General features: G+C 43.6%; 1 protein-coding gene and 2 long non-coding RNA genes across 5 annotated transcripts; 2 read left to right on the forward strand and 1 right to left on the reverse strand.

The window, feature by feature from the left end:
• Positions 1 to 5: 5 nt before the first annotated feature.
• On the reverse strand, positions 6 to 29962 carry nup50 (nucleoporin 50; the record flags this gene model as incomplete). Its single annotated transcript, XM_052505463.1, has 5 exons — positions 29810 to 29962; positions 28729 to 28811; positions 7133 to 7216; positions 4658 to 4877; positions 6 to 659 (listed from the first exon to the last, which is right to left on the reverse strand). Coding segments are annotated over exons 2-5 (1027 nt in total), but the record flags the coding sequence as incomplete, so codon positions are not given.
• LOC127921889 (uncharacterized) lies at positions 8227 to 22028 on the forward strand. 3 transcript variants are annotated; one of them, XR_008109882.1, is made up of 4 exons: positions 8227 to 8443; positions 9024 to 9210; positions 15521 to 15684; positions 21533 to 22028. It is a non-coding gene; the product is annotated as an uncharacterized LOC127921889 (long non-coding RNA). The 3 variants fall into 3 exon arrangements; XR_008109883.1 differs by lacking the exon at positions 21533 to 22028 and adding an exon at positions 18769 to 18898; XR_008109881.1 differs by lacking the exon at positions 21533 to 22028 and having other exon boundaries at positions 15521 to 15969.
• A 40385-nt stretch (positions 29963 to 70347) lies between the features above and the next one.
• On the forward strand, positions 70348 to 71695 carry LOC127921890 (uncharacterized). Its single transcript, XR_008109884.1, has 3 exons — positions 70348 to 70631; positions 71069 to 71101; positions 71390 to 71695. It is a non-coding gene; the product is annotated as an uncharacterized LOC127921890 (long non-coding RNA).
• Positions 71696 to 72089: the final 394 nt, after the last annotated feature.

Below are 72089 nucleotides of genomic sequence, written 5' to 3' on the forward strand. Positions count from 1 at the left end.
CGTACCTGTGGTCTGGGTGGGGGCAGCCTCCGCTTTGGCCCCACTGAAGGAGAAGGCAGGAGGAGCAGCGCCTCCAAACAGGGAGGAGGAGGAGACACTAGGAGCTCCTCCGGTGCTCAGAGACCCCAACAATGAGCTGTTCCCCTTCTGGCCCAAGCTAAAGCTGACGCCAGCGGGGATCGGAGCGGCTGAGCTGTCCACCGGGGCCGTGGCGCTGCCGTCCTTGTCCTTACTGAAGGAGAACACCGGGGCCGTGGCGGTCGAGCCGGCGGTGCTAGAGGAGGGTGGTGGTGGTGTACTGGCTGCCCGCTCCTCTGGTTCCTCTGCTCTGCTACTGCTCTCTGAGCCTCCGTCCGCCACCACAGCAGCTCCAGTCCCTCCACTCCCTCCGTACTTCTTCTCGATGCTGGCCAGGTGCTTTTCATAGTCCCTGAAGATGGGGTTTAGGTCACAGAGGGGGTTTCCGTTGACGTGCTTGGTGATCCAGTCCCTGACCGAGCAGTTGAGAGCTGTGAGCTGCCTACTGTATTCCTGGTTGTTACCGCTGTTAGAGGAGAGAGAGGAGCCGAGAGACCGACTGGAAACCGCGGGGGAGGAACCATTAGACTGCTGCCCTGTGATGACGGCACTGGAGGAGGGGCCGCTGAATGTTAATGAACCTAGGAGAGGAGGAGGAGGGGGGAGGAAGAGGGGATAGAGGAGAGGGGAGGAGGGGAGGAGAAGGTGAAGAGAGAACAAGAATGTAAACGTTCCAGCAGAGAGAGAAGCCATGATACCTCACAGTAGCCTTAAGGCTTCAGCGTGAGTCACCTGGCGCCTAGCAACACAATGACTGTGTTCCCATACCTTCCTCCTTCGCTTGAAAAACAAGAAGGGGGAAAAAGGCAATAGTACCGTTTGTCCATCCGGAGATGCCGTAGCCGGTAAACACTTCCTCAAAATAACTCAAGAAATGTATATTTCTCCATCTGACTAGGATGTTTGGTGCAAGTATTTCTCAAGTGAAAAGATTTGCATGAAAAGTAGCCTATCATTGAATGACAGAACAGATCTATGAAGAATCATGCCGAAGACCAAAACATCACAAAATGGCGTCATCATAAATGGACAAACTGTTTCAGATGGAAAGCACGCGGACGCCCGCAGTATGCCCTGTGTTTCAGGTGGGAAGCCTGCAGACGCCAGCAGTATACCCTGTTTCAGATGGGAAGCCTGCGGACGCCCGCAGTATGCCCTGTGCTTCAGATGGGAAGCACGAGGACGCCCGCAGTATGCCCTGTGTTTCAGATGGGAAGCCTGCGCCTGCCCTGTGTTTCAGATGGGAAGTCTGCAGACGCCCGCAGTATGCCCTGTGTTTCAGATGGGAAGCCTGCAGACGCCCGCAGTATGCCCTGTGTTTCAGATGGGAAGCCTGCAGACGCCCGCAGTATGCCCTGTGTTTCAGATGGGAAGCCTGCAGACGCCAGCAGTATGCCCTGTGTTTCAGATGGGAAGTCTGCAGACGCCCGCAGTATGCCCTGTGTTTCAGATGGGAAGCCTGCAGACGCCCGCAGTATGCCCTGTGTTTCAGATGGGAAGCCTGCAGACGCCCGCAGTATGCCCTGTGTTTCAGATGGGAAGCCTGCAGACGCCAGCAGTATGCCCTGTGTTTCAGATGGGAAGCCTGCAGACGCCCGCAGTATGCCCTGTGTTTCAGATGGGCAGAACGCGGACGCCCGCAGTATGCCCTGTGTTTCAGATGGGAAGCCTGAAACACAGTATGCCCTGTGTTTCAGATGGGAAGCCTGCAGACGCCCGCAGTATGCCCTGTGTTTCAGATGGGAAGCTTGAAACACAGTATGCCCTGTGTTTCAGATGGGAAGCACGAAACACAGTATGCCCTGTGTTTCAGATGGGAAGTCTGCAGACGCCTGCAGTATGCCCTGTGTTTCAGATGGGAAGTCTGCAGACGCCTGCAGTATGCCCTGTGTTTGACGGTAGAGAAGAAGAGATGTGTGGCTGTGACAGCACCACACAGAGCGAGAGACGGAGAACGAGAGACGGAGAACGAGAGACGGAGAACGAGCACGTCCTAGACTGACTGACTACTGGAGCATTTATGTTCTGTCATTCTGCCCTCAGGCACCACACTGGGAGAGGAGCTGACACACACAGCGAACCCCACTGATTCAGCTCCATTATCCTCAAACCAGATCCACAGAGGGAACCCACTGATTCAGCTCCATTATCCTGTAATAGCAGATCCACAGAGGGAACCCCACTGATTCAGCTCCATTATCCTGTAATACCAGATCCACAGAGGGAACCCACTGATTCAGCTCCATTATCCTGTAATACCAGATCCACAGAGGGAACCCACTGATTCAGCTCCATTATCCTGTAATACCAGATCCACAGAGGGAACCCACTGATTCAGCTCCATTATCCTGTAATACCAGATCCACAGAGGGAACCCACTGATTCAGCTCCATTATCCTGTAATACCAGATCCACAGAGGGAACCCACTGATTCAGCTCCATTATCCTGTAATACCAGATCCACAGAGGGAACCCACTGATTCAGCTCCATTATCCTGTAATGGCAGATCCACAGAGGGAACCCCACTGATTCAGCTCCATTATCCTGTAATTCACAGAGGAACCCACAGCTCCATTATCCTGTAATACCAGATCCACAGAGGGAACCCCACTGATTCAGCTCCATTATCCTGTAATACCAGATCCACAGAGGGAACCCCACTGATTCAGCTCCATTATCCTGTAATACCAGATCCACAGAGGGAACCCCACTGATTCAGCTCCATTATCCTGTAATACCAGATCCACACAGGTAACCCCACTGATTCAGCTCCATTATCCTGTAATACCAGATCCACAGAGGGAACCCCACTGATTCAGCTCCATTATCCTGTAATACCAGATCCACAGAGGGAACCCCACTGATTCAGCTCCATTATCCTGTAATAGCAGATCCACAGAGGGAACCCCACTGATTCAGCTCCATTATCCTGTAATACCAGATCCACAGAGGAACCCCACTGATTCAGCTCCATTATTGCAGATCCACAGAGGGAACCCCACTGATTCAGCTCCATTATCCTGTAATACCAGATCCACAGAGGAACCCCACTGATTCAGCTCCATTATCCTGTACCAGATACCAGATTCAGCTCCATTATCCTGTAATACCAGATCCACAGAGGGAACCCCACTGATTCAGCTCCATTATCCTGTAATACCAGATCCACAGAGGGAACCCCACTGATTCAGCTCCATTATCCTGTAATACCAGATCCACACAGCGAAACCCACTGACTCAGCTCCATTATCCTGTAATACCAGATCCACAGAGGGAACCCCACTGATTCAGCTCCATTATCCTGTAATACCAGATCCACAGAGGGAACCCCAGTGATTCAGCTCCATTATCCTGTAATACCAGATCCACACAACGAACCCCACTGATTCAGCTCCATTATCCTGTAATACCAGATCCACAGAGGAACCCCACTGATTCAGCTCCATTATCCTGTAATAGCAGATCCACAGAGGGAACCCCACTGATTCAGCTCCATTATCCTGTAATACCAGATCCCACAGAACCCCACTGATTCAGCTCCATTATCCTAATACCAGAACCCCACTGATTCAGCTCCATTATCCTGTAATACCAGATCCACAGAGGGAACCCCACTGATTCAGCTCCATTATCCTGTAATACCAGATCCACAGAGGAAACCCCAGTGATTCAGCTCCAATCCCCACAGAGGGAACTGATTCAGCTCCATTATCCTGTAATAGCAGATCCACAGAGGGAACCCACTGATTCAGCTCCATTATCCTGTAATAGCAGATCCACACAGGTAACCCACTGATTCAACTCCATTATCCTGTAATAGCAGATACGAACCCCACTGATTCAGCTCCATTATCCTGTAATACCAGGGAACCCCACTGATTCAGCTCCATTATCCTGTAATACCAGATCCCACTCGAACCCCACTGATTCAACTCCATTATCCTGGGGAAGCTCCATTATCCTGTAATAGCATTCCACAGCTGAACCCCACTGATTCAGCTCCATTATCCTGTAATAGCAGATCCACAGAGGGAACCCCACTGATTCAGCTCCATTATCCTGTAATAGCAGATCCACACAACGAACCCCACTGATTCAGCTCCATTATCCTCATACCAGATCCACAGAGGGAACCCCACTGATTCAGCTCCATTATCCTGTAATACCAGATCCACAGAGGGAACCCCACTGATTCAGCTCCATTATCCTGTAATACCAGATCCCACAGGTAACCCCACTGATTCATCGAACTTTGATTCAGCTCCATTATCCTGTAATAGCAGATCCACAGGGGGAACCCCACTGATTCAGCTCCATTATCCTGTAATAGCAGATCCACAGGGGGAACCCCACTGATTCAGCTCCATTATCCTGTAATAGCAGATCCCGCTCAACAATGGAGGATTCTCAACTCGCTTTCACAAGTTATCCTATCGGACTTGCACATTAATTGATCGGACTTGCACATTAATTGATCGGACTTGCACATTAATTGATCGGACTTGCACATTAATTGATCGGACTTGCACATTAACTGTACAGCGGGTTTCTACCCCCCCCAAACAATCAGTCTCTTACCTGGTGTGGTGGTCTTGGTGGCAGTAGGCGAGGTGAACCCGGTGAGGGCTGGAGTGACAGGTCTGACACTGTTCCCATTGGACAGCCCAGACAGGGGTTTAAACCCTACCCCATTCCCGAACCCGGAGAAGGCTGTGATCCCCTCAGCGGCTGGCCCGGTTCCCGATGTAGGGGCCAGGGAGAACCCTTTAAACACTTTGAATGATCCTCCACTCTGCCCCTGTAGGCAGAAAAGACAAGGAGGAAACTGGATTCACGAGGGAACTGGATGCTTCCATCTCCCTCCATTAGGATAAAACATCACTGGACGGGGCTCTTTAAAAAGAGTCCTGGCATCCAAGGAAGAGCTGCTTTCCTTGGGTTAATGTAAAGCTGGAAGGAAGGACTGCTTGTCTTGGGTTAATGTAAAGCTGGGAGGAAGGACTGCTTGTCTTGGGTTAATGTAAAGCTGGAAGGAAGGACTGCTTGCCTTGGGTTAATGTAAAGCTGGAAGGAAGGAAGAGCTGCTTGACTTGGGTTAATGTAAAGCTGGAAGGAAGGACTGCTTGCCTTGGGTTAATGTAAAGCTGGAAGGAAGCAAGAGCTGCTTGACTTGGGTTAATGTAAAGCTGGAAGGAAGCAAGAGCTGCTTGACTTGGGTTAATGTAAAGCTGGAAGGAAGCAAGAGCTGCTTGACTTGGGTTAATGTAAAGCTGGAAGGAAGGACTGCTTGCCTTGGGTTAATGTAAAGCTGGAAGGAAGCAAGAGCTGCTTGACTTGGGTTAATGTAAAGCTGGAAGGAAGGACTGCTTGTCTTGGGTTAATGTAAAGCTGGAATGAAGGACTGCTTGCCTTGGGTTAATGTAAAGCTGGAAGGAAGGACTGCTTGTCTTGGGTTAATGTAAAGCTGGAAGGAAGGACTGCTTGCCTTGGGTTAATGTAAAGCTGGAAGGAAGCAAGAGCTGCTTGACTTGGGTTAATGTAAAGCTGGAAGGAAGCAAGAGCTGCTTGACTTGGGTTAATGTAAAGCTGGAAGGAAGGAAGAGCTGCTTGTCTTGGGTTAATGTAAAGCTGGAAGGAAGGAAGAGCTGCTTGACTTGGGTTAATGTAAAGCTGGAAGGAAGGAAGAGCTGCTTGTCTTGGGTTAATGTAAAGCTGGAAGGAAGGAAGAGCTGCTTGTCTTGGGTTAATGTAAAGCTGGAAGGAAGGAAGGAAGGAAGGAAGGACTGCTTGTCTTGGGTTAATGTAAAGCTGGAAGGAAGGAAGGAAGGACTGCTTGACTTGGGTTAATGTAAAGCTGGAAGGAAGGAAGGAAGGACTGCTTGACTTGGGTTAATGTAAAGCTGGGAGGGAGGAAGGACTGCTTGTCTTGGGTTAATGTAAAGCTGGAAGGAAGGAAGGAAGGAAGGACTGCTTGCCTTGGGTTAATGTAAAGCTGGAAGGAAGGAAGGAAGGACTGCTTGCCTTGGGTTAATGTAAAGCTGGGAGGAAGGAAGGAAGGAAGGAAGGAAGGACTGCTTGCCTTGGGTTAATGTAAAGCTGGAAGGAAGGAAGGAAGGAAGGAAGGAAGGAAGGAAGGAAGGAAGGAAGGAAGGACTGCTTGTCTTGGGTTAATGTAAAGCTGGAAGGAAGGAAGCTTGTCTTGGGTTAATGTAAAGCTGGGAGGAAGGAAGGAAGGAAGGACTGCTTGCCTTGGGTTAATGTAAAGCTGGAAGGAAGGACTGCTTGTCTTGGGTTAATGTAAAGCTGGGAGGAAGGAAGGAAGGAAGGACTGCTTGCCTTGGGTTAATGTAAAGCTGGAAGGAAGGAAGGACTGCTTGTCTTGGGTTAATGTAAAGCTGGAAGGAAGGAAGGACTGCTTGTCTTGGGTTAATGTAAAGCTGGAAGGAAGGAAGGAAGGAAGGAAGGAAGGACTGCTTGTCTTGGGTTAATGTAAAGCTGGAAGGAAGGACTGCTTGTCTTGGGTTAATGTAAACCTGGGTTGTGTTCAGTCGGCACTAAACTGAAGAAAACGTGAAACAGGGATGTAGTTGCAATAAGAAAGGCTTGTTTTTTATTCTAATGAACATGACCCAGGTTTCCCCCTGACACACTAAGACAGCATGTGAGCGAGTTCCTGTGGTGTTGGTTAGTTAACGAGTCTAGAAAAGTATGTGGCCATTAATGCCAGCTTCTAGCCTACATCACCTAGGTCAACAGCTAGACACACACACAGACAGACAGCATGCATGCTAGTGCCCTTGGGCGTTGGTTAGTCAGTCAGGCAGCCTACATCACCGAGGCCAACAGCTAGTCACACACACACACACACACACACACACACACACACACACACACACACACACACACACACACACACACACACACACACACACACACACAGACAGCATGCACACACACGTTGGTTAGTCAGTCAGGTAGCCAGTCACACACACACACACAGACAGCATGCATGCTAGTGCCCTTGGGCGTTGGTTAGTCAGTCAGGCAGCCTACCTCTGAACCAGCAGCACGACGTTTGGCCTTCTTGATGGGCCTGCTCTTCATCACATCATCACTAGCGATGGAAAATGTCCCTGCCTGATGAACACCATCAGAACACTGTTAGAAATAGGATTAAATATGTACAACACATCCTTACTCTGCTATATAGTCCAGGTAATATATACAACACATCCTTACTCTGCTATATAGTCCAGGTAATATATACAACACATCCTTACTCTGCTATATAGTCCAGGTAACACATCCTTACTCTGCTATATAGTCCAGGTAATATATACAACACATCCTTACTCTGCTATATAGTCCAGGTAAATATGTACAACACATCCTTACTCTGCTATATAGTCCAGGTAATATATAACACATCCTTACTCTGCTATATAGTCCAGGTAACACATCCTTACTCTGCTATATAGTCCAGGTAATATATACAACACATCCTTACTCTGCTATATAGTCCAGGTAATATATACAACACATCCTTACTCTGCTATATAGTCCAGGTAATATATACAACACATCCTTACTCTGCTATATAGTCCAGGTAATACATCCTTACTCTGCTATATAGTCCAGGTAACACATCCTTACTCTGCTATATAGTCCAGGTAATATATACAACACATCCTTACTCTGCTATATAGTCCAGGTAATATATACAACACATCCTTACTCTGCTATATAGTCCAGGTAATACATCCTTACTCTGCTATATAGTCCAGGTAATATATACATCACATCCTTACTCTGCTATATAGTCCAGGTAACATATACAACACATCCTTACTCTGCTATATAGTCCAGGTAATATATACAACACATCCTTATTCTACTATATAGTCCAGGTAATACATCCTTACTCTGCTATATAGTCCAGGTAATACATCCTTACTCTTCTATATAGTCCAGGTAATATATACAACACATCCTTACTCTGCTATATAGTCCAGGTAACACATCCTTACTCTGCTATATAGTCCAACACATCCTTACTCTGCTATATAGTCCAGGTAATATATACAACACATCCTTACTCTGCTATATAGTCCAGGTAACACATCCTTACTCTGCTATATAGTCCAGGTAATATATACAACACATCCTTACTCTGCTATATAGTCCAGGTAACACATCCTTACTCTGCTATATAGTCCAGGTAATACATCCTTACTCTGCTATATAGTCCAGGTAATATATACAACACATCCTTACTCTGCTATATAGTCCAGGTAATACATCCTTACTCTGCTATATAGTCCAGGTAATATATACAACACATCCTTACTCTGCTATATAGTCCAGGTAATATATACAACACATCCTTACTCTGCTATATAGTCCAGGTAATACATCCTTACTCTGCTATATAGTCCAGGTAATATATACAACACTCTGCTATATAGTCCAGGTAATATATACAACACATACTTACTCTGCTATATAGTCCAGGCAACACATCCTTACTCTGCTATATAGTCCAGGTAATACATCCTTACTCTGCTATATAGTCCAGGTAATATATACATCACATCCTTACTCTGCTATATAGTCCAGGTAATATATACAACACATCCTTACTCTGCTATATAGTCCAGGTAATATATACAACACATCCTTACTCTGCTATATAGTCCAGGTAATATATACATCACATCCTTATCTGCTATATAGTCCAGGTAATACATCCTCTGCTATATAGTCCAGGTAATATATACAACACATCCTTACTCTGCTATATAGTCCAGGTAACACATCCTTACTCTGCTATATAGTCCAGGTAATATATACAACACATCCTTACTCTGCTATATAGTCCAGGCAACACATCCTTACTCTGCTATATAGTCCAGGTAATACATCCTTACTCTGCTATATAGTCCAGGTAATATATACAACACATCCTTACTCTGCTATATAGTCCAGGTAATACATCCTTACTCTGCTATATAGTCCAGGTAATATATACAACACATCCTTACTCTGCTATATAGTCCAGGTAATATATACAACACATCCTTACTCTGCTATATAGTCCAGGTAATACATCCTTACTCTTCTATATAGTCCAGGTAATATATACAACACATCCTTACTCTGCTATATAGTCCAGGTAATATATACAACACATCCTTACTCTGCTATATAGTCCAGGTAATATATACAACACATCCTTACTCTGCTATATAGTCCAGGTAATACATCCTTACTCTGCTATATAGTCCAGGTAATATATACAACACATCCTTACTCTGCTATATAGTCCAGGTAATATATACAACACATCCTTACTCTGCTATATAGTCCAGGTAATATATACAACACATCCTTACTCTGCTATATAGTCCAGGTAACACATCCTTACTCTGCTATATAGTCCAGGTAATACATCCTTACTCTGCTATATAGTCCAGGTAATATATACAACACATCCTTACTCTGCTATATAGTCCAGGTAACACATCCTTACTCTGCTATATAGTCCAGGTAATATATACAACACATCCTTACTCTGCTATATAGTCCAGGTAATATATACAACACATCCTTACTCTGCTATATAGTCCAGGTAACACATCCTTACTCTGCTATATAGTCCAGGTAATATATACAACACATCCTTACTCTGCTATATAGTCCAGGCAACACATCCTTACTCTGCTATATAGTCCAGGTAATACATCCTTACTCTTCTATATAGTCCAGGTAATATATACAACACATCCTTACTCTGCTATATAGTCCAGGTAACACATCCTTACTCTGCTATATAGTCCAGGTAATATATACAACACATCCTTACTCTGCTATATAGTCCAGGTAATATATACAACACATCCTTACTCTGCTATATAGTCCAGGTAACACATCCTTACTCTGCTATATAGTCCAGGTAACACATCCTTACTCTGCTATATAGTCCAGGTAATATATACAACACATCCTTACTCTGCTATATAGTCCAGGCAACACATCCTTACTCTGCTATATAGTCCAGGTAATACATCCTTACTCTTCTATATAGTCCAGGTAATATATACATCACATCCTTACTCTGCTATATAGTCCAGGTAATATATACAACACATCCTTACTCTGCTATATAGTCCAGGTAATATATACAACACATCCTTACTCTGCTATATAGTCCAGGTACATCCTTTGCTATATAGTCCAGGTAATATATACAACACATCCTTACTCTGCTATATAGTCCAGGTAACACATCCATACTCTGCTATATAGTCCAGGTAATATATACAACACATCCTTACTCTGCTATATAGTCCAGGCAACACATCCTTACTCTGCTATATAGTCCAGGTAATACATCCTTACTCTTCTATATAGTCCAGGTAATATATACAACACATCCTTACTCTGCTATATAGTCCAGGTAACACATCCTTACTCTGCTATATAGTCCAGGTAATATATACAACACATCCTTACTCTGCTATATAGTCCAGGTAATATATACAACACATCCTTACTCTGCTATATAGTCCAGGTAACACATCCTTACTCTGCTATATAGTCCAGGTAACACATCCTTACTCTGCTATATAGTCCAGGTAATATATACAACACATCCTTACTCTGCTATATAGTCCAGGCAACACATCCTTACTCTGCTATATAGTCCAGGTAATACATCCTTACTCTTCTATATAGTCCAGGTAATATATACATCACATCCTTACTCTGCTATATAGTCCAGGTAATATATACAACACATCCTTACTCTGCTATATAGTCCAGGTAACACATCCTTACTCTGCTATATAGTCCAGGTAATATATACAACACATCCTTACTCTGCTATATAGTCCAGGTAACACATCCTTACTCTGCTATATAGTCCAGGTAACACATCCTTACTCTGCTATATAGTCCAGGTAACACATCCTTACTCTGCTATATAGTCCAGGTAATATATACAACACATCCTTACTCTGCTATATAGTCCAGGTAATATATACAACACATCCTTACTCTGCTATATAGTCCAGGTAACACATCCTTACTCTGCTATATAGTCCAGGTAATATATACAACACATCCTTACTCTGCTATATAGTCCAGGTAATATATACAACACATCCTTACTCTGCTATATAGTCCAGGTAATACATCCTTACTCTGCTATATAGTCCAGGTAACACATCCTTACTCTGCTATATAGTCCAGGTAATATATACAACACATCCTTACTCTGCTATATAGTCCAGGTAACACATCCTTACTCTGCTATATAGTCCAGGTAATATATACAACACATCCTTACTCTGCTATATAGTCCAGGTAACACATCCTTACTCTGCTATATAGTCCAGGTAATATATACAACACATCCTTACTCTGCTATATAGTCCAGGTAACACATCCTTACTCTGCTATATAGTCCAGGTAACACATCCTTACTCTGCTATATAGTCCAGGTAATATATACAACACATCCTTACTCTGCTATATAGTCCAGGTAACACATCCTTACTCTGCTATATAGTCCAGGTAATATATACAACACATCCTTACTCTGCTATATAGTCCAGGTAATATATACATCACATCCTTACTCTGCTATACAGTCCAGGTAATATATACAACACATCCTTACTCTGCTATATAGTCCAGGCAACACATCCTTACTCTGCTATATAGTCCAGGTAATACATCCTTACTCTTCTATATAGTCCAGGTAATATATACATCACATCCTTACTCTGCTATATAGTCCAGGTAATATATACAACACATCCTTACTCTGCTATATAGTCCAGGTAACACATCCTTACTCTGCTATATAGTCCAGGTAATATATACAACACATCCTTACTCTGCTATATAGTCCAGGTAATATATACATCACATCCTTACTCTGCTATATAGTCCAGGTAATATATACAACACATCCTTACTCTGCTATATAGTCCAGGTAATATATAACACATCCTTACTCTGCTATATAGTCCAGGTAATACATCCTTACTCTGCTATATAGTCCAGGTAATATATACACACATCCTTACTCTGCTATATAGTCCAGGTAATATATACAACACATCCTTACTCTGCTATATAGTCCAGGTAACACATCCTTACTCTGCTATATAGTCCAGGTAATATATACAACACATCCTTACTCTGCTATATAGTCCAGGTAACACATCCTTACTCTGCTATATAGTCCAGGTAATACATCCTTACTCTGCTATATAGTCCAGGTAACACATCCTTACTCTGCTATATAGTCCAGGTAATATATACAACACATCCTTACACTGCTATATAGTCCAGGTAATATATACAACACATCCTTACACTGCTATATAGTCCAGGTAATACATCCTTACTCTGCTATATAGTCCAGGTAATACATCCTTACTCTGCTATATAGTCCAGGTAACACATCCTTACTCTGCTATATAGTCCAGGTAATATATACATCACATCCTTACTCTGCTATATAGTCCAGGTAACACATCCTTACTCTGCTATATAGTCCAGGTAATATATACAACACATCCTTACTCTGCTATATAGTCCAGGTAATATATACAACACATCCTTACTCTGCTATATAGTCCAGGTAATATATACAACACATCCTTACTCTGCTATATAGTCCAGGTAACACATCCTTACTCTGCTATATAGTCCAGGTAACACATCCTTACTCTGCTATATAGTCCAGGTAATATATACAACACATCCTTACTCTGCTATATAGTCCAGGTAATATATACAACACATCCTTACTCTGCTATATAGTCCAGGTAATACATCCTTACTCTGCTATATAGTCCAGGTAATATATACAACACATCCTTACTCTGCTATATAGTCCAGGTAATATATACAACACATCCTTACTCTGCTATATAGTCCAGGTAATATATACAACACATCCTTACTCTGCTATATAGTCCAGGTAATATATACAACACATCCTTACTCTGCTATATAGTCCAGGTAATATATACAACACATCCTTACTCTGCTATATAGTCCAGGTAATATATACAACACATCCTTACTCTGCTATATAGTCCAGGTAACACATCCTTACTCTGCTATATAGTCCAGGTAATATATACAACACATCCTTACTCTGCTATATAGTCCAGGTAACACATCCTTACTCTGCTATATAGTCCAGGTAATATATACAACACATCCTTACTCTGCTATATAGTCCAGGTAATATATACAACACATCCTTACTCTGCTATATAGTCCAGGTAACACAATATATAGTCCAGGTAACACATCCTTACTCTGCTATATAGTCCAGGTAATATATAGTCCAGGTAACACATCCTTACTCTGCTATATAGTCCAGGCAACACATCCTTACTCTGCTATATAGTCCAGGTAATACATCCTTACTCTGCTATATAGTCCAGGTAATATATACATCACATCCTTACTCTGCTATATAGTCCAGGTAATATATACAACACATCCTTACTCTGCTATATAGTCCAGGTAACACATCCTTACTCTGCTATATAGTCCAGGTAATATATACAACACATCCTTACTCTGCTATATAGTCCAGGTAACACATCCTTACTCTGCTATATAGTCCAGGTAACACATCCTTACTCTGCTATATAGTCCAGGTAACACATCCTTACTCTGCTATATAGTCCAGGTAATATATACAACACATCCTTACTCTGCTATATAGTCCAGGTATACATATATAGTCCAGGTAACACATCCTTACTCTGCTATATAGTCCAGGTAATATATACAACACATCCTTACTCTGCTATATAGTCCAGGTAACACATCCTTACTCTGCTATATAGTCCAGGTAATATATACAACACATCCTTACTCTGCTATATAGTCCAGGTAATACATCCTTACTCTGCTATATAGTCCAGGTAATATATACAACACATCCTTACTCTGCTATATAGTCCAGGTAACACATCCTTACTCTGCTATATAGTCCAGGTAACACATCCTTACTCTGCTATATAGTCCAGGTAATATGTACAACACATCCTTACTCTGCTATATAGTCCAGGTAATATATACAACACATCCTTACTCTGCTATATAGTCCAGGTAATATATACAACACATCCTTACTCTGCTATATAGTCCAGGTAATATATACAACACATCCTTACTCTGCTATATAGTCCAGGTAATATATACAACACATCCTTACTCTGCTATATAGTCCAGGTAATATATACAACACATCCTTACTCTGCTATATAGTCCAGGCAACACATCCTTACTCTGCTATATAGTCCAGGTAATACATCCTTACATCCTTACTCTGCTATATAGTCCAGGTAATATATACATCACATCCTTACTCTGCTATATAGTCCAGGTAATATATACAACACATCCTTACTCTGCTATATAGTCCAGGTAACACATCCTTACTCTGCTATATAGTCCAGGTAATATATACAACACATCCTTACTCTGCTATATAGTCCAGGTAACACATCCTTACTCTGCTATATAGTCCAGGTACATCCTTACTCTGCTATATAGTCCAGGTAACACATCCTTACTCTGCTATATAGTCCAGGTAATATATACAACACATCCTTACTCTGCTATATAGTCCAGGTAATATATACAACACATCCTTACTCTGCTATATAGTCCAGGTAATACATCCTTACTCTGCTATATAGTCCAGGTAACACATCCTTACTCTGCTATATAGTCCAGGTAATATATACAACACATCCTTACTCTGCTATATAGTCCAGGTAACACATCCTTACTCTGCTATATAGTCCAGGTAATATATACAACACATCCTTACTCTGCTATATAGTCCAGGTAATACATCCTTACTCTGCTATATAGTCCAGGTAATATATACAACACATCCTTACTCTGCTATATAGTCCAGGTAACACATCCTTACTCTGCTATATAGTCCAGGTAACACATCCTTACTCTGCTATATAGTCCAGGTAATATATACAACACATCCTTACTCTGCTATATAGTCCAGGTAATATATACAACACATCCTTACTCTGCTATATAGTCCAGGTAATATATACAACACATCCTTACTCTGCTATATAGTCCAGGTAACACATCCTTACTCTGCTATATAGTCCAGGTAATATATACAACACATCCTTACTCTGCTATATAGTCCAGGTAATATATACATCACATCCTTACTCTGCTATATAGTCCAGGTAACACATCCTTACTCTGCTATATAGTCCAGGTAATATATACAACACATCCTTACTCTGCTATATAGTCCAGGTAATATATACAACACATCCTTACACTGCTATATAGTCCAGGTAATACATCCTTACTCTGCTATATAGTCCAGGTAACACATCCTTACTCTGCTATATAGTCCAGGTAATATATACATCACATCCTTACTCTGCTATATAGTCCAGGTAATATATACAACACATCCTTACTCTGCTATATAGTCCAGGTAATATATACAACACATCCTTACTCTGCTATATAGTCCAGGTAATATATACAACACATCCTTACTCTGCTATATAGTCCAGGTAATATATACAACACATCCTTACTCTGCTATATAGTCCAGGTAATATATACAACACATCCTTACTCTGCTATATAGTCCAGGTAACACATCCTTACTCTGCTATATAGTCCAGGTAATATATACAACACATCCTTACTCTGCTATATAGTCCAGGTAATATATACAACACATCCTTACTCTGCTATATAGTCCAGGTAATATATACAACACATCCTTACTCTGCTATATAGTCCAGGTAACACATCCTTACTCTGCTATATAGTCCAGGTAATATATACAACACATCCTTACTCTGCTATATAGTCCAGGCAACACATCCTTACTCTGCTATATAGTCCAGGTAACATATACAACACATCCTTACTCTGCTATATAGTCCAGGTAATATATACAACACATCCTTACTCTGCTATATAGTCCAGGTAACACATCCTTACTCTGCTATATAGTCCAGGTAACACATCCTTACTCTGCTATATAGTCCAGGTAATACATCCTTACTCTGCTATATAGTCCAGGTAACACATCCTTACTCTGCTATATAGTCCAGGTAACACATCCTTACTCTGCTATATAGTCCAGGTAACACATCCTTACTCTGCTATATAGTCCAGGTAACATATACAACACATCCTTACTCTGCTATATAGTCCAGGTAATATATACAACACATCCTTACTCTGCTATATAGTCCAGGTAACACATCCTTACTCTGCTATATAGTCCAGGTAATATATACAACACATCCTTACTCTGCTATATAGTCCAGGTAATATATAACACATCCTTACTCTGCTATATAGTCCAGGTAATACATCCTTACTCTGCTATATAGTCCAGGTAATACATACTTAATCTGCTATATAGTCCAGGTAATATATACAACACATCCTTACTCTGCTATATAGTCCAGGTAACACATCCTTACTCTGCTATATAGTCCAGGTAATATATACAACACATCCTTACTCTGCTATATAGTCCAGGTAATACATCCTTACTCTGCTATATAGTCCAGGTAATATATACAACACATCCTTACTCTGCTATATAGTCCAGGTAACACATCCTTACTCTGCTATATAGTCCAGGTAACACATCCTTACTCTGCTATATAGTCCAGGTAATATATACAACACATCCTTACTCTGCTATATAGTCCAGGTAATACATCCTTACTCTGCTATATAGTCCAGGTAACATATACAACACATCCTTACTCTGCTATATAGTCCAGGTAATATATACAACACATCCTTACTCTGCTATATAGTCCAGGTAATATATACAACACATCCTTACTCTGGTATATAGTCCAGGCAACACATCCTTACTCTGCTATATAGTCCAGGTAATACATCCTTACTCTGCTATATAGTCCAGGTAATATATACATCACATCCTTACTCTGCTATATAGTCCAGGTAATATATACAACACATCCTTACTCTGCTATATAGTCCAGGTAACACATCCTTACTCTGCTATATAGTCCAGGTAATATATACAACACATCCTTACTCTGCTATATAGTCCAGGTAATATATACATCACATCCTTACTCTGCTATATAGTCCAGGTAATATATACAACACATCCTTACTCTGCTATATAGTCCAGGCAACACATCCTTACTCTGCTATATAGTCCAGGTAATACATCCTTACTCTTCTATATAGTCCAGGTAATATATACAACACATCCTTACTCTGCTATATAGTCCAGGTAATATATACAACACATCCTTACTCTGCTATATAGTCCAGGTAACACATCCTTACTCTGCTATATAGTCCAGGTAATATATACAACACATCCTTACTCTGCTATATAGTCCAGGTAACACATCCTTACTCTGCTATATAGTCCAGGTAACACATCCTTACTCTGCTATATAGTCCAGGTAACACATCCTTACTCTGCTATATAGTCCAGGTAATATATACAACACATCCTTACTCTGCTATATAGTCCAGGTAATATATACAACACATCCTTACTCTGCTATATAGTCCAGGTAACACATCCTTACTCTGCTATATAGTCCAGGTAACACATCTGCTATATAGTCCAGGTAATACATCCTTACTCTGCTATATAGTCCAGGTAATATATACAACACATCCTTACTCTGCTATATAGTCCAGGCAACACATCCTTACTCTGCTATATAGTCCAGGTAATATATACATCACATCCTTACTCTGCTATATAGTCCAGGTAATATATACAACACATCCTTACTCTGCTATATAGTCCAGGTAATATATACAACACATCCTTACTCTGCTATATAGTCCAGGTAACACATCCTTACTCTGCTATATAGTCCAGGTAACACATCCTTACTCTGCTATATAGTCCAGGTAATATATACAACACATCCTTACTCTGCTATATAGTCCAGGTAATATATACAACACATCCTTACTCTGCTATATAGTCCAGGTAATACATCCTTACTCTGCTATATAGTCCAGGTAATATATACAACACATCCTTACTCTGCTATATAGTCCAGGTAATATATACAACACATCCTTACTCTGCTATATAGTCCAGGTAATATATACAACACATCCTTACTCTGCTATATAGTCCAGGTAATATATACAACACATCCTTACTCTGCTATATAGTCCAGGTAATATATACAACACATCCTTACTCTGCTATATAGTCCAGGTAATATATACAACACATCCTTACTCTGCTATATAGTCCAGGTAACACATCCTTACTCTGCTATATAGTCCAGGTAATATATACAACACATCCTTACTCTGCTATATAGTCCAGGTAACACATCCTTACTCTGCTATATAGTCCAGGTAATATATACAACACATCCTTACTCTGCTATATAGTCCAGGTAATATATACAACACATCCTTACTCTGCTATATAGTCCAGGTAACACATCCTTACTCTGCTATATAGTCCAGGTAACACATCCTTACTCTGCTATATAGTCCAGGTAATATATACAACACATCCTTACTCTGCTATATAGTCCAGGTAACACATCCTTACTCTGCTATATAGTCCAGGTAACACATCCTTACTCTGCTATATAGTCCAGGTAATACATCCTTACTCTTCTATATAGTCCAGGTAATATATACATCACATCCTTACTCTGCTATATAGTCCAGGTAATATATACAACACATCCTTACTCTGCTATATAGTCCAGGTAACACATCCTTACTCTGCTATATAGTCCAGGTAATATATACAACACATCCTTACTCTGCTATATAGTCCAGGTAACACATCCTTACTCTGCTATATAGTCCAGGTAATACATCCTTACTCTGCTATATAGTCCAGGTAATACATCCTTAATCTGCTATATAGTCCAGGTAATATATACAACACATCCTTACTCTGCTATATAGTCCAGGTAATACATCTTACTCTGCTATATAGTCCAGGTAACACATCCTTACTCTGCTATATAGTCCAGGTAATATATACAACACATCCTTACTCTGCTATATAGTCCAGGTAACACATCCTTACTCTGCTATATAGTCCAGGTAATATATACAACACATCCTTACTCTGCTATATAGTCCAGGTAATACATCCTTACTCTGCTATATAGTCCAGGTAATATATACAACACATCCTTACTCTGCTATATAGTCCAGGTAATACATCCTTACTCTGCTATATAGTCCAGGTAACACATCCTTACTCTGCTATATAGTCCAGGTAATATATACAACACATCCTTACTCTGCTATATAGTCCAGGTAATATATACAACACATCCTTACTCTGCTATATAGTCCAGGTAATATATACAACACATCCTTACTCTGCTATATAGTCCAGGTAATATATACAACACATCCTTACTCTGCTATATAGTCCAGGTAATATATACATCACATCCTTACTCTGCTATATAGTCCAGGTAATATATACAACACATCCTTACTCTGCTATATAGTCCAGGCAACACATCCTTACTCTGCTATATAGTCCAGGTAATACATCCTTACTCTGCTATATAGTCCAGGTAATATATACACACATCCTTACTCTGCTATATAGTCCAGGTAATATATACAACACATCCTTACTCTGCTATATAGTCCAGGTAACACATCCTTACTCTGCTATATAGTCCAGGTAATATATACAACACATCCTTACTCTGCTATATAGTCCAGGTAATACATCCTTACTCTGCTATATAGTCCAGGTAACACATCCTTACTCTGCTATATAGTCCACAACACATCCTTACTCTGCTATATAGTCCAGGTAATATATACAACACATCCTTACTCTGCTATATAGTCCAGGTAATATATACAACACATCCTTACTCTGCTATATAGTCCAGGTAATACATCCTTACTCTGCTATATCCAGTAATATATAACACATCCTTACTCTGCTATATAGTCCAGGTAATATATACAACACATCCTTACTCTGCTATATAGTCCAGGTAACACATCCTTACTCTGCTATATAGTCCAGGTAATATATACAACACATCCTTACTCTGCTATATAGTCCAGGTAATATACATCCTTACTCTGCTATATAGTCCAGGTAATATATACAACACATCCTTACTCTGCTATATAGTCCAGGTAACACATCCTTACTCTGCTATATAGTCCAGGTAACACATCCTTACTCTGCTATATAGTCCAGGTAATATATACAACACATCCTTACTCTGCTATATAGTCCAGGTAATATATACAACACATCCTTACTCTGCTATATAGTCCAGGTAATATATACAACACATCCTTACTCTGCTATATAGTCCAGGTAACACATCCTTACTCTGCTATATAGTCCAGGTAATATATACAACACATCCTTACTCTGCTATATAGTCCAGGTAATATATACATCACATCCTTACTCTGCTATATAGTCCAGGTAACACATCCTTACTCTGCTATATAGTCCAGGTAATATATACATCACATCCTTACTCTGCTATATAGTCCAGGTAATATATACAACACATCCTTACTCTGCTATATCCTTTACTCTGCTATATAGTCCAGGTAACACATCCTTACTCTGCTATATAGTCCAGGTAATATATACATCACATCCTTACTCTGCTATATAGTCCAGGTAATATGTACAACACATCCTTACTCTGCTATATAGTCCAGGTAATATATACAACACATCCTTACTCTGCTATATAGTCCAGGTAATATATACAACACATCCTTACTCTGCTATATAGTCCAGGTAATATATACAACACATCCTTACTCTGCTATATAGTCCAGGTAATATGTACAACACATCCTTACTCTGCTATATAGTCCAGGTAACACATCCTTACTCTGCTATATAGTCCAGGTAATATATACATCACATCCTTACTCTGCTATATAGTCCAGGTAATATATACAACACATCCTTACTCTGCTATATAGTCCAGGTAATATATACATCACATCCTTACTCTGCTATATAGTCCAGGTAACACATCCTTACTCTGCTATATAGTCCAGGTAATATATACAACACATCCTTACTCTGCTATATAGTCCAGGTAATATATAACACATCCTTACTCTGCTATATAGTCCAGGTAATATATACAACACATCCTTACTCTGCTATATAGTCCAGGTAATATATACAACACATCCTTACTCTGCTATATAGTCCAGGTAACACATCCTTACTCTGCTATATAGTCCAGGTACAACACATCCTTACTCTGCTATATAGTCCAGGTAATATATACAACACATCCTTACTCTGCTATATAGTCCAGGTAACACATCCTTACTCTGCTATATAGTCCAGGCAACACATCCTTACTCTGCTATATAGTCCAGGTAATACATCCTTACTCTTCTATATAGTCCAGGTAATATATACATCACATCCTTACTCTGCTATATAGTCCAGGTAATATATACAACACATCCTTACTCTGCTATATAGTCCAGGTAACACATCCTTACTCTGCTATATAGTCCAGGTAATATATACAACACATCCTTACTCTGCTATATAGTCCAGGTAACACATCCTTACTCTGCTATATAGTCCAGGTAACACATCCTTACTCTGCTATATAGTCCAGGTAACACATCCTTACTCTGCTATATAGTCCAGGTAATATATACAACACATCCTTACTCTGCTATATAGTCCAGGTAATATATACAACACATCCTTACTCTGCTATATAGTCCAGGTAACACATCCTTACTCTGCTATATAGTCCAGGTAATATATACAACACATCCTTACTCTGCTATATAGTCCAGGTAATACATCCTTACTCTGCTATATAGTCCAGGTAACACATCCTTACTCTGCTATATAGTCCAGGTAATATATACAACACATCCTTACTCTGCTATATAGTCCAGGTAACACATCCTTACTCTGCTATATAGTCCAGGTATATACCAGGTAATATATACAACACATCCTTACTCTGCTATATAGTCCAGGTAATATATACAACACATCCTTACTCTGCTATATAGTCCAGGTAATATATAACACATCCTTACTCTGCTATATAGTCCAGGTAACACATCCTTACTCTGCTATATAGTCCAGGTAATGTACATCCTTACTCTGCTATATAGTCCAGGTAATATATACAACACATCCTTACTCTGCTATATAGTCCAGGTAATATATACAACACATCCTTACTCTGCTATATAGTCCAGGTAATATATACAACACATCCTTACTCTGCTATATAGTCCAGGTAATATATACAACACATCCTTACTCTGCTATATAGTCCAGGTAATATATACAACACATCCTTACTCTGCTATATAGTCCAGGTAATATATACAACACATCCTTACTCTGCTATATAGTCCAGGTAACACATCCTTACTCTGCTATATAGTCCAGGTAACACATCCTTACTCTGCTATATAGTCCAGGTAATATATACATCACATCCTTACTCTGCTATATAGTCCAGGTAATATATACAACACATCCTTACTCTGCTATATAGTCCAGGTAACACATCCTTACTCTGCTATATAGTCCAGGTAATATATACAACACATCCTTACACTGCTATATAGTCCAGGTAATACATCCTTACTCTGCTATATAGTCCAGGTAATACATCCTTACTCTGCTATATAGTCCAGGTAACACATCCTTACTCTGCTATATAGTCCAGGTAATATATACATCACATCCTTACTCTGCTATATAGTCCAGGTAATATATACAACACATCCTTACACTGCTATATAGTCCAGGTAATACATCCTTACTCTGCTATATAGTCCAGGTAACACATCCTTACTCTGCTATATAGTCCAGGTAATATATACATCACATCCTTACTCTGCTATATAGTCCAGGTAACACATCCTTACTCTGCTATATAGTCCAGGTAATATATACAACACATCCTTACTCTGCTATATAGTCCAGGTAACACATCCTTACTCTGCTATATAGTCCAGGTAATATATACAACACATCCTTACTCTGCTATATAGTCCAGGTAACACATCCTTACTCTGCTATATAGTCCAGGTAACACATCCTTACTCTGCTATATAGTCCAGGTAATATATACAACACATCCTTACTCTGCTATATAGTCCAGGTAATATATACAACACATCCTTACTCTGCTATATAGTCCAGGTAATATATACAACACATCCTTACTCTGCTATATAGTCCAGGTAACACATCCTTACTCTGCTATATACCAGGTAATATATACAACACATCCTTACTCTGCTATATAGTCCAGGTAATACATCCTTACTCTGCTATATAGTCCAGGTAACACATCCTTACTCTGCTATATAGTCCAGGTAATATATACATCACATCCTTACTCTGCTATATAGTCCAGGTAATATATACAACACATCCTTACACTGCTATATAGTCCAGGTAATACATCCTTACTCTGCTATATAGTCCAGGTAACACATCCTTACTCTGCTATATAGTCCAGGTAATATATACATCACATCCTTACTCTGCTATATAGTCCAGGTAATATATACAACACATCCTTACTCTGCTATATAGTCCAGGTAATATATACAACACATCCTTACTCTGCTATATAGTCCAGGTAATATATACAACACATCCTTACTCTGCTATATAGTCCAGGTAATATATACAAGACATCCTTACTCTGCTATATAGTCCAGGTAATATATACAACACATCCTTACTCTGCTATATAGTCCAGGTACCAACACACCTTACTCTGCTATATAGTCCAGGTTCACATCCTTACTCTGCTATATAGTCCAGGTAATATATACAACACATCCTTACTCTGCTATATAGTCCAGGTAATATATACATCCTTACTCTGCTATATAGTCCAGGTAATACATCCTTACTCTGCTATATAGTCCAGGTAATACATATACATCACATCTTACTCTGCTATATAGTCCACAACACATCCTTACTCTGCTATATAGTCCAGGTAATATATACAACACATCCTTACTCTGCTATATAGTCCAGGTAATATATACAAACATCCTTACTCTGCTATATAGTCCAGGTAATATATACAACACATCCTTACTCTGCTATATAGTCCAGGTAATATATACAACACATCCTTACTCTGCTATAGTCCAGGTAACACATCAGGTACTCTGCTATATAGTCCAGGTAACACATCCTTACTCTGCTATATAGTCCAGGTCATATATACAACACATCCTTACTCTGCTATATAGTCCAGGTAATATATACAACACATCCTTACTCTGCTATATAGTCCAGGTAATATATACAACACATCCTTACTCTGCTATATAGTCAGGTAACACATCCTTACTCTGCTATATAGTCCAGGTAACACATCCTTACTCTGCTATATAGTCCAGGTAACACATCCTTACTCTGCTATATAGTCCAGTAACATATACAACATCCTTACTCTGCTATATAGTCCAGGTAACACATCCTTACTCTGCTATATAGTCCAGGTCTATATACAACACATCCTTACTCTGCTATATAGTCCAGGTCTATAGGCAACACATCCTTACTCTGCTATATAGTCCAGGTAACAACATCCTTACTCTGCTATATAGTCCAGGTAATATATACAACACATCCTTACTCTGCTATATAGTCCAGGTAATATATACAAACATCCTTACTCTGCTATATAGTCCAGGTAATACATACTCTGCTATATAGTCCAGGTATACACATCCTTACTCTGCTATATAGTCCAGGTAATATATACGGGGCACATCCTTACTCTGCTATATAGTCCAGGTAACACATCCTTACTCTGCTATATAGTCCAGGTAATATATACAACACATCCTAACTCTGCTATATAGTAACCAGGTAACACATCCTAACTCTGCTATATAGTCCAGGTAACACATCCTTACTCTGCTATATAGTCCAGGTAATATATACAACACATCCTTACTCTGCTATATAGTTCAGGTAATATATACAACACATCCTTACTCTGCTATATAGTCCAGGTAATATATACAACACATCCTTACTCTGCTATATAGTCCAGGTAATATATACAACACATCCTTACTCTGCTATATAGTCCAGGTAATATATACAACACATCCTTACTCTGCTATATAGTCCAGGTAATATATACAACACATCCTTACTCTGCTATATAGTCCAGGTAATATATACAACACATCCTTACTCTGCTATATAGTCCAGGTAATATATACAACACATCCTTACTCTGCTATATAGTCCAGGTAATATATACAACACATCCTTACTCTGCTATATAGTCCAGGTAATATATACAACACATCCTTACTCTGCTATATAGTCCAGGTAACACATCCTTACTCTGCTATATAGTCCAGGTAATATATACAACACATCCTTACTCTGCTATATAGTCCAGGTAATACATCCTTACTCTGCTATATAGTCCAGGTAATACATCCTTACTCTGCTATATAGTCCAGGTAATATATACATCACATCCTTACTCTGCTATATAGTCCAGGTAATACATCCTTACTCTGCTATATAGTCCAGGTAATATATACAACACATCCTTACCTGCTATATAGTCCAGGTAATGATATACAACCATCTTACTCTGCTATATAGACCAGGTAATATATACAACACATCCTTACCTGCTATATAGTCCAGGTAAATATAATGAACACATCCTTACTCTGCTATATAGTCCAGGTAATATATACAACACATCCTTACTCTGCTATATAGTCCAGGTAATATATACAACACATCCTTACCTGCTATATAGTCCAGGTAAACATCCTTACTCTGCTATATAGTCCAGGTAATATATACAACACATCCTTACTCTGCTATATACAGGTAACACATCCTTACTCTGCTATATAGTCCAGGTAATATATACAACACATCCTTACTCTGCTATATAGTCCAGGTAATACATCCTTACTTTGCTACCTATCAAGGTTACAACAACATTAACTCCTATATAGTCCAGGTAATATATACAACACATCCTTCACTCTGCTATATAGTCCAGGTAATACATCCTTACTCTGCTATATAGTCCAGGTAATATATACATCACATCCTTACTCTGCTATATAGTCCAGGTAATATAACCACATCCTTACTCTGCTATATAGTCCAGGTAACACCCCCTTACTCTGCTATATAGTCAGACCAACACATCCTTACTCTGCTATATAGTCCAGGTAATATATACATCACATCCTTACTCTGCTATATACCCCAGGTAATATATACATCACACCTTCTCTGCTATATACCAGGTAACACATCCTTACTCTGCTATATAGTCCAGGTAATATATACAACACATCCTTACTCTGCTATATAGTCCAGGTAACACATCCTTACTCTGCTATATAGTCCAGGTAATATATACAACACATCCTTACTCTGCTATATAGTCCAGGTAATACATCCTTACTCTGCTATATAGTCCAGGTAATATATACAACACATCCTTACTCTGCTATATAGTCCAGGTAATATATACAACACATCCTTACTCTGCTATATAGTCCAGGTAATATAAAACATCCTTACTCTGCTATATAGTCCAGGTAACAATCCTTACTGCTATATAGTCCAGGTAAGCCATCCTTACTCTGCTATATAGTCCAGGTAATATATACCAATCACATCCTTACTCTGCTATATAGTCCAATAATGAATCCTTACTCTCTATATAGTCCAGGTAATATATACAACACATCCTTACTCTGCTATATAGTCCAGGTAATATATACAACACATCCTTACTCTGCTATATAGTCAGGTAACACATCCTTACTCTGCTATAAGTCACAGGTAATACATCCAACTCTCTATACCAATCACAGGTAATATATACAAACACATCCTTACTCTGCTATATACCTCCAGGTAATACACCCCTTACTCTGCTATCATAGTCCAGGTAATATCCAACCCCTCTATACCAATCACTGAAGGCCTATCCAACCCCTCTATACCAATCACTGAAGACCTATCCAACCCCTCTATACCAATCACTGAAGGCCTATCCAACCCCTCTATACCAATCACTGAAGGCCTATCCAACCCCTCTATACCAATCACTGAAGACCTATCCAACCCCTCTATACCAATCACTGAAGACCTATCCAACCCCTCTATACCAATCACTGAAGACCTATCCAACCCCCTCTATACCAATCACTGAAGACCTATCCAACCCCTCTATACCAATCACTGAAGACCTATCCAACCCCTCTATACCAATCACTGAAGGCCTATCCAACCCCTCTATACCAATCACTGAAGGCCTACCCAACCCCTCTATACCAATCACTGAAGACCTATCCAACCCCTCTATACCAATCACTGAAGACCTATCCAACCCCTCTATACCAATCACTGAAGGCCTATCCAACCCCTCTATACCAATCACTGAAGACCTATCCAACCCCTCTATACCAATCACTGAAGACCTATCCAACCCCTCTATACCAATCACTGAAGGCCTACCCAACCCCTCTATACCAATCACTGAAGGCCTATCCAACCCCTCTATACCAATCACTGAAGACCTATCCAACCCCTCTATACCAATCACTGAAGCCCTATCAGACTGTATATTATTAGACAGACTATAGTAGTATCAGTGAGGCAGTAGAACCACAGTGCAGCAGCCAACCTCCTCTATACCAATCACTGAAGCCCTATCCAACCCCTCTATACCAATCACTGAAGACCTACCCAACCCCTCTATACCAATCACTAGTATCAGTGAAGGCCAGTGCAGCAGCCAACCTCCTCTATACCAATCACTGAAGACCTATACCAATCACAACCTCCAACCCCTCTATACCAATCACTGAAGCCCTATCAGACTGTATATTATTAGACAGACTATAGTAGTATCAGTGAGGCAGTAGAACCACAGTGCAGCAGCCAACCTCCTCTATACCAATCACTGAAGACCTATCCAACCCCTCTATACCAATCACTGAAGACCTGTCCAACCCCTCTATACCAATCACTGAAGACCTATTATTAGACAACCCTATAGTAGTATCAGTCACTGAAGGCCTACCCAACCCCTCTATACCAATCACTGAAGGCCTATCCAACCCCTCTATACCAATCACTGAAGCCCTATCAGACTGTATATTATTAGACAGACTATAGTAGTATCAGTGAGGCAGTAGAACCACAGTGCAGCAGCCAACCTCCTCTATACCAATCACTGAAGGCCTACCCAACCCCTCTATACCAATCACTGAAGACCTGCAGACTGTGTATTATTAGACAGACTATAGTAGTATCAGTGAGGCAGTAGAACCACAGTGCAGCAGCCAACCTCCTCTATACCAATCACTGAAGCCCTATCAGACTGTATATTATTAGACAGACTATAGTAGTATCAGTGAGGCAGTAGAACCACAGTGCAGCAGCCAACCTCCTCTATACCAATCACTGAAGCCCTATCAGACTGTATATTATTAGACAGACTACAGTAGTATCAGTGAGGCAGTAGAACCACAGTGCAGCAGCCAACCTCCTCTCCCTCATCCTCCTGATCCCAGTTCCGGTCAGTCAGCTCTTTGTCGGCAATCCTCTTCGCCATGGCAACGCTGCTCTCTGGTAGACAACAACACAAGAGACGAGTCAACACACAAATGATTAATGATCATTAATAACATACTTCAAAATGTCTCGTTATTTTTGTGAGTTTCAGTGGTTACACCGATACAAGTATACTATAAAACAAATACTAATAAAACACTAGAGAATCTCAATAACAATATTTCAACATCTGGGACATTGGACGAACATAATTAACTACAGTAAACTAAGTTAACTACAGTAACTAGTTGATTAAGGAGAGTGCTTTTCCCCCTATGTCCTGTTAGACTGAGTTGATGTAGTTAGTTATTATATTATATATATATATTATGTAGTTAGTTATAGTTAGTTATGTAACACGTTGATACTGATTTTAAGTCACAAACTGTTGTACAAAGAGACAGAAAAGTGGAGGACAAAAGAAGTGTTGTTGTTTAGTGAATAGTTATGGTCTCGCTAATGATGAAATATCAACATAACTAACTTCAGCACCATTAGGATGTCGAAATGCCCTGCTAGTAAACTAGATGTACTACTAGTTAATAGTTAACTAAGTAACGTTACATATAACCGAGTACGTATTTTCTCTCTTCTTGGCTCGGGATAATTTGGCCAAACAAATCTGAGGGTGCATTTTCCTTTCTCTAAATGTTCTCTTAAATGTGTGTCAATATCAAAGACAATAGTAGTTAGCGGACTATAAAAAAAAGTTACCGGTAAAAACACGGGTTACTTAAATGTATCTTAACAAGTTAGCTAACCAATTTAGCAACTTGCTATTTTTTTTTTTGCCATGATATATTTGGTATCTTTTTAGTCACACGCGTGGTGCAGAGTAACATTAGAGTGTGTTTAGCGTGTTTATAGCATGGCCCCTATAATGAGATTTATTCCATGCTAAGCTACAGCAGCACCACCATCAACAACATGAACAGCCATATGAAGTCTCCTGCTAGCTGTGTTGGTAGGCTAACTACTGCTCCGATGTCATTGAATATATCAAATAAACATACCTTTTCCCCCCCCCTTTTAATTAAAATGTTCGATAACAACTGGCCTTTGATAGTAAAATCAATTTCCAAATGCTACTAAACTTGGAATAAATCGCTGGTTGTCCGATCAGCGAAGAAGAAGAGGCAAAGCGAGAGGTTTTACTCCGCGCCTTCGGAATTGTGATTTATTGTGTTGTGGGGGGGTCAATGAGAGTGTAGAATTTGGTCGAATTTAAAAAATGTAATTTGCTACATGAGGTTTATTTAGGTCGAATAAAAGTTTCAGTAATGTTTAGGCTGTTACGAATGCACTGATGAAAGTGGACGCGCTTAACTATTTCGTGAACTTGATTAATAAAAAAATTAATAAAACAACGACTTTTATGTTAATCATATGTGTATCTGCCCTCTCATTGGTTAGAATGGTCCACGTGATCTCTCCCTGTCTTTATACCTCAGACGACGTTTACACGCACACAATAATGCGATTATTATAGATAGGTTAATATAATAGTTCGATTAGAAATATTGACATGGTATGAAAGAAGAACGATTCTGTAATAATCCTGTTTACATAGATAGACACATCTGAAAAGGATATCTGATAGCACTTATAAATGCAATCAAAAATAAACGTTCTACCACAACACAGCCAACAATTTATTTTTGGGAAGCATATTTGATTCTGAGTTTGCATGTGAAAAAACGACTTCTAAGAAGCATAGATTCTGTTTTCAAACTCACTCCTGCTAAAGAGGGCTGTTCACTTGGCTGGCGCGAGCACATGCAGAGGTCAAATACACTTCTGGCATGACGATTGTGTTTACACGACCTAATAATTCGAAAGATTGCTCAGAAAACCAGATGTTTTAATCGGAGTATGATTTTGACCGTACACCGATTATTAAAATAAACAAGAGGACGGTGTGTACAAGACTATTGCATAATCATCCTACTGCCACAATCCATTTAACAGCAAAGTATACTGAGTTGTTTACATGTACAATAATAATTTGATATTAAACTGACCAAATTCAGCACTTGGTAAAGCAAGCCTTCCTCTTGTGAACGAGTTAATTGAGTTTGGAAAAACTGAACGTTTGTATCTTATAGTTTTAACATACAAACTGTATATGTCCGAACTCAGAATCAAATAGTCTTGGCAAAAACAACATGGTCACTGTGGTAAGAATGTTTTTTTGGATCAGCAGTTTTGTTGCATTTATTAGTTCCATCAGTAGCTTGATTTCAGATGTGTCCATGTAAACAGGATTATTAGGGAAATCGTTCTTCTTGCAAAGCATGTAAACGTTTAAAATGAACTATTATATGAACCTTTCTACAATAATCGCATTATTGTGTGCATGTAACCGTGCTCAGTACTGTCTCTACCTCCCGCCTGCATTCCATCTTTGACAACATGTATTTCCATCGTTAGAGTGGTCACTTGATTATCTTGTCAATATAATAGAAAGTCTTTGGTTTAGTTTAGTAAATGTGTCCGGGCCTTTTCACGCCGCCATTTCACAAAACGGAATCTCCGCGCGCCTCGTCTCCGTTGGCCCAATGCGCAAGTGCGAAATATAGGACCATTCATGGGAGTTGTAGTCCCGTAGCAGAGTTTGAGAGTCCTTTTAAGAGCTCAGTGTCTGTTTGTCTGACTGTTTTAAAATATTTCTACTGAAATTCCCCCAGAAATTCCCCAAAACTCACTTCCTCAAGAGAATGGTGCTGAGGAGATTATACACACACACACACACACACACACACGCACACGCCACACACACACACACACACACACACACACACACACACACACACACACACACACACACACACACACACACACACACACACACACACTTAGAGTTGTGCCACACTATTTATCCTGTCAGTGAGGCATATGGGACGTGTAGAATTTTCATACTGTATGATTCAAAATAGGCACAGAATGTGCTTGTGATACTTATGGCATGAGATGGTGTCTTCCTCATCAGGGCTGTGGCTTCAAATCATTATGGCTCTACCCCATGCTACATTATGGAGACGTCATTTATAGATCGGCAGGTAAGGAGGGTGCTCTCGAGAGGCTAGATGTTCTTTACCATTCGGCCATCAGATTTGCCACCAATGCTCCTTATAGGACACATCACTGCACTCTGTACTCCTCTGTAAACTAGTCATCTCTGTATACCTGTCGCAAGACCCACTGGTTAATGCTTATTTATAAAACCCTCTTAGGCCTCACTCCCCACCCTATCTGAGATATCTACTGCAGCCCTCATCCTCCACATACAACACCCGTTCTGCCAGTCACATTCTGTTAAAGGTCCCCAAAGCGCAAACATCCCTGGGTCACTCGTCTTTTCAGTTCACTGCAGCTAGTGACTGGAACAAGCTGCAACAAACACTCAAACTGGACAGTTTTATCTCCATCTCTTCATTCAAAGACTCAGTCATGGACACTCTTACTGAGCGCTGTGGCTGCTTTGTGTGATGTGTTGTTGTCTCGACCTTCTTGCCCTTTGTGCTGTTGTCTTTGCCCAACAATGTATGTACCATGTTGTGCTGCTACCACCATGTTGTGTTGCTACCATGTTGTGTTGCTACCATGTTGTGCTGCTACCATGTTGTGTTGCTACCATGTTGTGTTGCTACCATGTTGTGTTGCTGCCATGTTGTGTTGCTACCATGTTGTGTTGCTACCCATGTTGTGTTGCTACCATGTTGTGCTGCTGCCATGTTGTTGCTACCATGTTGTGTTGCTACCATGTTGTGTTGCTGCCATGTTGTGCTGCTACCATGTACCATGTTGTGTTGCTACCATGTTGTGTTGCTACCATGTTGTGTTGCTACCATGTTGTGTTGCTACCATGTTGTGTTGCTACCATGTTGTGCTGCTACCATGTTGCTGCTGCTGCCATGTTGTTGTTATGTTGTGCTGCTACCATGTTGTGTTGCTGCCATGTTGTTGTTATGTTGTGCTGCTACCATGTTGTGCTGCTACCATGTTGTGTTGCTGCCATGTTGTGTTGCTACCATGTTGTGCTGCTACCATGTTGTGCTGCTGCCATGTTGTGCTGCTACCATGTTGTGCCATGTTGTGTTTCTACCATGTTGTGCTGCTACCATGTTGTGCTGCTGCCATGTTGTTGTTATGTTGTGTTGCTACCATGTTGTGCTGCTACCATGTTGCTGGTACCATGTTGTGTTGCTACCATGTTGTTCTGCTACCATGTTGTGTTGCTACCATGTTGTTGTACCATGTTGTGTTGCTACCATGTTGTGTTGCTGCCATGTTGTGTTGCTACCATGTTGTACCATGTTGTGCTGTTATATTGTGTTGCTACCATGTTGTGTTGCTACCATGTTGCTACCATGTTGTGCTGCTGCCATGTTGTTGTTATGTTGTGTTGCTACCATGTTGTGTTGCTACCATGTTGTGCTGCTACCATGTTGTGTTGCTACCATGTTGTTGTGCTACCATTGTGTTGCTACCATGTTGTGTTGCTACCATGTTGTGTTGCTACCATGTTGTGTTGCTACCATGTTGTGTTGCTGCCATGCTGTTCTGCTACCATGTTGTTCTGCTACCATGTTGTGTTGCTACCATGCTGTGTTGCTACCATGTTGTTGTTATATTGTGTTGCTACCATGTTGTGTTGCTGCCATGTTGTGCTGCTACCATGTTGTGTTGCTACCATGTTGTGTTGCTGCCATGTTGTGCTGCTACCATGTTGTGTTGCTACCATGTTGTGTTGCTACCATGTTCTGCTGCTACCATGTTGTGCTGCTGCCATGTTGTTGTTATGTTGTGTTGCTACCATGTTGTGTTGCTGCTGCCATGTTGTTGTTATGTTGTGCTGCTACCATGTTGTGTTGCTGCCATGCTGTGTTGCTACCATGTTGTGTTGCTACCATGTTGTGCTGCTACCATGTTGTTGTTATGTTGTGTTGCTACCATGTTGTGTTGCTGCCATGTTGTTGTTATGTTGTGCTGCTACCATGTTGTGTTGCTACCATGTTGTGCTGCTACCATGTTGTGTTGCTACCATGTTGTTGTTATGTTGTGTTTCTACCATGTTGTGCTGCTACCATGTTGTTGTTATTTTGTTGTTTCTACCATGTTGTGCTGCTACCATGTTGTGTTGCTACCATGTTGTGTTTTGCTGCCATGTTGTGCTGCTGCCATGTTGTGTTGCTACCATGTTGTGTTGCTGCCATGTTGTGCTGCTACCATGTTGTTCTGCTACCATGTTGTGTTGCTACCATGTTGTGTTGCTACCATGTTGTGTTGCTACCATGTTGTGTTGCTGCCATGTTGGGCTGCTACCATGTTGTTGTTGCTACCTGCTACCATGTTGTGTTGCTGCCATGTTGTTGTTATATTGTGTTGCTACCATGTTGTTGTTATATTGTGTTGCTACCATGTTGTTGTTGTTGTTATGTTGTGTTGCTACCATGTTGTGTTGCTACCATGTTGTGCTGCTACCATGTTGTGTTGCTACCATGTTGTTGTTATATTGTGCTGCTACCATGTTGTTATTATATTGTGTTGCTACCATGTTGTTGTTATATTGTGTTGCTACCATGCTGTGATGCTACCATGTTGTTGTTATATTGTGTTGCTACCATGTTGTTGTTATATTGTGTTGCTACCATATTGTTGTTATATTGTGTTGCTACTATGTTGTGCTGCTACCATGTTGTGCTGCTACCATGTTGTTGTTATGTTGTGCTGCTACCATGTTGTGTTGCTGCTATGTTGTGCTGCTACCATGTTATGCTGCCATGTTGCTATGTTGTTGTCTTAGGTCTCTCTTAATGTAGTGTTGTGTTGTCTCTCTTTATGTAGTGTTGTGTTGTCTCTCTTATGTAGTGTTGTGTTGTCTCTCTTGGCTTGATGTGTGTTTTGTCCTATATTTATATTTTATTTATTTGTTATTTTTTATCCCATCCCCCGTCCACGCAGGAGGCCTTTTAGTAGGCCTCCTACGTAATACAAAATGAAAATAGCTAGGCTCCAGGGACTGAGGGTAGAATGGCTCCAGGGACTGAGGGTAGACTGGCTCCAGGGACTGAGGGTAGAATGGCTCCAGGGACTGAGGGTAGAACGGCTCCAGGGACTGAGGGTAGACTGGATCCAGGGACTGAGGGTAGACTGGCTCCAGGGACTGAGGGTAGAATGGCTCCAGGGACTGAGGGTAGAATGGCTCCAGGGACTGAGGGTAGAATGGCTCCAGGGACTGAGGGTAGAATGGCTCCAGGGACTGAGGGTAGAATGGCTCCAGGGACTGAGGGTAGAATGGCTCCAGGGACTGAGGGTAGAATGGCTCCAGGGACTGAGGGTAGAATGGCTCCAGGGACTGAGGGTAGAATGGCTCCAGGGACTGAGGGTAGAATGGCTCCAGGGACTGAGGGTAGAATGGCTCCAGGGACTGAGGGTAGAATGGCTCCAGGGACTGAGGGTATAATGGCTCCAGGGACTGAGGGTAGAATGGCTCCAGGGACTGAGGGTAGAATGGCTCCAGGGACTGAGGGTAGAATGGCTCCAGGGACTGAGGGTAGAATGGCTCCAGGGACTGAGGGTAGAATGGCTCCAGGGACTGAGGGTAGAATGGCTCCAGGGACTGAGGGTAGACTGGCTCCAGGGACTGAGGGTAGAATGGCTCCAGGGACTGAGGGCAGAATGGCTCCAGGGACTGAGGGTAGAATGGCTCCAGGGACTGAGGGTAGAATGGCTCCAGGGACTGAGGGTAGAATGGCTCCAGGGACTGAGGGTAGAATGGCTCCAGGGACTGAGGGTAGAATGGCTCCAGGGACTGAGGGTAGAATGGCTCCAGGGACTGAGGGTAGAATGGCTCCAGGGACTGAGGGTAGAATGGCTCCAGGGACTGAGGGTAGAATGGCTCCAGGGACTGAGGGTAGAATGGCTCCAGGGACTGAGGGTAGAATGGCTCCAGGGACTGAGGGTAGAATGGCTCCAGGGACTGAGGGTATAATGGCTCCAGGGACTGAGGGTAGACTGGCTCCAGGGACTGAGGGTAGAATGGCTCCAGGGACTGAGGGTAGAATGGCTCCAGGGACTGAGGGTAGAATGGCTCCAGGGACTGAGGGTATAATGGCTCCAGGGACTGAGGGTAGAATGGCTCCAGGGACTGAGGGTAGAATGGCTCCAGGGACTGAGGGTAGAATGGCTCCAGGGACTGAGGGTAGAATGGCTCCAGGGACTGAGGGTAGAATGGCTCCAGGGACTGAGGGTAGACTGGCTCCAGGGACTGAGGGTAGACTGGCTCCAGAGCAGCAGTAGACCAGGCTGCAGTAGGCCATGGCTGCAGTAGACCAGGCTGCAGTAGACCAGGCAGCAGTAGACCAGGCTGCAGTAGACCAGGCTGCAGTAGACCAGGCAGCAGTAGACCAGGCAGTAGTAGAACAGGCTGCAGTAGACCAGGCAGCAGTAGACCAGGCTGCAGTAGACCAGGCTGCAGTAGGCCATGGCTGCAGTAGACCAGGCTGCAGTAGACCAGGCAGCAGTAGATCAGGCTGCAGTAGACCAGGCTGCAATAGACCAGGAAGCAGTAGACCAGTTAGCAGTAGACCAGTTAGCAGTAGACCAGGCTGCAGTAGGCCATGGCTGCAGTAGACCAGGCTGCAGTAGACCAGGCTGCAGTAGACCAGGCTGCAGTAGACCAGGCTTCAGTAAACCAGGCTGCAGTAGACCAGGCTGCAGTAGACCAGGCTGCAGTAGGCCATGGCTGCAGTAGACCAGGCTGCAGTAGACCAGGCTGCAGTAGACCAGGCTGCAGTAGACCAGGCTGCAGTAGACCAGGCTGCAGTAGACCAGGCTGCAGTAAACCAGGCTGCAGTAGACCAGGCTGCAGTAAACCAGGCTGCAGTAGACCAGGCTGCAGTAGACCAGGCTGCAGTAAACCAGGCTGCAGTAGACCAGGCTGCAGTAGACCAGGCTGCAGTAGACCAGGCTGCAGTAGACCAGGCTGCAGTAAACCAGGCTGCAGTAGACCAGGCTGCAGTAGACCAGGCTGCAGTAGACCAGGCTGCAGTAGACCAGGCTGCAGTAGACCAGGCTGCAGTAGACCAGGCTGCAGTAGACCAGGCTGCAGTAGACCAGGCAGCAGTAGACCAGGCTGCAGTAGACCAGGCTGCAGTAGGCCATGGCTGCAGTAGACCAGGCTGCAGTAGACCAGGCAGCAGTAGACCAGGCTGCAGTAGACCAGGCTGCAATAGACCAGGCTGCAGTAGACCAGGCTGCAGTAGACCATGGATGCAGTAGACCAGGCTGCAGTAGACCAGTTAGCAGTAGACCAGGCTGCAGTAGCCATGGATGCAGTAGACCATGCTGCAGTAGACCAGGCTGCAGTAGACCAGGCAGCAGTAGACCAGGAAGCAGTAGACCAGTTAGCAGTAGACCAGTTAGCAGTAGACCAGGCTGCAGTAGGCCATGGCTGCAGTAGACCAGGCTGCAGTAAACCAGGCTGCAGTAGTCCAGGCTGCAGTAGACCAGGCTGCAGTAAACCAGGCTGCAGTAGACCAGGCTGCAGTAGACCAGGCTGCAGTAGGCCATGGCTGCAGTAGAACAGGCTGCAGTAGACCAGGCTGCAGTAGACTAGGCTGCAGTAGACCAGGCTGCAGTAGACCAGGCTGCAGTAGACTAGGCTGCAGTAGACCAGGCTGCAGTAGATCAGGCTGCAGTAGACCAGGCTGCAGTAAACCAGGCAGCAGTAGACCAGGCTGTAGTAAACCAGGCAGCAGTAGACCAGGCTGCAGTAAACCAGGCTGCAGTAGTCCAGGCTGCAGTAGACCAGGCTGCAGTAAACCAGGCTGCAGTAGACCAGGCTGCAGTAGGCCATGGCTGCAGTAGACCAGGCTGCAGTAGACCAGGCTGCAGTAGACCATGCTGCAGTAGACCAGGCTGCAGTAGACCAGGCTGCAGTAGGCCATCGCTGCAGTAGACCAGGCTGCAGTAGGCCTGGCTGCAGACTAGAGAGGCTCCAGGGACAAGGGAGTAGAACCATAGAATGGGACAGAGTTGTAAAGCAGAGCAGATGGCTGGTCTCCAAGCTCCCAGGATTCTCCAGTCCAGTGCCAGGGCCTTGCCAAGGCAGGAACGAGTGCTGGAGAAAAGGAGGAAGTGAGCTGGGGGCTCTAGAGGCCCTTGACCAGGGGAAACTTCAGCCCGGAGCAGCTGGTCTGGCCAGTGGAGAAATGCAGTAGGGGGGAGCCTTGGGTTGGTTGGGCTGCTAGAAGAGAAAGCTGTTCCAATGGGGAGAGAACAGGGACATCTAATGGGTCATTGAGGAGAATTCAAGGTAAGCCAACTACCAGTGGGAGTGAAAATGACATGGGGGAAGTCAAGCCATAAGATGTAAGGTGTATGAAGCAGGAGGACCTATAAAATCATTTTACAGTGGAGTGAAATGCATGCTGGGGGAAGCCAACTACCATGGGTCCATGGAGTGAAATGCATGCTGGGGGAAGCCATCTACCATGGGTCAGTGGAGTGAAATGCATGCTGGGGGAAGCCAACTACCATGGGTCCATGGAGTGAAATGCATGCTGGGGGAAGCCATCTACCATGGGTCAGTGGAGTGAAATGCATGCTGGGGGAAGTCAACTACCATGGTTCAGTGGAGTGAAATGCATGCTGGGGGAAGCCATCTACCATGGGTCAGTGGAGTGAAATGCATGCTGGGGGAAGCCAACTACCATGGGTCAGTGGAGTGAAATGCATGCTGGGGGAAGCCAACTACCATGGGTCAGTGGAGTGAAATGCATGCTGGGGGAAGCCATCTACCATGGGTCAGTGGAGTGAAATGCATGCTGGGGGAAGCCAACTACCATGGGTCAGTGGAGTGAAATGCATGCTGGGAAGCCATCTACCATGGGTCAGTGGAGTGAAATGCATGCTGGGAAGCCATCTACCATGGGTCGTAGCTTGCTGCATTATGTTTTAATTTGCCGGTTTACTTTTCAACTTGATATTCATTTGTCGTACCGGTTTTCAGAGCACCAGTGAAGTGCATTAGGTTCACTCATCCATAGGGGGCCTTGGTAGGCTATTCTCTAGCCCAGGGAGGAGGGGTGTAGACTGGGTAACAAAAGGAGGCCCTCTGCCTGCCTGCTGGGTGGAGGAGATTACCAGCCAGGCTGACAAAATGGAGGGGCCCTACTGGGCACTGTGGGGGAACCACTTCTATAGGCAGGTTAAGAGTTACACACACACACGCACGCACGCACGCGCACGCACGCACGCACGCACGCACGCACGCATGCACACACACACACACACACACACACACACACACACACACACACACACACACACACACACACACACACACACACACACAGGTTCAGCCAATAGACATGGTAGGGTAGCTGACAGGATCAATATTTGTCAGATGTTCAGATGGAGACTTCAGAGGTGTTAGAATCACAGGCTTGTTATTCCCTGGACAGACAGAGACTGGTTAGAATCACAGGCTTGTTATCCCCTGGACAGACAGAGACTGGTTAGAATCACAGGCTTGTTATTCCCTGGACAGACAGAGACTGGTTAGAATCACAGGCTTGTTATCCCCTGGACAGACAGAGACTGGTTAGAATCACAGGCTTGTTATTCTCCTGGACAGACAGAGACTGGTTAGAACCACAGGCTTGTTGTTTCCCTGGACAGACAGAGACTGGTTAGAATCACAGGCTTGTTGTTTCCCTGGACAGACAGAGACTGGTTAGAATCACAGGCTTGTTATCCCCTGGACAGACAGAGACTGGTTAGAATCACAGGCTTGTTATTCCCCTTGACAGACAGAGACTGGTTAGAATCACAGGCTTGTTGTTTCTCTGGACAGACAGAGACTGGTTAGAATCACAGGCTTGTTATTCCCCTTGACAGACAGAGACTGGTTAGAATCACAGGCTTGTTGTTTCCCTGGACAGACAGAGACTGGTTAGAATCACAGGCTTGTTATCCCCTGGACAGACAGAGACTGGTTAGAATCACAGGCTTGTTATCCCCTGGACAGACAGAGACTGGTTAGAATCACAGGCTTGTTATCCCCTGGACAGACAGAGACTGGTTAGAATCACAGGCTTGTTATTCTCCTGGACAGACAGAGACTGGTTAGAATCACAGGCTTGTTATTCCCCTTGACAGACAGAGACTGGTTAGAATCACAGGCTTGTTATCCCTGGACAGACAGAGACTGGTTAGAATCACAGGCTTGTTGTTTCTCTGGACAGACAGAGACTGGTTAGAATCACAGGCTTGTTATTCCCTGGACAGACAGAGACTGGTTAGAATCACAGGCTTGTTGTTTCCCTGGACAGACAGAGACTGGTTAGAATCACAGGCTTGTTATTCCCTGGACAGACAGAGACTGGTTAGAATCACAGGCTTGTTATTCCCTGGACAGACAGAGACTGGTTAGAATCACAGGCTTGTTATTCCCTGGACAGACAGAGACTGGTTAGAATCACAGGCTTGTTATTCCCTGGACAGACAGAGACTGGTTAGAATCACAGGCTTGTTATTCTCCTGGACAGACAGAGACTGGTTAGAATCACAGGCTTGTTATTCTCCTGGACAGACAGAGACTGGTTAGAATCACAGGCTTATTATTCTCCTGGACAGACAGAGACTGGTTAGAATCACAGGCTTGTTATCCCTGGACAGACAGAGACTGGTTAGAATCACAGGCTTGTTATTCCCTGGACAGACAGAGACTGGTTAGAATCACAGGCTTGTTGTTTCCCTGGACAGACAGAGACTGGTTAGAATCACAGGCTTGTTGTTTCCCTGGACAGACAGAGACTGGTTAGAATCACAGGCTTGTTATTCCCTGGACAGACAGAGACTGGTTAGAATCACATAGGGGCCGCCTGTCTTTGTGCGGGCTTGTTGTTTCCCTGGACAGACAGAGACTGGTTAGAATCACAGGCTTGTTATTCCCTGGACAGACAGAGACTGGTTAGAATCACAGGCTTGTTGTTTCCTGGACAGACAGAGACTGGTTAGAATCACAGGCTTGTTGTTTCTCTGGACAGACAGAGACTGGTTAGAATCACAGGCTTTTTGTTGTTTCCCTGGACAGACAGAGACTGGTTAGAATCACAGGCTTGTTCTTTCCCTGGACAGACAGAGACTGGTTAGAATCACAGGCTTGTTGTTTCCCTGGACAGACAGAGACTGGTTAGAATCACAGGCTTGTTGTTTCTCTGGACAGACAGAGACTGGTTAGAATCACAGGCTTGTTGTTTCCCTGGACAGACAGAGACTGGTTAGAATCACAGGCTTGTTGTTTCCCTGGACAGACAGAGACTGGTTAGAATCACAGGCTTGTTGTTTCTCTGGACAGACAGAGACTGGTTAGAATCACAGGCTTGTTATTCTCCTGGACAGACAGAGTTTTGATCACTACGAGAGGATGTCAGACCCCTGTGATTATTGCCGATGAGCTTCTGATTCCAACACGGTGTCACGAATCCCGCTATTTAAACCCGAAGACGGTTCCTCTTCCTGTTCGGGCGGTCCGCTATTTCGGCGGTCGTGCGGGCGTCTCCGGCCTACTAGCTGCCACCGATCCCCGTTTCTGTCTCAGTTAGTTGTGTCTGATTAGTTTCACCTGTTTGTTGGTTGGGTTCCTTTTTCCGGAAGATTCCATCCTGTTTGTTGGTTGGGTTTTGTTTTGGGGCTATTTAAACCCGATAGGGGCCGCCTGTCTTTTGTGCGGGCTTGTTCTTCTGCTCCATGGTGTGTGGATTTACGTGGATTCCTTTTTCCGGAAGATTCCGTCCTGTTTGTTGGTTGGGTTTTGTTTTGGGGCTATTTAAACCCGATAGGGGCCGCCTGTCTTTTGTGCGGGCTTGTTCTTCTGCTCCATGGTGTGTGGATTTACGTGGATTCCTTTTTCCGGAAGATTCCGTCCTGTTTGTTGGTTGGGTTTTGTTTTGGGGCTATTTAAACCCGATAGGGGCCGCCTGTCTTTTGTGCGGGCTTGTTCTTCTGCTCCATGGTGTGTGGATTTACGTGGATTCCTTTTTCCGGAAGATTCCGTCCTGTTTGTTGGTTGGGTTTTGTTTGGGGCTATTTAAACCCGATAGGGGCCGCCTGTCTTTTGTGCGGGCTTGTTCTTCTGCTCCATGGTGTGTGGATTTACGTGGATTCCTTTTTCCGGAAGATTCCGTCCTGTTTGTTGTTGGGTTTTGTTGGGTTTTGTCTTGGGGCTATTTAAATTCCGTCCTGTTTGTTGGTTGGGTTTTGTTTTGGATAGGGGCCGCCTGTCTTTTGTGCGGGCTTGTTCTTCTGCTCCATGGTGTGTGGATTTACGTGGATTCCTTTTTCCGGAAGATTCCGTCCTGTTTGTTGGTTGGGTTTTGTCTTGGGGCTATTTAAACCCGATAGGGGCCGCCTGTCTTTTGTGCGGGCTTGTTCTTCTGCTCCATGGTGTGTGGATTTACGATGGATTCCTTTTTCCGGAAGATTCCGTCCTGTTTGTTGGTTGGGTTTTGTCTTGGGGCTATTTAAACCCGATAGGGGCCGCCTGTCTTTTGTGCGGGCTTGTTCTTCTGCTCCATGGTGTGTGGATTTACGTGGATTCCTTTTTCCGGAAGATTCCGTCCTGTTTGTTGGTTGGGTTTTGTTTTGGAGCTATTTAAACCCGATAGGGGCCGCCTGTCTTTTGTGCGGGCTTGTTCTTCTGCTCCATGGTGTGTGGATTTACGTGGATTCCTTTTTCCGGAAGATTCCGTCCTGTTTGTTGGTTGGGTTTTGTTTTGGGGCTATTTAAACCCGATAGGGGCCGCCTGTCTTTTGTGCGGGCTTGTTCTTCTGCTCCATGGTGTGTGGATTTACGTGGATTCCTTTTTCCGGAAGATTCCGTCCTGTTTGTTGGTTGGGTTTTGTTTTGGGGCTATTTAAACCCGATAGGGGCCGCCTGTCTTTTGTGCGGGCTTGTTCTTCTGCTCCATGGTGTGTGGATTTACGTGGATTCCTTTTTCCGGAAGATTCCGTCCTGTTTGTTGGTTGGGTTTTGTTTTGGAGCTATTTAAACCCGATAGGGGCCGCCTGTCTTTTGTGCGGGCTTGTTCTTCTGCTCCATGGTGTGTGGATTTACGTGGATTCCTTTTTTTCCGGAAGATTCCGTCCTGTTTGTTGTTTGTTATTTATGCGCCCTTGTGTTTTGTCGTGACTCTGTTCCTGGAATAAAGACCCACGTTTGAACTCGGCTCTCTGAAGCCCGACTCCTCCACCCACTAAGAAACCGTGACACACGGCCTCCGTACATCAGGACGAGGACAAGACGCGTTCAACCACATGTCTGTTATGTCACAGCTTTCTTCAGGAAGAATTGAAATCCATGTAAAATATTGTAATGAAAAATAGTGAACTAAAGCATCTCTATGCTTTGTTACACACTCGCTGTTTGGCTCATAGAAAACATCCTCATACACAGCCCTTTCGTGGTGTTCTTGATTATATCCACAGGTCTTAATTATAATTCCTGCAGCAGCCATCTCTAATAGCTGGTCTGCTCTCATCGTGACATAGCTACATCCAAAATGGCCACCCTATTCACTACACAGCGCACTACTTTGGACCAGGGCGCATTGGGCTCTGGTTAACATCAGGTGCACTACGTAGCGAATAGCAGGGTTCGGTTTGGGACGCGTGTCATATTTAAATGTCAATCAGGCGCTATGCAGATCGCTGAAGCAGTAATTACACCCAATTAGTTAGCAGCGTTATACAGTAATTAGTAGAGTGACAAATTAATTTCATGACTCAACACAAATCACCATTATCAAAAGAAATGAGAACTACAATGCTAACTGTGGAATTAATGTGTATTTCCCTTCGAGGAAAATACATGCTAACTGTGGAATTAATGTGTATTTCCCTCCTAGGAAAATACATGCTAACTGTGGAATTAATGTGTATTTCCCTCCTAGGAAAATAAATGCTAACTGTGGAATTAATGTGTATTTCTCTCCTAGGAAAATAAATGCTAACTGTGGAATTAGGGTACTAACTAGTGGCAGGGAAGGGTACTAACTAGTGACAGGGAAGGGTACTAACTAGTGGCAGGGAAGGGTACTAACTAGTGGCAGGGAAGGGTACTAACTAGTGACAGGGAAGGGTACTAACTAGTGGCAGGGAAGGGTACTAACTAGTGACAGGGAAGGGTACTAACTAGTGACAGGGAAGGGTACTAACTAGTGACAGGGAAGGGTACTAACTAGTGACAGAGAAGGGTACTAACTAGTGACAGGGAAGGGTACTAACTAGTGGCAGGGAAGGGTACTAACTAGTGGCAGGGAAGGGTACTAACTAGTGACAGGGAAGGGTACTAACTAGTGACAGGGAAGGGTACTAACTAGTGACAGGGAAGGGTACTAACTAGTGACAGGGAAGGGTGTTAACTAGTGACAGGGAAGGGTACTAACTAGTGACAGGGAAGGGTACTAACTAGTGACAGGGAAGGGTACTAACTAGTGACAGGGAAGGGTACTAACTAGTGACAGGGAAGGGTGTTAACTAGTGACAGGGAAGGGTACTAACTAGTGACAGGGAAGGGTACTAACTAGTGACAGTGGAAGAGTACTAACTAGTGGCAGGGAAGGGTGTTAACTAGTGACAGGGACGGGTACTAACTAGTGACAGGGAAGGGTACTAACTAGTGACAGGGAAGGGTACTAACTAGTGGCAGGGAAGGGTACTAACTAGTGACAGGGAAGGGTACTAACTAGTGAGAGGGAAGGGTACTAACTAGTGACAGGGAAGGGTACTAACTAGTGACAGGGAAGGGTACTAACTAGTGAGAGGGAAGGGTACTAACTAGTGGCAGGGAAGGGTGTTAACTAGTGACAGGGAAGGGTACTAACTAGTGACAGGGAAGGGTACTAACTAGTGGCAGGGAAGGGTACTAACTAGTGACAGGGAAGGGTACTAACTAGTGACAGGGAAGGGTACTAACTAACTAAGAGTCTTACTGACCCTGGTCTAAAGTAGTGCACTATATAGGGAATAGGGCTCTGGTCTAAAGTAGTGCACTCTATAGGGAATAGGGCTCTGGTTTAAAGTAGTGCACTATATAGGGAATAGGGCTCTGGTCTAAAGTAGTGTACTATATAGGGAATAGGGCTCTGGTCTAAAGTAGTGCACTATATAGGGAATAGGGCTCTGGTCTATAGTAGTGCACTATATAGGGAATAGGGCTCTGGTCTAAAGTAGTGTACTAAATAGGGAATAGGGCCCTGGTCTAAAGTAGTGGACTATATCGGGAATAGGGCTCTGGTCTATAGTGGTGCACTATATAGGGAATAGGGCTCTGGTCTAAAGTAGTGTACTATAAAGGGAATAGGGCTCTGGTCTAAAGTAGTGTACCATATAGGGAATAGGGCTCTGGTCTAAAGTAGTGCACTATATAGGGAATAGGGCTCTGGTCTATAGTAGTGCACTATATAGGGAATAGGGCTCTGGTCTAAAGTAGTGCACTATATAGGGAATAGGGCTCTGGTCTAAAGTAGTGCACTATATAGGGAATAGGGCTCTGGTCTATAGTAGTGTACTATATAGGGAATAGGGCTCTGGTCTATAGTAGTGTACTATATAGGGAATAGGGTCCTGGTCTAAAGTAGTGCACTATATAGGGAATAGGGCTCTGGTCTAAAGTAGTGCACTATATAGGGAATAGGGTTTCATTTGGGACACAGCACAAGATCTCCACGTGTGATTTTTCTCACCAGGACTGAACAATACAAGGTTTGACAATGAGAGCGCTGAGATTCAAATAATCACTATTGTTTATTTTTAGAGACGGATGTAATTTTGTGGACAAAGCCAAACCATTTCCATAGTGATACAATTACACTCTGGATGCTAGCCAAATGGCACCGATTCCCACAGTGCACTTCTTCTGATCAATACCAGTAGGGCTCTACAGTAATTCAAACAAGCACAGCACTTACACAAATGACTGATGATTGGCTGAGAGAAATTGATGATACATTTTTTTTTTTGGGGGGCTGTTTTTGTTTGACTTCTGTGTGGCTTTTTTGACATTTATCGATCATAGTTTGCTGCTGGATAAACGTATGTGTTATGGCTTTACACCCCCTGCTATAATGTGGATGAAGAGTTTCCTGTCTAACAGAACACAGAGGATGTTCTAGAATGGAAGCCTCTCCAACATAATCCAGGTAACAGAACACAGAGGGTGTTCTAGAATGGAAGCCTCTCCAACATAATCCAGGTAACAGAACACAGAGTGTGTTCTAGAATGGAAGCCTCTCCAACATAATAACAGAACACCAACATAATCCAGGTAACAGAACACAGAGGGTGTTCTAGAATGGAAGCCTCTCCAACATAATCCAGGTAACAGAACACAGAGGGTGTTCTAGAATGGAAACCTCTTCAAAATAATCCAGGTAACAGAACACAGAGGGTGTTCTAGAATGGAAACCTCTTCAACATAATCCAGGTAACAGAACACAGAGGGTGTTCTAGAATCCAGGAAGAACCTCTTCAACATAATCCAGGTAACAGAACACAGAGGGTGTTCTAGAATGGAAGCCTCTCCAACATAATCCAGGTAACAGAACACAGAGGGTGTTCTAGAATGGAAACCTCTTCAAAATAATCCAGGTAACAGAACACAGAGGGTGTTCTAGAATGGAAACCTCTTCAACATAATCCAGGTAACAGAACACAGAGGGTGTTCTAGAATGGAAGCCTCTCCAACATAATCCAGGTAACAGAACACAGAGGGTGTTCTAGAATGGAAACCTCTTCAAAATAATCCAGGTAACAGAACACAGAGGGTGTTCTAGAATGGAAACCTCTTCAACATAATCCAGGTAACAGAACACAGAGGGTGTTCTAGAATGGAAGCCTCTCCAACATAATCCAGGTAACAGAACACAGAGGGTGTTCTAGAATGGAAGCCTCTCCAACATAATCCAGGTAACAGAACACAGAGGGTGTTCTAGAATGGAAGCCTCTCAAAATAATCCAGGTAACAGAACACAGAGGGTGTTCTAGAATGGAAGCCTCTTCAACATAATCCAGGTAACAGAACACAGAGGGTGTTCTAGAATGTAACAGAAGCCTCTCCAACATAATCCAGGTAACAGAACACAGAGGGTGTTCTAGAATGGAAGCCTCTTCAACATAATCCAGGTAACAGAACACAGAGGGTGTTCTAGAATGGAAACCTCTCCAACATAATCCAGGTAACAGAACACAGAGGGTGTTCTAGAATGGAAACCTCTCCAACATAATCCAGGTAACAGAACACAGAGGGTGTTCTAGAATGGAAGCCTCTCCAACATAATAACAGAACACCAGGTACCAGGTAACAGAACACAGAGGGTGTTCTAGAATGGAAGCCTCTCCAACATAATCCAGGTACCAGAACACAGAGGGTGTTCTAGAATGGAAGCCTCTCCAACATAATCCAGGTAACAGAACACAGAGGGTGTTCTAGAATGGAAGCCTCTCCAACATAATCCAGGTAACAGAACACAGAGGGTGTTCTAGAATGGAAGCCTCTCCAACATAATCCAGGTAACAGAACACAGAGGGTGTTCTAGAATGGAAGCCTCTCCAACATAATCCAGGTAACAGAACACAGAGGGTGTTCTAGAATGGAAGCCTCTCCAACATAATCCAGGTAACAGAACACAGAGGGTGTTCTAGAATGGAAGCCTCTCCAACATTATCCAGGTAGAATCAGGCATTGGAAAAAGGGAAGCTGTTTAGGCTCATTAATTTGTTCAATCTTGACTAATGAATTGCCATTGGCTTTGAGTAAAGCCAGAGTGTCTATGTATGCAGATGACTCAACACTATACACGTCAGCTACTACAGAGACTGAAATGACTGCAACACTCAACAAAGAGCTGCAGTTAGTTTCAGAGTGGGAGGCAAGGAATAAATTAGCCCTCAATATTTATACAACTAAAAGCATTTTATTTGGGACAAATCATTCACTAAAGCACAAACCTCAAATAAATATTGTAATAAATAATGTGTAAATTGAGCAAGTTGAGGTGACTAAACCCTGGATTGTAAACTGTCATGGTCAAAACATATTGATACAACAGTAGCTGAGATGAAGAGAAGTCTGTCCATAATAAAGCTCTGCTCTACCTTCTAGACAACACTATCAACAAGGCAGGTCCTACAGGCCCTAGTTTCTACCTTCTAGACAACACTATCAACAAGGCAGGTCCTACAGGCCCTAGTTTCTACCTTCTTAACAACACTATCAACAAGGCAGGTCCTACAGGCCCTAGTTTCTACCTTCTTAACAACACTATCAACAAGGCAGGTCCTACAGGCCCTAGTTCCTACCTTCTTAACAGCACTATCAACAAGGCACAGGCCCTAGTTTCCCTTCTTAACAACACTATCAACAAGGCAGGTCCTACAGGCCCTAGTTTCTACCTTCTTAACAACACTATCAACAAGGCAGGTCCTACAGGCCCTAGTTTCTACCTTCTTAACAGCACTATCAACAAGGCAGGTCCCAGGCCCTAGTTTCTACCTTCTTAACAGCACTATCAACAAGGCAGGTCCTACAGGCCCTAGTTTCTACCTTCTTAACAACACTATCAACAAGGCAGGTCCTACAGGCCCTAGTTTCTACCTTCTTAACAACACTATCAACAAGGCAGGTCCTACAGGCCCTAGTTTCTACCTTCTTAACAGCACTATCAACAAGGCAGGTCCTACAGGTCCTAGTTTCTACCTTCTTAACAACACTATCAACAAGGCAGGTCCTACAGGCCCTAGTTTCTACCTTCTTAACAACACTATCAACAAGGCAGGTCCTTCAGGCCCTAGTTTCTACCTTCTTAACAGCACTATCAACAAGGCAGGTCCTACTGGCCCTAGTTTCTATCTTCTTAACAACACTATCAACAAGGCAGGTCCTACAGGCCCTAGTTTATACCTTCTTAACAACACTATCAACAAGGCAGGTCCTACAGGCCCTAGTTTCTACCTTCTTAACAGCACTATCAACAAGGCAGGTCCTACTGGCCCTAGTTTCTACCTTCTTAACAACACTATCAACAAGGCAGGTCCTACAGGCCCTAGTTTCTATCTTCTTAACAACACTATCAACAAGGCAGGTCCTACTGGCCCTATTTTTGTCACACCTGGACTACTGTTCAGTCCTGTGGTCAGGTGACACAAAAAATGTGATTTTTTATTTGCAATTGTCTCAGAACAGGACAACACTGCTGGCCCTTGGATGTACACGGAGAGCTAACATTAATAATATGCATGTCAATCTCTCCTGGCTCAAAGTAGAGGAGATATTGACTTATATATATATATATGCCATTTAGCAGACGCTTTTATCCAAAGCGACTTACAGTCATGTGTGCATACATTCTACGTATGGGTGGTCCCGGGATCGAACCCACTACCCTGGCGTTACAAGCGCCATGCTCTACAGAAGGAAGGACCAATTAGAGCACTACTTTAGACCAGAAGTTTCCATCACTACTGGTATTTACTTTAGGTGTATTGAAATGTTGAATGCACTGAACTGTCTGTCTAAACTACTGGCACACAGCTCAGACACCCATGCATACCCCACAAGACATACCACCAGAGGTCTGTCTAAACTACTGGCACACAGCTCAGACACCCATGCATACCCCACAAGACATACCACCAGAGGTCTGTTTACTGGCACACAGCCAGAGCATACCCCACAAGACATCTGTCTAAACTACTGGCACACAGCTCAGACACCCATGCATACCCCACAAGACATACCACCAGAGGTCTGTCTAAACTACTGGCACACAGCTCAGACACCCATGCATACCCCACAAGACATGCCACCAGAGGTCTGTCTAAACTACTGGCACACAGCTCAGACACCCATGCATACCCCACAAGACATACCCCAGGTCTGTCTAAACTAGCACACAGCTCAGACACCCATGCATACCCCACAAGACATACCACCAGAGGTCTGTCTAAACTACTGGCACACAGCTCAGACACCATGCATACCCCACAAGCAGGTCTGTACTGGCACACAGCTCAGACATACCCCACAAGACAGAGGTCTGTCTAAACTACTGGCACACAGCTCAGACACCCATGCATACCCCACAAGACATACCACAGAACAAACTACTGGCACACACAGACACCCATGCATACCCCACAAGACATACCACCAGAGGTCTGTCTAAACTTGGCACACAGCTCAGACACCCACATACCCCACAAGACCACCAGGTCTGTCTAAACTACTGGCACACAGCTCAGACACCCATGCATACCCCACAAGACATACCACCAGAGGTCTGTCTAAACTACTAGCTCAGCCATGACACAAGACATACCACCAGAACTCTAAATTCCACAGCTCAGACAACCTACATAGAGGTCTGTCTAAACTACTGGCACACAGCTCAGCCATACCCCACAAGACATGCCACAGAGGTCTGTCTAAACTACACAGCTCAGACTCTGCATACCCCACCATGCCACCAGAGGTCTGTCTAAACTACTGGCACACAGCTACTACACTACTGGCACACAGCTCAGCCATGACCCTACAAGATGTCTGTCTAAACTACTGGCACACAGCTCAGACACCCAGTACCCACAAGACATACCACCAGAGGTCTGTCTAAACTACTGGCACACAGCTCAGACACCCATATACCCCACAAGACATCCACAGAGGTCTGTCTAAACTACTGGACAGCTCAGACACCCATGCATACCCCACAAGACATACCACCAGAGGTCTGTCTAAACTTGGCACACAGCTCAGACACCCATGCATACCCCACAAGACAGCCAGAGGTCTGTCTAAACTACTGGACAGCTCAGACACCCATGCATACCCCACAAGACATCCACAGTACTACACACAGAGCCATGACCCACATGGAACTCTATTCCACAGCTCAGACACCTACATACCCCACAAGACATACCACCAGAGGTCTATTCTACATAGAGCCATGACTACAGCTCAGACACCCATGCATACCCCACATAGAGCCACCAGAACTATTCCACAGTACTACATAGAGCCAGACTACATGGAACTCTATTCCACAGTACTACATAGAGCCATGACTACATAGAGCCATGAACTCTATTCCACAGTACTACATAGAGCCATGACTACATGGAACTCTATTCCACAGTACTACATAGAGCCATGACTACATGGAACTCCACTATTCCACAGAACTCTATTCCACAGTACTACATAGAGCCATGACTACATGGAACTCTATTCCACAGTACTACATAGAGCCATGACTACATGGAACTCTATTCCACAGTACTACATAGAGCCATGACTACATGGAACTCTATTCCACAGTACTACATAGAGCCATGACTACATGGAACTCTATTCCACAGTACTACATAGAGCCATGACTACATGGAACTCTATTCCACAGTACTACATAGAGCCATGACTACATGGAACTCTATTCCACAGTACTACATAGAGCCATGACTACATGGAACTCTATTCCACAGTACTACATAGAGCCATGACTACATGGAACTCTATTCCACAGTACTACATAGAGCCATGACTACATGGAACTCTATTCCACAGTACTACATAGAGCCATGACTACATGGAACTCTATTCCACAGTACTACATAGAGCCATGACTACATGGAACTCTATTCCACAGTACTACATAGAGCCATGACTACATGGAACTCTATTCCACAGTACTACATAGAGCCATGACTACATGGAACTCTATTCCACAGTACTACATAGAGACATGACTACATGGAACTCTATTCCACAGTACTACATGATAGAGCCATACTACATGGAACTCTATTCCACAGTACTACATAGAGCCATGACTACATGGAACTCTATTCCACAGTACTACATAGAGCCATGACTACATGGATCTCTATTCCACAGTACTACATAGAGCCATGACTACATGGAACTCTATTCCACAGTACTACATAGAACATGATACATGGAACTCTATTCCACATCATGTAAATCAGATTTATAAACGAGATAAAAAACACCTTATGGAACAGCGGGGGACTGAGAAGCAACACAAACATTGGCACACACACATAACACACATACACACACACACACACATGCCAGCATACGCACTACACACACACACACACACACACATGCCAGCACACACACACACACACACACACACACACACACACACACACACACACACACACACACACACACACACACACACACACACACACACACACACACACACACACACACACACACACACACACAACACACATAACACACATACACACACACAACAGTAGCTGCTGCACTACACACACACACACACACACACACACACACACACACACACACACACACATGCCAGCATACGCACTACACACGCACGCACGCACGCACGCACGCAGGGCACACAGCACACACACACACACACACACACACACACACACACACACACAATGACCACACACACACACACACACACACACACACACACACACACACACACACACACACACACACACACACACACACACACACACACACACACACACACACACACATTAAACTGCCTTTAATTTTGCTGGACCCCAGGAAGAGTAGCTCCTCTAGTCCAGTGTTTTCCTAAGGGTGACCAGGTTTCCTAAGATAGAGTGATGTAGTGTCTCTGCTCTAGTCCAGAGGTTTCCTAATGAACAGGGATAGAGTGATGTAGTATCTCTGCTCTAGTCCAGAGGTTTCCTAAGATAGAGTGATGCAGTATCTCTGCTCTAGTCCAGAGGTTTCCTAATGACCAGGGATAGAGTGATGTAGTATCTCTGCTCTAGTCCAGAGGTTTCCTAAGAAGCAGGGATAGAGTGATGTAGTATCTCTCCTCTAGTCCAGAGGTTTCATAAGGACCAGGGATAGAGTGATGCAGTATCTCTGCTCTAGTCCAGAGGTTTCATAAGGACCAGGGATAGAGTGATGTAGTATCTCTGCTCTAGTCCAGAGGTTTCCTAAGATAGAGTGATGTAGTATCTCTGCTATAGTCCAGAGGTTTCCTAAGATAGAGTGATGTAGTATCTCTGATCTAGTCCAGAGGTTTCATAATGACCAGGGATAGAGTGAAGCAGTATCTCTGCTCTAGTCCAGAGGTTTCATAATGACCAGGGATAGAGTGAAGCAGTATCTCTGCTCTAGTCCAGAGGTTTCCTCATGACCAGGGATAGAGTGATGTAGTATCTCTGCTCTAGTCCAGAGGTTTCCTAAGGACCAGGGATAGAGTGATGTAGTATCTCTGCTCTAGTCCAGAGGTTTCCTAATGACCAGGGATAGAGTGATGCAGTATCTCTGCTCTAGTCCAGAGGTTTCCTAAGGACCAGGGATAGAGTGAAGCAGTATCTCTGCTCTAGTCCAGAGGTTTCCTAATGACCAGGGATAGAGTGATGTAGTATCTCTCCTCTCGTCCAGAGGTTTCCTAAAGGTCCATGGATAGAGTGATGCAGTATCTCTGCTTTAGTCCAGAGGTTTCCTAAGGACCAGGGATAGAGTGATGTAGTATCTCTGCTTTAGTCCAGAGGTTTCCTAAGGACCAGGGATAGAGTAATGCAGTATCTCTGCTCCATGTAGTTCTAGACCTTCTGTAGCTCAGTTGGTAGAGCATGGCGCTTGTAACACCAGGGTAGTGGGTTTGATTCCCGGGACCACCCATACGTAGAATGTATGCACACATGACTGTAAGTCGCTTTGGATAAAAGTGTCTGCTAAATGGCATATATAGAGTGATGTAGTATCTCTGCTCTAGTCCAGAGGTTTCGTAAGGACCAGGGATAGAGTGATGTAGTATCTCTGCTCTAGTCCAGAGGTTTCCTAAGGAGCAGGGATAGAGTGATGTAGTATCTCTCCTCTAGTCCAGAGGTTTCATAAGGACCAGGGATAGAGTGAAGCAGTATCTCTGCTCTAGTCCAGAGGTTTCCTAATGACCAGGGATAGAGTGAAGCAGTATCTCTGCTCTAGTCCAGAGGTTTCCTAATGACCAGGGATAGAGTGATGTAGTATCTCTGCTCTAGTCCAGAGGTTTCCTAAGATAGAGTGATGTAGTATCTCTCCTCTAGTCCAGAGGTTTCCTAAAGGTCCATGGATAGAGTGATGTAGTATCTCTCCTCTAGTCCAGAGGTTTCCTAAGGACCAGGGATAGAGTGATGTGTATCTCTCCTCTAGTTTGTTTCTCTCCTCTAGTCCAGAGGTTTCCTAATGACCAGGGATAGAGTGATACAGTATCTCTGCTCTAGTCCAGAGGTTTCTAATGACCAGGGGAGAGTAGTAAGGTTGATGCAGTATCTCTGCTCTAGTCCAGAGGTTTTTGACCAGGGATAATGTAGTATCCTGCTCTACCAGAGGTTTCCTAATGACCAGGGATAGAGTGATGTAGTATCTCTGCTCTAGTCCAGAGGTTTCCTAATGACCAGGGATAGAGTGATGTAGTATCTCTGCTCTAGTCCAGAGGTTTCGCTAATGACCAGGGATAGAGTGATGTAGTATCTCTGCTCTAGTCCAGAGGTTTCTAAGGACCAGGGATAGAGTGATGTAGTGTCTCTCCTCTAGTCCAGAGGTTTCCTAAGATAGAGTGATGCAGTATCTCTGCTCTAGTCCAGAGGTTTCCTAAGTGATAGAGTGATGTGCAGTATCTCTGCTCTAGTCCAGAGGTTTCCTAATGACCAGGGATAGAGTGATGTAGTATCTCTGCTCTAGTCCAGAGGTTTCCTAAGGACCAGGGATAGAGTGATGCAGTATCTCTGCTCTAGTCCAGAGGTTTCTAATGACCAGGGACAGAGTGAAGCTTTAGCAAATCAAATTGTATTTGTCACATGCTCCGATTACAGCAGGTTTGTTTTTGTTTTTAAAATTGTTACTTTTACCCCTTTTTCATGGTGTCCAATTGGTAGTTTTAGTCTTGTCTTATTGCTGCAACTCGTACTTGGGAGAGTACGAAGGTTGACCATGCGTCCTCGAAACATGACCCAACCAAGCCGCACAGCTTCCTGCTTAGCCCAAAGCCAGCCACTCCATTGTGTCGGAGAAAACGCCGTACTGTGTCAGTGTGCTAGCACCCGGCCCGCCACAGGAGTCGCTAGAGCACGATGGGACATCCCTGCCGGCCAAACCCTCCTCTAACCCAGACGACGCTGCGCCAATTGTCTGCCACCTTCTGGGTCTCCTGGTCGCGGCCATTTGCGACAAAGCCCGGACTCGAACCAGGATCTCTAGTGGCACAGCGAGCAACTGCCCGGACTCGAACCAGGATCTCTAGTGGCACAGCGAGCAACTGCCCGGACTCGAACCAGGATCTCTAGTGGCACAGCGAGCAACTGCCCGGACTCGAACCAGGATCTCTAGTGGCACAGCGAGCAACTGCCCGGACTCGAACCAGGATCTCTAGTGGCACAGCGAGCAACTGCCCGGACTCGAACCAGGATCTCTAGTGGCACAGCGAGCAACTGCCCAGACTCGAACCAGGATCTCTAGTGGCACAGCGAGCAACTGCCCGGACTCGAACCAGGATCTCTAGTGGCACAGCGAGCAACTGCCCGGACTCGAACCAGGATCTCTAGTGGCACAGCGAGCAACTGCGAGGCAGCGCCTTAGACCACCGCACCACTCGGGAGGTCAACAACAACCTTACAGTGAAATGCTTTTACAAGCCCTTAACCAACAATGCAGTTTTAAGAAAAATACAAGTGTTAATGAAGTAAAAATAGATAAGTAAAAAATGTAAGTAAGAAATAATTAAAGAGCAGCAGTAAAATAACAATAGCGAGGCTGCATACACGGGGTACCGGTCAATGTGCAGGGGCACCGGTTAGTCGAGGTAATTGAGGTAATATGTACATGTAGGTAGAGTTAAAGTGACTATGCATAGATAATAACAGAGAATAGCAGCAGAGTAAAAGGGGGGCAATGCAAATAGTCTGGGTAGCCATTTGATTAGATGTTCAGGAGTCTTGTGGTTTGGGGTTTGAAGCTGTTAAGAAGCCTTTTGGACCTAGACCTGCGCGCCGGTAAACGCTTGCCGTGCGGCAGCAGAGAAAACAGTCTATGCCTAGGGCCTTCCTCTGACACCGCCTGGTATAGAGGTCCTGGATGGCAGGAAGCTTGGCCCCAGTGATGTACTGGACCATACCCACTACCCTCTGTAGTGCCTTGCGGTCGGAGCCCGAGCAGTTGCCGTACCGAGGCAGTGATGCAACCGGTCAGGATGCTCTCGAGGGTGCAGCTGTAGAACTTTTTGAGGATCTGAGAACACATGACAAATCTTTTCAGTCTCCTGAGAGTGGTATAGGGTTTCTGGGATAATGGTGTTGATGTGAGCCATGACCAGCCTTTCAAAGCACTTCATGGCTACAGACGTGAGTGCTACGGGTCGGGAGTCATTTAAGCAGTTTACCTTGGTGTCCTTGGACACAGGGACTATGGTGGTCTGCTTGAAACATGTTGGTATTACAGACTTAGTCAGGGACAGGTTGAAAATGTCAGTGAAGACACTTGCCAGTTGTTCAGCGCATGCTCGCAGTACACGTCCTGGTAATCCATCTGGCCCTGCGGCCTTGTGAATGTTGCACCTGTTTAAAGGTCTTACACACATCGGCTGCGGAGAGAGTGATCACACACTCGTCAGAAACAGCTGAGGCTCTCATGCTTGTTTCAGTGTTACTTGCCTCGAAGCGAGCATAGAAGTGATTTAGCTCATCTGGCAGGCTCGTGTCACTAGGCAGCTCACGGCTGTGCTTCCCTTTGTAGTCTGTAATAGTTTGCAAGCCCTGCCACATCCGACAAGCATCAGAGCCTATGTAGTACGATTCAATCTTAGTCCTGTAGATGCTTTGCCAATCTTAGTCCTGTATTGATGCTTTGCCTATTTGATGGTTCGTCCGAGGGCGTAGGGGGATTTCTTATAAGCTTCCGGGTTACAGTTCTGCACCTTGAAAGCGGCAGCTCTATCCTTTAGCACAGTGCGAATGTTGCCTGTAATCCATGGCTTCTGGTTGGGGTATGTACGTACAGTCACTGTGGGGACGACGTCATCGATGCACCCATTGATGAAGCCAGTGGAGTAATCGTCTATGCCATTGGAAGAATGGCACAGATTCCAGTCTGTGCTAGAAAAACAGTCTTGTTGTAACGCGATTCGTCCTCCTCTGACGAGGAGTATGAGAGATCGGACCAATGTGCAGCGCTGTAAGTGTTCATCCTTTTCTATGAAAAGTCACTGAACACGAAAAATACAAAATGACAAAGTGAAAGACAGAAACTAAAAAAACGAAACAGTTCTGTCTGGCGAAGACACAGAGACAGAAAACAATCACCCACAACTAACATGGGGAAAACTGGCTGCCTAAGTATGATTCTCAATCAGAGACAACGAACCACAGCTGCCTCTGATTGAGAACCATACCAGACCAAACACAGAAACACAACATAGAAAAAATAACATAGACTACCCACCCCGACTCACGCCCTGACCAAACTAAAACAAAGACATAACAAAGGAACTAAGGTCAGAACGTGACAGCTGTAGTTTAGCATCTGCTTCACTTCCTTATTGACCGAGTCACTGGAGCTTCCTGCTTTAGTTTTTGCTTGTAAGCAGGAATCAGGAGGATAGAATTATGGTCAGATTTATCAAATGGAGGGAGAGCTTCGTACGCGTCTCTGTGTCTGGAGTGAAGGTGATCTAGACTTGTTTTCCCCTCTGGTTGCACATTTAACATGCTGGTAGAAATGAGCTAAAAAGTATTTAAGTTTCCTTGCATTTAAGTCCCTGGTATGGTGCAGTACTGTATACTGTATACTGTGTAGTACTGTATACTGTGTGCAGTACTGTACTGTATACTGTGTGGTGTAGAACTGTACTGTATACTGTGTGGTGTAGTACTGTACTGTATACTGTATGCTGTGTAGTGCAGTACTGTATACTGTATACTGTGTGGTGTAGTACTGTACTGTATACTGTGTGGTGTACTGTACTGTACTGTATACTGTGTAGTGCAATACTGTACTGTATACTGTAGGTAGTATCCTTCTGTACTGTACTGTATACTGTGTAGTGCAAGTACTGTACTTAAATGTAAATGTAATACTGTGTGGTGTGCAGTACTGTACTGTATACTGTGTGGTGCAGTACTGTACTGTATACTGTGTGGTGTAGTACTGTACTGTATACTGTGTGTACTGTGTACTGTACTGTACTGTACTGTATACTGTGTGGTGTACTGTACTGTATACTGTATACTGTGTAGTGCAGTACTGTACTGTATACTGTGTGGTGTAGTACTGTACTGTATACTGTGTAGTGTAGTACTGTATACTGTGTAGTGCAGTACTGTACTGTATACTGTGTGGTGTAGTACTGTACTGTATACTGTGTGTGTACTGTGTGTACTGTACTGTACTGTATACTGTGTGGTGTAGTACTGTACTGTATACTGTGTGGTGCAGTACTGTACTGTATACTGTGTGGTGTAGTACTGTACTGTATACTGTGTGGTGTAGTACTGTACTGTATACTGTGTGGTGTAGTACTGTACTGTATACTGTGTAGTGTAGTACTGTACTGTATACTGTGTGGTGTAGTACTGTACTGTATACTGTGTGGTGGTACTGTACTGTACTGTATACTGTATACTGTGTGTGGTGCAGTAGTACTGTATACTGTGTGGTGTAGTACTGTACTGTATACTGTGTGTGTAGTACTGTACTGTATACTGTATACTGTGTACTGCAGTACTGTACTGTATACTGTGTGGTGTAGTACTGTACTGTATACTGTGTGGTGTAGTACTGTACTGTATACTGTGTGGTGTAGTACTGTACTGTATACTGTGTGGTGTAGTACTGTACTGTATACTGTATACTAAATGTAATGTGGTGTAGTACTGTACTGTATACTGTGTAGTGTACTGTATACTGTGTGGTGTAGTACTGTACTGTATACTGTATACTGTGTGGTGTAGTACTGTACTGTATACTGTGTGGTGTAGTACTGTACTGTATACTGTGTGGTGTAGTACTGTACTGTACTGTACTGTGTGGTGTGTACTGTATACTGTGTAGTGTAGTACTGTACTGTATACTGTGTGGTGCAGTACTGTACTGTATACTGTGTGGTGTACTGTACTGTATACTGTGTGGTGTAGTACTGTACTGTATACTGTGTGGTGTAGTACTGTACTGTATACTGTGTGGTGTAGTACTGCACTGTACTGAGTAGTGTACTGTACTGTATACTGTGTAGTGCAGTACTGTACTGTATACTGTGTGGTGTAGAACTGTACTGTATACTGTGTGGTGTAGTACTGTACTGTATACTGTGTGGTGTAGTACTGTACTGTGTAGTAGTACTGTACTGTATACTGTGTAGTGCAGTACTGTACTGTATACTGTGTGGTGTAGAACTGTACTGTATACTGTGTGGTGTAGTACTGTACTGTATACTGTAGTGTAGTACTGTATACTGTATACTGTGTAGTGCAGTACTGTACTGTATACTGTGTGGTGTAGTACTGTACTGTATACTGAGTAGTACTGTACTGTACTGTATACTGTGTAGTGCAGTACTGTACTGTATACTGTGTGGTGTAGAACTGTACTGTATACTGTGGTATAGTACTGTACTGTATGGTGTAGTGTAGTACTGTACTGTATACTGTGTGGTGTAGTACTGTACTGTATACTGTGTGGTGTAGTACTGTACTGTATACTGTGTGGTGTAGTACTGTACTGTATACTGTGTGGTGGTGTACTGTACTGTATACTGTATACTGTGTGTGGTGTACTGTACTGTAGTACTGTATACTGTGTAGTAGTAGTACTGTACTGTATACTGTGTGGTGCAGTACTGTACTGTATACTGTGTGGTACTGTGTAGTACTGTACTGTATACTGTGTAGTGTAGTACTGTACTGTATACTGTGTGGTGTAGAACTGTACTGTATACTGTGTGGTGTAGTACTGTACTGTATACTGTGTGGTGTAGTACTGTACTATATACTGTGTGGTGTAGAACTGTACTGTAAACTGTGTGGTGTAGTACTGTACTGTATGCTGTGTGGTGTAGTACTGTATACTGTATACTGTGTAGTGCAGTACTGTACTGTATACATCTTGGCCATGTTCTGTTATAATCTCCACCCGGCACAGCCAGAAGAGGACTGGCCACCCCACATATGCTCTCTCTAATTCTCTCTTTCTTTCTCTCTCTCGGAGGACCTGAGCCCAAGGACCGTGCCCCAGGACGACCTGACATGATGGCTCCTTGCTGTCCCCAGTCCACCTGACTGTGCTGCTGCTCCAGTTTCAACTGTTCTGCCTTATTATTATTCGACCATGCTCGTCATTTATGAACATTTGAACATCTTGGCCATGTTCTGTTATAATCTCCACCCGGCACAGCCAGAAGAGGACTGGCCACCCCACATAGCCTGGTTCCTCTCTAGGTTTCTTCCTAGGTTTTGGCCTTTATAGGGAGTTTTTCCTAGCCACTGTGCTTCTACACCTGCATTGCTTGCTGTTTGGGGTTTTAGGCTGGGTTTCTGTACAGCACTTTGCGATATCAGCTGATGTACGAAGGGCTATATAAATACATTTGATTTGATTTGGTTTGTCATGGTTGACCATTAAAGGAGGATCCTGATAGGTTGATAGGAGCTGACCATTAAAGGAGGATCCTGATAGGTTGATAGTAGTTGACCATTAAAGGAGGATCCTGATAGGTTGATAGTAGTTGACCATTAAAGGAGGATCCTGATAGGTTGATAGTAGTTGACCATGAAAGGAGGATCCTGATAGGTTGATAGTAGTTGACCATTAAAGGAGGATCCTGATAGGTTGATAGTAGTTGACCATTAAAGGAGGATCCTGATAGGTTGATAGTAGTTGACCATGAAAGGAGTTCCTTGGAATGAAGAACAACACTACAGCAGACAGCTCAAGGCAAAGTTCAGAGTTCAGTGACTTAAACCTGACTGCTCGTTGCTAAGCTAATCACCCCTGTCTGACTGTTCGTTGCTAAGCTAATCACCCCTGTCTGACTGCTCATTGCTAAGCTAATCACCCCTGTCTGACTGCTCGTTGCTAAGCTAATCACCCCTGTCTGACTGCTCGTTGCTAAGCTAATCACCCCTGTCTGACTGTTCGTTGCTAAGCTAATCACCCCTGTCTGACTGCTCGTTGCTAAGCTAATCACCCCTGTCTGACTGCTCGTTGCTTGCTAATCACCCCTGTCTGACTGTTCGTTGCTAAGCTAATCACCCCTGTCTGACTGTTCGTTGCTGCTAATCACCCCTGTCTGACTGCTCGTTGCTAAGCTAATCACCCCTGTCTGACTGCTCATTGCTAAGATAATCACCCCTGTCTGACTGCTCGTTGCTAAGCTAATCACCCCTGTCTGACTGTTCGTTGCTAAGCTAATCACCCCTGTCTGACTGCTCGTTGCTAAGCTAATCACCCCTGTCTGACTGTTCGTTGCTAAGATAATCACCCCTGTCTGACTGCTTGTTGCTAAGATAATCACCCCTGTCTGACTGCTTGTTGCTAAGCTAATCACCCCTGTCTGACTGCTCGTTGCTAAGATAATCACCCCTGTCTGACTGCTTGTTGCTAAGATAATCACCCCTGTCTGACTGCTCGTTGCTAAGCTAATCACCCCTGTCTGACTGTTCGTTGCTAAGATAATCACCCCTGTCTGACTGTTGTTGCTAAGCTAATCACCCCTGTCTGACTGCTCGTTGCTAAGATAATCACCCCTGTCTGACTGCTCGTTGCTAAGATAATCACCCCTGTCTGACTGTTCGTTGCTAAGCTAATCACCCCTGTCTGACTGCTCGTTGCTAAGCTAATCACCCCTGTCTGACTGCTCGTTGCTAAGCTAATCACCCCTGTCTGACTGTTCGTTGCTAAGATAATCACCCCTGTCTGACTGCTTGTTGCTAAGATAATCACCCCTGTCTGACTGCTTGTTGCTACGCTAATCACCCTGTCTGACTGCTCGTTGCTAAGATAATCACCCCTGTCTGACTGCTTGTTGCTAAGATAATCACCCCTGTCTGACTGCTCGTTGCTAAGCTAATCACCCCTGTCTGACTGTTCGTTGCTAAGCTAATCACCCTGTCTGACTGTTCGTTGCTAAGCTAATCACCCCTGTCTGACTGCTCGTTGCTAAGCTAATCACCCCTGTCTGACTGCTCGTTGCTAAGCTAATCACCCCTGTCTGACTGTTCGTTGCTAAGCTAATCACCCCTGTCTGACTGCTCGTTGCTAAGCTAATCACCCCTGTCTGACTGCTCGTTGCTAAGCTAATCACCCCTGTCTGACTGCTCGTTGCTAAGCTAATCACCCCGTCTGACTGTTCGTTGCTAAGCTAATCACCCCTGTCTGACTGCTCGTTGCTAAGCTAATCACCCCTGTCTGACTGCTCGTTGCTAAGCTAATCACCCCTGTCTGACTGCTCGTTGCTAAGCTAATCACCCCTGTCTGACTGCTCGTTGCTAAGCTAATCACCCCTGTCTGACTGCTCGTTGCTAAGCTAATCACCCCTGTCTGACTGCTCGTTGCTAAGCTAATCACCCCTGTCTGACTGCTCGTTGCTAAGCTAATCACCCCTGTCTGACTGCTCGTTGTTAAGCTAATCACCCCTGTCTGACTGTTCGTTGCTAAGATAATCACCCCTGTCTGACTGCTCGTTGCTAAGATAATCACCCTGTCTGACTGCTCGTTGCTAAGCTAATCACCCCTGTCTGACTGCTCGTTGCTAAGCTAATCACCCCTGTCTGACTGCTCGTTGCTAAGCTAATCACCCCTGTCTGACTGCTCATTGCTAAGATAAACACCCTGTCTGACTGCTCGTTGCTAAGCTAATCACCCCTGTCTGACTGCTCGTTGCTAAGCTAATCACCCCTGTCTGGCTGCTCGTTGCTAAGCTAATCACCCCTGTCTGACTGCTCATTGCTAAGCTAATCACCCCTGTCTGACTGCTCGTTGCTAAGCTAATCACCCCTGTCTGACTGCTCGTTGCTAAGCTAATCACCCCTGTCTGACTGCTCGTTGCTAAGCTAATCACCCCTGTCTGACTGCTCGTTGCTAAGATAATCACCCCTGTCTGACTGCTCGTTGCTAAGCTAATCACCCTGTCTGACTGCTCGTTGCTAAGCTAATCACCCCTGTCTGACTGCTCGTTGCTAAGCTAATCACCCTGTCTGAATGCTCATTTTGCTAAAGCTAATCACCCCTGTCTGACTGCTCGTTGCTAAGCTAATCACCCCTGTCTGACTGCTTGTTGCTAAGCTAATCACCCCTGTCTGACTGCTTGTTGCTAACTTACTAATCACCCCTGTCTGACTGCTCGTTGCTAAGTTAATCACCCCTGTCTGAATGCTCGTTGCTAAGCTAATCACCCCTGTCTGAATGCTCGTTGCTAAGCTAATCACCCCTGTCTGACTGCTCGTTGCTAAGCTAATCACCCCTGTCTGAATGCTCGTTGCTAAGCGAATCACTCCTGTCTGACTGTTCGTTGCTGGTATCAAGTATCAACAGTCACTGATTTTATTAGGTGATTCACAGTGCACTCTTGGCATTGAGTTAGTTACAAGGACACAAAAAGCAAAACTTAATTCATTAATTTATGAGATAAAAAGTAGTTTTGATTTAATGTCATTAACTCATTATAATGACCCAGAAAGACGTCGACCAGGGATTGCCTCGTTTCACTCACCTGAAATGTTTAGGTAGAACACCCAAGACAATAACACTGGGGAGACAATAGGGCCTGGGCTTGGTCTCAACACCTACTACAATAACACTGGGGAGACAATAGGGCCTGGGCTTGGTCTCAACACCTACTACAATAACACTGGGGAGACAATAGGGCCTGGGCTTGTTCTCAACACCTACTACAATAACACTGGGGAGACAATAGGGCCTGGGCTTGGTCTCAACACCTACTACAATAACACTGGGGAGGCAATAGGGCCTGGGCTTGGTCTCAACACCTACTACAATAACACTGGGAGGCAATAGGGCCTGGGCTTGGTCTCAACACCTACTACAATAACACTGGGGAGGCAATAGGGCCTGGGCTTGGTCTCAACACCTACTACAATAACACTGGGGAGGCAATAGGGCCTGGGCTTGGTCTCAACACCTACTACAATAACACTGGGGAGACAATAGGGCCTGGGCTTGGTCTCAACACCTACTACAATAACACTGGGGAGACAATAGGGCCTGGGCTTGGTCTCAACACCTACTACAATAACACTGGGGAGACAATAGGGCCTGGGCTTGGTCTCAACACCTACTACAATAACACTGGGGAGACAATAGGGCCTGGGCTTGGTCTCAACACCTACTACAATAACACTGGGGAGACAATAGGGCCTGGGCTTGGTCTCAACACCTACTACAATAACACTGGGGAGACAATAGGGCCTGGGCTTGGTCTCAACACCTACTACAATAACACTGGGGAGGCAATAGGGCCTGGGCTTGGTCTCAACACCTACTACAATAACACTGGGGAGACAATAGGGCCTGGGCTTGGTCTCAACACCTACTACAATAACACTGGGGAGACAATAGGGCCTGGGCTTGGTCTCAACACCTACTACAATAACACTGGGGAGACAATAGGGCCTGGGCTTGGTCTCAACACCTACTACAATAACACTGGGGAGGCAATAGGGCCTGGGCTTGGTATCAACACCTACTACAATAACACTGGGGAGACAATAGGGTCTGGGCTTGGTCTCAACACCTACTACAATAACACTGGGGAGACAATAGGGCCTGGGCTTGGTCTCAACACCTACTACAATAACACTGGGGAGGCAATAGGGCCTGGGCTTGGTCTCAACACCGACTACCCTACTACAATAACACTGGGGAGACAATAGGGCCTGGGCTTGGTATCAACACCTACTACAATAACACTGGGGAGACAATAGGGTCTGGGCTTGGTCTCAACACCTACTACAATAACACTGGGGGAGGCAATAGGGCCTGGGCTTGGTCTCAACACCTACTACAATAACACTGGGGAGACAATAGGGTCTGGGCTTGGTATCCAATGGTACCTTATTCCCTATTTACTTTGGACTATAGTGCACTATGTACGGAATAGGGTGGCATTTGGGACTTTAACCCAGTTATACAGCTAGTTATAAGGCTTTATTGGTTATCATGTTGTCACGCTCGTCCTCTTCTTCTGACGAGGAGTAGCAAGGATCGGACCAAAATGCAGCATGGTACGTGTTCATGACGATATTTATATTCAACTCAGAACACTAAAAGAAAAATAACAACGAGAACCAAAGAAAAACAGTCCTGTCTGGTGACATACACAAAGACAGAAAATAATCATCCACAACTCAAAAGTGAAACCGGGCTACCTAAATATGGTTCTCAATCAGGGACAACGATAAACAGCCGCCTCTGATTGAGAACCATACCAGGCCGAAACACAGAAATCCCAAAACATAGATAAAAGGAACATAGACAACCCACCAACTCACGCCCTGACCAAACTAAAACAAAGACATAACAAAATAACTGAGGTCAGAACGTGACAAGAACCTTATAAAGAGATCTTCCGTGAGCTTTTTCGACTTTGTAAGATGTCTGTTGTTACACCAGTCAGCAGGGCTTCTCGCGAGAGAAGCTTCTCAGCTTTAAAACGGATTCAAATCAAATGAAATGTTATTTGTCACATACACACGATTATCAGATGTTAATGCGAGTGAGAGTAATAATAGATTCTACAGTCTAACAACACCTTTATATTCTGGATGGAACGCCGTCAGATAATATGAAGGCTGCAGAAAATCAACGTTGTTTAATGTCTATGCTTTTAGGCTCCGTTTATAAAGGCAAGACGTAATATGTGTGTGTGTGTGTGCGTGCGTGCGTGCGTGTGTGTGTGGTTCTAAACCCGTTTTTTATTTCTTTGACTGTACTGGTTCAGATCATTATGGTTCATGAATATCAACCCAAATACACAGTTGTAATAACATTTCGCCCACTGAGTTAATTACCGGCTAATTTATTACACTGGTTTAAAATGATAGATTACAAACCTTCATACCGCAGCCGTATAAGTCATTCAATTGTAACAGTAATTAGCTGGCTACAGTATTTTATTTTTTTTAAAAACATTTTACCAGGCAAGTCAGTTAAGAACAAATTCTTATTTTCAATGACGGCCTAGGAACAGTGGGTTAACTGCCTGTTCAGGGGCAGAAGGACAGATTTGTACCTTGTCAGCTCGGGGATTTGAACTTGCAACCTTCCGGTTACTAGTCCAATGCTCTAACCACTAGGCTACCCTGCCGCCCCATGAATGAAACATAAATAATTGCCAGTTAAATAATTATCTGTTTGTTCGTCAAGTGGTACTGTCAGGCCTCTACTATCATGTAGGATATAAACAGAGGTGGGTCTAATAGCTTATTCAATGTCAAAAACACACAGCAATAACTATTTCTCTGTCGTATCTTGGTGTTCATTGTCGGTCAGTGACGCTGCTGTGAAGAGAAGCTTTACTAAAAGCATCTTGCAATCGAAAGTAACTGACTGGTTGTTTTTCCAGCGAGGAGTTCAGAGTTTCACCGCTGAGCCGTGAAATGAGGAAGAACAGCTGATGGTAGCACGGCGGCAGACATCACACACACACACACACACACACACACACACACACACACACACACACACACACACACACACACACACACACACACACACACACACACACACACACACACACACACACACACGCACACGCACACGCACGCACGCACACACACACGCACACACAGCCTGGCTTCGACCTGTGCAGAGTGGTGGTGGGGGGAGGGGAGCTTTCCTTTCACGCCCGGACAGAAAATCCGCTCAACTAAGTCCACAAAACTTAAAAGCGTCGTTACTCTTACGTGTGAATGACTTTAAGGAATTTATTGTAGGCCCTATTTAAAAAAATAAAATTAAAAATAAAATAGTATACTAGCCTGTAACTTATCGAGTTGTTTTTAAAAGGCTACTACCCATGAAGGATTGCTTGACCTCTTCAGAATGCCTGGTTGAAAACAGCGGCTATGCATTGAATACCCCCAGGGATTAGCACGTTACATGAATATGACCAATGGAGTCCAACTCCAGGCAAGTGACCAACGTGAATAAGTAACTTCCTTTAAAACGTCGATAGAATGTAATGGATGCCGCCTGAGAACAGTCCAGTATTTTAGCGGCGTTTCAGCGCTGTCCATGGTGCTACTTTCCCCGCATCGTGGCTATAGCCCCTACTCTGTTGCCGCCTGTGTTTTACTGTATCCGTTGGATCACTTGCTGTGTTTTACAAGCGGTAATTATATCGTGATATGTATTCCAGACCTATTTTCCAGTATTGTAGAACACCACGCAACACTACTCAGCTGCGTCCACCCCCCCCCTTATTAATTTGTATTCGAAACTAGCCGTCTCTAGACTAGGTTACTCCTGTGGTGTTTTCTCTTTGAGTTGATTTGAAAAGCATAGCAACGCTATCTCTGTTTCACATCAACTCTCAACTCACATCCTCCCCGTGGCCGAACCACACAGACCCACTCCGAGGCACTGATTGGCTGCTCGCCGCCCCACCTCGCATCGGTCTGAAGCCATATGCAGCAGCGGAGAACTCCTGATTGGCGCAGCACGCCAAAAGGAGCTCCAATGGCGGCTTGACCTGTGTGGCTTGGAGGAGGGAGGACGCGGGAGGCTAGGGGGGGGAGGGAGGAAGACAAATCCTTGAGCACAGGGTGAGGGGTGTCAGATTAGAAAAAGGAGAAATGTATTTGTGTGAGCAAAACGTCACACTCGGTAGGCTACTTGCTGTTAGCTATATGACCCGTTTCTCTCTCTCTCTCAGAACAAAATGGCTAACTGCCCCTCTACAGCCCGATCTCTGTGTTTACAACCGAGTGTTGGTATAATTCAGATGATATGCTACTAACTTCAGACCGCTTGTTTATATTCATTTGCTATTCTGTATGCCAGTTAGAAAGACACAGAAAGATGTGGAATTATTTACGACTATAATGCTTTTAACACATAATTCATTAGGCCTTTATTTATTAAGCTGACACACACAAGATCACATGTTGATAACTGCAGTGAACAATTCTTAAGTGGGCATCTAAGCACATAGGCCTATAAGGAACAGAGGTGTATGTCTGCTGGTGTCCAGGCTGACTAGCTAAATCAATAAATAACCTTTAAATGACCTCAGCTTCCACGTCTCCTGGCGCTTTTACAGGTCACAGTGGAGAGTAAAACAATGAATAACCTTTAAATGACCTGAGTGTGTTACAGACCCAATGTCCCTCTGAGTGTGTTCACTTCTCTCTGTTACAGACCCAATGTCCCTCTTTTACAGTGTCATGTCCCTCTGAGTTGGTCTTACTGTCCCTCTGAGTGTTACAGACCCAATGTCCCTCTGAGTGTGTTACAGACCCAATGTCCCTCTGGTTACAGCAATACAGATGTCCCTCTGAGTGTGTTAGACCCAATGTCCTCTGAGTGTGTTACAGACCCAATGTCCCTCTGAGTGTGTTACAGACCCAATGTCCCTCTGAGTGTGTTACAGACCCAATGTCCCTCTGATACAGACCCAATGTCCCTCTGAGTGTGTTACAGACCCAATGTCCCTCTGAGTGTGTTACAGACCCAAATGTCCCTCTGAGTGTGTTACAGACCCAATGTCCCTCTGAGTGTGTTACAGACCCAATGTCCCTCTGAGTGTGTTACAGACCCAATGTCCCTCTGAGTGTGTTACAGACCCAATGTCCCCTCTGAGTGTGTTACAGACCCAATGTCCTCTGAGTGTGTTACAGACCCAATGTCCCTCTGAGTGTGTTACAGACCCCCTCTGAGTGTGTTACAGACCCAATGTCCCTCTGATGTTACAGACCCAATGTCCCTCTGAGTGTGTTACAGACCCAATGTCCCTCTGAGTGTGTTACAGACCCAATGTCCCTCTGAGTGTGTTACAGACCCAATGTCCCTCTGAGTGTGTTACAGACCCAATGTCCCTCTGAGTGTGTTACAGACCCAATGTCCCTCTGAGTGTGTTACAGACCCAATGTCCCTCTGAGTGTGTTACAGACCCAATGTCCCTCTGAGTGTGTTACAGACCCAATGTCCCTCTGAGTGTGTTACAGACCCAATGTCCCTCTGAGTGTGTTACAGACCCAATGTCCTCTGAGTGTGTTACAGACCCAATGTCCCTCTGAGTGTGTTACAGACCCAATGTCCCTCTGAGTGTGTTACAGACCCAATGTCCCTCTGAGTGTGTTATGTCCTCAGACCCAATGTTCCACTGAGTGTGTTACAGACCCTCTGAGTGTGTTACAGACCCAATGTCCCTCTGAGTGTGTTACAGACCCAATGTCCCTCTGAGTGTGTTACAGACCCAATGTCCCTCTGAGTGTGTTACAGACCCAATGTCCCTCTGAGTGTGTTACAGACCCAATGTCCCTCTGAGTGTGTTACAGACCCAATGTCCCTCTGAGTGTGTTACAGACCCAATGTCCCTCTGAGTGTGTTACAGACCCAATGTCCCTCTGAGTGTGTTACAGACCCAATGTCCCTCTGAGTGTGTTACAGACCCAATGTCCCTCTGAGTGTGTTACAGACCCAATGGCCCTCTGAGTGTGTTACAGACCCAATGTCCCTCTGAGTGTGTTAAAGAGCATTTCTTTAGGGGGGAGCTGTAGCTGTATATTTACTTCAGTAACAACCTAGTAGTAACATATTAGAACATAACAATGAACACAATGTAAGTCTATTATTCTACACGTGATAAAGCCTAACCTTATGCACCTTACTGGACTTAATCAAATAGTTATCTATCCTGGACTTAATAAAATAGTTATCTATCCTGGATTTAAGAAAATAGTTATCTATCCTGGATTTAATAAAATAGTTATCTATCCTGGACTTAATAAAATAGTTATCTATCCTGGACTTAATTAATAAAATAGTTATCTATCCTCGACTTAAGAAAATAGTTATCTATCCTGGACTTAATAAAATAGTTATCTATCCTGGACTTAATTAATAAAATAGTTATCTATCCTGGACTTAAGAAAATAGTTATCTATCCTGGACTTAAGAAAAATAGTTATCTATCCTTGCAATATTGTGGACAACCTGAGTGTATTTTATTCAGGAGTGCGCATGACTGAGTGTATGCTTTTGTGACCGAGGGGGAGAGAAAGACAGACGAGGGGAGAGTTCTGTTCTTTCACTGCTCCATCCGGGAATTTTCGAATTAGCATTGACAGCCGAAGCGCAACTTTTCCCCAGGCAAAGTGAAATCAAGCCGCTCACTCGGACAAAATATAGTCCCCACTATTCAACTAAAAATGATCAAAAGAAAAATAAATCGACCGTTTGGAGAGGATGCGTCGACGCAGCGTTATTTTTAGAGTGGATCTGTCCAGGTGCTGAAACCTTTCCCCCGTGTTTAGAGCACTTTGCTCAGCGGCGTAAAGTGAGTGATGAGCCCTCTACACAGCAAAGAAGCAAGAACTTGCTTTGCAGCCTGAGTAGTTCTTCTTTCGATTGTTATTTGTCGGCTTTAACAAAAAAAAACATTTTAATTCACTTAAACTTCACATTGATTACATCGAAAGTGGTACAAAAGTGTTTTTGAAAGTCGGAACATGGAACTACAATGCCTGCAAGAGGCGTTGAAAGTCGAGATTCAAAGTCATCAGGTAAAAACGAAACGTCGTTTCATTCTACTCCTTATTGGTGGTCTTTTGAGCGAGCGAGTGGTGTAGAGAGGAAAGCAAATCTCAGAGGGATCAAACGTGACATGTTCGGTTTTACCAGCGAGAAAAAAAGAGTATGTGCTCTGTTATGCTTAGCTGTGGTATGTGCGTGCGACGCCATAAACATGCACTTTCAGATGAGAGTGGGATACTTTTTAGACTACTTTGTTATTGTCGTGGGTCTGTTTCGAGCATCAACAACTAGGTTGTAATAATGCGGTGGTCCTGTGTGGCGAGCAGGACGCGACCTGAATATTTATGAGCTGTAGAAACCGACTCGCTCCTAATGCTTCGCTGCTTTGATCTTGTCTTTACACACTAAACTTGAAACACTTTTTCTAATTCCTCTTTCGTTTTTTTTTTCTCTCTCCTCCGGTTAGAAACTAGTTGCACAGATGAAGCAAGACCCGCAGGTAAATGTCTATTTGTGAAAGCCTTGTAATCGTCCTCTAGACACGGCTGGTTAGGGTTAGGGAGTGTGGCAGGAAACTTTACCAGCATTATTACATCTCTTTATTGTCTTGTTGTAAACCCTGTTTACCGAGCAGACTTTTCACCTGCTTTGTCCTCAAATGTGACTTTGGTTTATAACGCAACGGCATAAGTTTGAAACGTGTCGACATTGTTAGGTTACACTTTGGTGTTTTGGTCCCATTTATAATCCTATTGCTTTTGACTGATGATATTTTGTTTACTTGTAGGATGGAGAGCTTAAGAAACAACGACACGAAAGACACAACAGAATAACAGCCCTAAGCGAAAAACAAGTAAGAAAACCCCCCCAAAAAGCATATGTATTGCTTTATTATACACTGACGTTGGCTATAATCATCATTCATGTCACGGCAATAGTCTTGTATTGTGTGAGACCGTTATGTTCAGGACAATGTGCTTGTTTTTAAAAAAAAAAAAGGTTTCAAAGTAAAAGGCATTGATTTAGTCTTTGTGTTGTAGAATTCCTCAACGTAATCTGCTGATTCTGTCCGGATACTCTTTAAGTTGTGTTACGTGAAAGGTTGAAAAATGTAGCGTCCATTTTGAGTAAGTCGACATGTTTCAGGAGAGTAAGAAAGGAGATGCTCAAGTATCCGGTCTGGACTTTTTTTTTTTTTTTTTTCGTTACACATCAAGCATCACGTTTGTACTATTTTGACTATTCGTAGATATTCATCGCCGAATGAATACGTATTTTTTTGTTGCTTCTAAATTGACTTTATTTGTTACTTTATAGCCAGTCGTGGGGTATTATTTGTTCTTGGTCACATGACGGTAAAGGTTGCGTTTGATTCGATCGCAGCTTACACTTTCATTTTTTTATTTTTTTTATTTTTTACTACATCTAGTATCAAATTGGCCAAGATGAACTTCCATCGTGTAATAAGTGATTGAAACTTATTTGTA

The sequence above is a fragment of the Oncorhynchus keta genome, unplaced genomic scaffold, assembly GCF_023373465.1.
Source record: "Oncorhynchus keta strain PuntledgeMale-10-30-2019 unplaced genomic scaffold, Oket_V2 Un_contig_2392_pilon_pilon, whole genome shotgun sequence".
In the NCBI taxonomy this organism is placed as follows: Eukaryota; Metazoa; Chordata; class Actinopteri; order Salmoniformes; family Salmonidae; genus Oncorhynchus; species Oncorhynchus keta.